At 40.2% G+C, this 72089-nt stretch overlaps 1 protein-coding gene and 2 long non-coding RNA genes across 3 annotated transcripts; 1 reads left to right on the top strand and 2 right to left on the bottom strand.

The window, feature by feature from the left end:
* Positions 1 to 30928: 30928 nt before the first annotated feature.
* On the bottom strand, positions 30929 to 33877 carry LOC116333627 (coxsackievirus and adenovirus receptor homolog). Its single transcript, XM_039606596.1, has 3 exons — positions 33706 to 33877; positions 32433 to 32771; positions 30929 to 32194 (listed from the first exon to the last, which is right to left on the bottom strand). Exons 1-3 carry the CDS (start codon positions 33761 to 33763, stop codon positions 32007 to 32009), a joined length of 585 nt encoding a protein of 194 aa, XP_039462530.1. The 5' UTR covers positions 33764 to 33877; the 3' UTR covers positions 30929 to 32006.
* Positions 33878 to 36759: 2882 nt separating this feature from the next.
* Positions 36760 to 51789, bottom strand: LOC120436174. Its single transcript, XR_005610208.1, has 4 exons — positions 51729 to 51789; positions 51460 to 51642; positions 41121 to 41207; positions 36760 to 37945 (listed from the first exon to the last, which is right to left on the bottom strand). It is a non-coding gene; the product is annotated as an uncharacterized LOC120436174 (long non-coding RNA).
* On the top strand, positions 42119 to 48931 carry LOC120436170. Its single transcript, XR_005610205.1, has 2 exons — positions 42119 to 43360; positions 46851 to 48931. It is a non-coding gene; the product is annotated as an uncharacterized LOC120436170 (long non-coding RNA).
* Positions 51790 to 72089: the final 20300 nt, after the last annotated feature.

Raw genomic sequence — 72089 nt, 5'->3', positions numbered from 1 at the left:
ATTTAGTGGTTAAGAGTCAAATGGTGAGATGTTTTCTGCTGATTGAATCATACAAGTGATTACTGAAGGAAGGGAAATTCCTTTTTTGTGCTTTTAAACGTGATCTTACGAATTTTAATATCTACCTGTGTTGTCCTGTCAACTTGGTGGGTTATGAGTTAATTATATTGTGAGGAAAAACAAAAAAGGGGAAGAGAAGGCTGACACAGGGCCTGGCCTGGTGTTTCTCCCCTCTCTGAATCACACAGCCAACACAACATCATTTTCCTGTTCGTCTGTTTTTGTTTTGTTTTTGTTTTTTCTCTTTATGTTTAATTACAGGCTGCTTTGCCGGTCCTGAAAGCCGAAGCTGACCTGGACTCCTGCTCTCCCCTCTACCATCTCTGACCCTGACCAAATGCTGCAGCAGCTGGACCCATAACAACAATCTAAAAATGTCAACAGTGCTACAGGAAAGCGATCTCATGCAGCAGAAACAGAGAGCGTTAAATCCAAGGCCTGTTTCACTACACGGGGGAGATTTCCAGACAGCTTCAGCTGACAGAGCTGTGACGAGACGCCCATTAAGCCCGAATGAAAAGTGAGGCCGAGCAAAAGAATGCTGACCTTGATAACTATGCATTAACACTGTACAGGACAGTGACGGACCAACACGGATGATCGGGCAGCAGAAGAAAGGGCGTGCCAGTGACAGGAGGAGCAACTGAGGTCAAAAGGCACCTCAGAATGGACAAAACACAGAAGAAGATGCAGGTTTCACCTGCGGTGAGCATGGACAGTGGAGAAAGGACTGCCCCAATTGGGGCCAGGACCAGGACAGACTGAACTTTGAGCAGCAGCAGCAATGGTCGCAACCGGACTGAAAAGGAGGAGGGCAGGACCCCAGGACACGCTTCAGGCCGTGGTTTACCCAAAACACCAGAACAGGAAAGTGATGAACACACCAACATACACAAACATACACATCTACACACACTGACTCAGAATGAAGAGAAACACACACCTGAACAGACGTGCACTTGTTGATTGAGTGAGAAATGACACACACACACATCAGACAATGTACACTCATCAAACATGACTGATGCCCTGAACGCCTTGAGACAGATCCAGCAGGCCCAAACTCAGGACTATGTAAATAATACAAGTGACTGCTAAAAAGACTACTACTGCCTTTTCACTGTGCAATACTTTTTGTTAAAAACCAACTGTGCAATAGACTTCAATACTTGAAATACTTGAAATACTTGCAATTCCTTTGTATTCTTATTCTTATTTATTCTAGTTATCCCTTTTTGTATTTTTACTTTTATTTTGTGTTTTTGTAACATGTATCCTGCCATGTCTAAAACTCATGATTAACCGCATAATTGTTTCCACTGTTGCTGCATACATAGCCGTGACAAATGATGATGATGATGACCCCGACCTGTGGAACATGAAGACTTTGTGTGATTAATGATGATGTGACAGAAAATGTACAACAAGATGTTACATACTGATATCTCACTTCAAAGTTATACTGACAACAGGAGGGAATGTCAATGGAGAATTGTACTTAGTAGTCAGTATAAGCTTTTAATGATATAAGTTTGCATATGATAGAATACTGTATGTTGACCTTTTGATGACTTAGACTGTTGTCCACTACAAGACTGTTTTATAAATTCTTTCTCACAGCTGAATAAGCTGTTATTATTTCACTCCTGCCAGGAAGAGGAAGAGCTGGACACTCTTATCTGATGCTCCCTAACAAGAAGAGAGGCCGCGTCTTTCTGTATCCCACAACACACATGCATACACCTAAATCACTCTTATCTTCACTCCCTACGCACTAACTTTCCTCTGCCTATGAATAGACGTATTCACTGTTGTATTATTTTTGTATATAAATAAAGACAAGTGCAAGAACAGAGCGCTGATCACAGGGCCCCCACTCTGTTGTGAGCGTTCTGTGACCGCCCTTGCAAGTAAAGATCTACAGTGTGTGTCTCTTCACTCTTAGACTCTCAGCTGAAGAAGTGTCATTTAGAATAAATCTCTTGACACACCTCAACACAGAGACAAACTACAGCATTTCATCCATTTACACACAGCTTCATCAACACTAACTCCACACACTCAGCTTACCAGTGACTGTCAGGTTAACCATGTTACTGATGGGACCCTCTCTGGACTCACACCAGTAAACTCCACTGTCCCATGTAAAGAGATCAGTGATGTTACAGGAAGAGCTATGCTTTTTTCCCCAGTCGACTCCACACTGAGTCCTCTGTTTTTTACTTGTGTTTCTCCTCAGAGTCCATCCAGCAGAGCTGTCGTCCTCCTCACAGCTCAGAGACACAAAGTCTCCTTTATAGAGCTGAGAGCTGCTGGGACTCACAGTCAGACGAGCTGTGAAGTGTTAAAATAAAATTAAGATGATCAATGACAATGTCTTAAAATAATTAATAATATCACAAACTTATTCAAGGAAAATCAAAAAGTGAAAGCACATGTGTGTTGTGAGGGCTACGAGAGCAGCTGTCAGATTGTGAACCCTTTAAATTCATTTAGCTACTTCCAGCAATTTTACATTGGAAACTTCCACTAAAACAATGCATATCAATCTTGACAATTTAACGTATTTGAAAAACAAAACTATTTATAAATATAATATAATAAATAAATAACTAAGGTTACTGACCTTGGTTTGCTGTGCAGCTCAGCACTGAGATCAGAACTGAAGAGAAATAAAACAGTTCACTGAGTCAGTGAGAGGAAAGCAAGTTTGTTCTTCTAAAGGTAACTAAGGAACATTAAACTCAACACAAGTGGGTGTTGTTTTTTTTATACAGGATGTGTTAAAAGGACAAGATGAAGGAAGAAAAAGATGGAGATGAATAAGACATACGCTGTGAAAACCAGGCAACAGCATTAATAAACAAGACCTGACACAGACCCAGGAAGGGAGGCCAAAGAATACACGATGAAGAGAACTCCAACACAGAGAGAACACGGAGCACTGTGGAAGATGCTGATGGCCTATACAGCAGGAAGTTTATTAGGCATAAGTAAATAAGTAAGTAAGTGTTAGAGAACGATGGCTTCACAGGCAAAACAGACGAAGGAATCAGTGCACACACAACTATTTATCCACATTCCTGTATTAACATCAAGCAAATCTATCATGCAGCTCTGGTGCTTTCAGAGCAGCTCTGAAGGTGTTCAGTACTAACAGGCACAAATGTGTGGATGTGGGGAATTTTGAGGCCCAGTTAAGTTCAGCCTGTTTTCTTATGTTTTCCTATTCACATGTAGGTTGGTTGATGAGATTATTCTGTTCATGTGCTCTAACCTCACAAGAGGTGCTTTATGTTGTAAGGTAAAGACGCTACAATAACCGAGAGCAATCAGTAACCTATGAGCAAGCAGTTGGAAACAGTTGGGGTTAAAAACTTTGTTTTAACAGGAAGAAACCTCCAGTGAAACCAGGCTCAGGCCGGGGCAGCCATCTGGTTATGGGTGATGATATTTGTCCTAACAAGTGATTTAGCAGGCGTACCTAATATAGAGGCCAGTTAGTATACATCAACAATGGCAACCCTTCATTCCTCGATCATTTAGCCTTTCACTTTTGTTTTATTGCTTATTTATTATTGCATACACTCACCAATCACTTTAAACCTCTGCAATCAGTTTGTTACCAAACATACCCACAACTGACTGAGTGTAACATGTCTGCACATTTCAAGTAAATCCACATTTTCTACGAGATTCTTTCTTACTGTGTAACATGGTATGAGTCCCTCTGTAGACCTGCTCTGTGTTCTCATGATGCTCTTCAGATAAATTCAGTCCAATCTAAATTTCTCTTGTCTTCTCCAATAATAACCCGACTAAAATACAGACACTCAAACAACCAGAGAGAATTTACTCACAGAACAGATGAAGCAGAAACATTTTCTTGTTTGTTCCTCTCAGTAATCTGCCCTTTCTCATCTGTTATCAGTGACAGCAAATAAAGCACGCCCGCTTCCTCTCTGTATTTTTCTCCTTCTATATATAAAAGCCTGTGTCACAGCCATTTGGGTTATTTAAGTACTCACAGTTCTTGTTGGATCGTTTCACCTATTCATTCTCACACCCACTCCTTCACACCCTGATGAACACAGCAGAGCTACTTGATGTCCTCCAGTATCTTGTAAAAAGATACTCTGGTATGCAAACTGGAGCAGCCAGCAATCGAACCATGAACCACAAAGCGGTTGTGGCTCAGACTGACAGTCTGTTTTATGTGGAGCTTCATGAATCAGATTCATTTGTGTTTTTATTTCTGTCGTCTGATTTTTGGAGCACCGCCGTATCCTGGTACCTTACATCTCCCTTTATAAAGCTCTCTGCAAGCTACCAACACCCACACACATGTACATGCACACACTAATGCTTACACATACACATCATATATCTATGGCCTTTAAGTGACTCCTGACCTCTTTACTGTTAATCAGACCTGATTTGGGGGTCACATGTCATCACGTCCTCTTTTCTCTCTGAGGTAAGTCCAATCACATTTGGCCTCCCATTTAAAGCTTGTGACCTCATTTCCTCCAAGTTGGTACATGTTCATGTTAGTGCATGGTTTGATTACTCAGATATCCCATCACTCTATGCTCTTGCAAGGTGATCATAAATACCTGCTCTAAAATAATAAATTAATATATTAAATGAATTAAAGCAAAGACTGTCTATAAATAATCAGAAATATTTTCTTCAGATATTCATGTAAATACAAAAAAAAATTTAATTACTTCAGTTACTTATTCAGTTTCTGCATACAAATATGATTTTAAGTAGAGTCCCATTATTCTCTTGAACTCAAAAATTAGAATAAAATAATAATATAAATATAATAAAAATGAATAGGAAGAAAGTTCCAGCAGAACCAGGCTCAGAGAGGGGCGGCCATCTGCCGTGAGCAGTTTGGGTGAGAGAAGGAAAACAGGATAAAGTCATGCTGTGGAAGAGAGACAGAGATAACAAGTACGATTCAATGCAGCGAGGTCTATTAACACATAGTGAGTGAGAAAGGTGACTGAATAAAAAACACTCAATACATCATGAGAATTCCCCAGCAGCCTACACCTATTGCAGCGTAACTAATATTTATATATGAAGTGAACACTGATGGGTTACTCCTGGCACTCTGTTGAGGATTCCGATGACTTATACATCGGGGAAACCAAACAACCTCTGGCAAAGTGGTTGGCACAACACAGAAGAGCTACCTCTTCAGTAAGTCAAGGAGGTCATCTACGTGAAAAGAGAAGATATACAAATGTATAGTTTTAGAAAAAAAAAAAGAAACAGGTTGGGGGGGTGATGGCCTGACTTTGTTCTTGGTTGATGAGAGAGGAGGATGTTTTGGTAGATCTGGGGTTTATAATATTAATTAGACAAGCACAGGAGTTACCACAGTCTTAACGTGGTGACTCCCTTCCTTTATTGCCAGGCTGCAACCCCCCAACACACACACAAGGCACAACCACCAGAGGGCGCTGCATGAACCATTGAACTGGTCACTAATTTAACAGAGGAGAGAGCAGCTGGGAAGGAAAGTGAATAGCCCATCCTGTGTTTGTTGTGAATGGTGTGCGTCACATAAACTTGAGTTAATATTCCATGTTTAAGATGCTTTACTCTGTTACTTGCATGCTGTAATATTATTGTATTACATGGTGGCTAAGTAGAGGGCTGACTGCTTACCAACTGCCTCGATATAAATATTCGTCCCCTGTGTTGGAGTTCCATCTTGTGGCCCAATTTGAGTAGTGCTTTAATAAATGTGAACTCTCTTAAGAAGTGGTATCAGATTGATGCACTGCCTTAGTAGAGTTGTTGTGGAGGAATTTGTTGCCAGCTTTATGACCCTTTAATCTGTATTCATGTTCTAATTATTTCCTCTTCTTGATCACAGGAACCAGCCCACATCACCCCTCCACATCCTCCTACACTATGCCATATCTCCCTGTACCATCAATCTGAGTGCAAGTAAACTCCACCTGTTACAATCTACTCCCTGGATGTCAGCCTCTTCTTTGACCGAGGATAACTATTACAGCTCAACCCAGCATTAAACATATGTGCACCATTCTGTACACCTACACTATAAACACACTACACTGGAATGCTTTTATATACAGTGGTCCCTCGCTATAACGCATTTCACATTTTGCGGCCTTGCTGTTTCGTGGATGTTTCTAGTGCAATTTTGCATGTTGTTTTGATTTTTTACAGCGCGTTGTGTTCTGCGTCCTGATTGGCTGTAGAACATTGCCAATCAATCTCATGCCGTGTCTCCTGTACAGCACAGAATGTGTTCAGCTTTTCAAATTGACATAAATCTTTGATCTGTAGCAGTGTGACTATGAAGTGCTGTACTGTATGTTTGTGAGTTTTCTCCCCAACAAACACAATAATGTCGACGAAACGTTTGCACCGTCAAAATCAAACTTTACTCAACTCGTTCTTCTTGCTTCCTCTGCTTCCGTACTATTGATTCATTAATGTTGAATTCTCTCACAGCTGCTCTCTTCCCATGTTCTGGACCTGAAAACAGGGCTTGATCTTTGGTTTTATTCTATAATACTGGATTTATTTTTCTACGAAGGTTTGAACTTTTTTTTTCAACAATTCTAATCTTTCCAGGGGATTTTTTTTAGTGAACTGATGTTAATCAGATCTAAATAAGCTGGATCTCCACATCATCCGTTAGATAAGGTTATCATGCTGGCTTCAAAATTTGCAACTCCACACAGTTTATTTTAATCAGTTGATTTTGTACCTTGTGGTTCAAATGTGTCAAATAGCAACATTGAATGTACCTGCAGATGTTTTTGCACATCGTACTCACTGAAAGTCCTTACAAACATTAGAGCTAATCACTTAGAACTGCCAGGAGGTGTCATTTTGAGCCATCACTCCTTTGTCTCCCTACACTCAATACTCCAAGCCCATCATGTCTGATGTTTCCCTGATGTCCCCTTAATGTCACGATGTAGCTCCAGTACTTAGTAAGGATAATGATGACTTACAATTTTGCTTTTGTAAAATAAAGTTCTTAAATTCAGTATGTGCTGTCTCAGTTTGCTCCCTGAGTCAACCATGACACAGATCTGGCAAATTTTATTTATTTATTACTAAAGGAGGCGCTATCTAACCTCTGAAGTGGCTGCAAATTTTACCAGGGTTTTAGACGAATGCCCCCCTGTGATTTTATTTTTAATCATTTTAACAGCAAACTGAATAAAAGCCTTGACTCCGTTGCTCCACTCACCACCAAAAAGATTAACGTAAAACGTGTATCACCCTGGAGAAACGAAGAAGTCAAAACACTCAAAAGAAATTGCAGGGCAGCAGAAAGGAGATGGAGGAAAAATAAAAATGAAATCAACTATCAAATACTTTGCGAGCAACTTAAAATGTACAATAATACACTCAGGAATTCAAGAAATTCATACTTCGCCAAAATAATCAGTAATAACAAAAATAATCCGAAGGTCCTCTTTTCCACCATAGATCACTTATTTAACCCTGATTTTAACAGCTCCCAAAGAACCCCACAGACTCACTCTGTGAGCAGTTTGCAGACCACTTCAGGGGAAAAATCAACACCATCAGATGTGATATTTTATCTTCTCGTGATATGTTTTTAAACATATCTGAGGGCTCGATTACCTGAGGAGACACTGGACAGCTTTGTCCTGGTTAATGCTGAGAACCTTAAGAAGGTTTTCTCCACAGTAAGACCCACCACATGTCTTTTAGATCCAATCCCCTCTTTACTTTTTAAAACACTTTATGGATTCTTTGAAGCTGAGCTTTTATACATGATGAATTGCTCTCTTCAGTTGCGTGTCTTCCCTGCTGCCTTTAAAACGGCGGTGGTGAGGCCCCTTCTGAAGAGGAGCAATTTGGATTGTAATGATTTTAATAACTACAGACCTGTATCCAACTTACCATTTTTAAGTAAAATTTTAGAAAAACTTGTTTTTATTCAGATTAATGATTTTCTGAATGATAAACAGATAATAGAGATATTTCAGTCTGGATTTAGGGTGAACCACAGCACAGAGACCGCTCTCCTAAAGGTTTTAAATGATGTTATATGTAACTGGGACTCCCAAAAGCTCTCAGTCCTGGTGCTACTGGATCTAAGCGCAGCCTTTGATACAGTAGACCACGCTATACTTTTAAACAGACTGAAACACATGGTGGGCCTCTCTGGTGCTGTACACAACTGGTTCACTTCCTATCTCTCAGACAGAACTTTTATGGTGAGTATGGATACATGCTCCTCTAAGATCCATAAAATGACATGTGGTGTGCCTCAAGGGTCGGTTTTAGGCCCTGTACTTTTTAATTTGTATATGCTCCCTCTTGGCGGCGTCATCAGGAGGCATGGAGTGAACTTCCACAGTTACGCTGATGACACTCAGCTGTATATCTCCGTGTCTCCTGACGACACCAGACCAATGGATGCCCTTTTTAACTGTATTCTAGATATAAAATCTTGGATGGCAGAAAACTTTTTACAGCTTAACCAGGACAAAACTGAAGTTTTAATCATTCGTCCTGAGGCTCAGAGAGAGAAACTCTTGTCTAAATTACAGGCATTTCACTATGTCCTTCACTACAAGTGAAAAACCTGGGTGTTATTGTTGACTCTGAGCTTGGTTTTATCTCACATATTAAACATGTAACCAAAATTGGATTTTATCATCTAAAAAACATAGCCAGAGTCCGCCCTATTCTCTCTCGGGCCAACACGGAGATGCTGATGCATGCTTTTATTACCAGTCGCATTGATTACTGTAATGCCCTGCTCTCTGGTCTCCCCAAAAAGAATATTTCACCCTTACAACTTTTACAAAACTCTGCAGCTCGTGTGCTGACGAAGACCAGAGGGCGGGCCCACATTACACCGGTTTTAGAATCGCTGCATTGGCTCCCCGTGTGTTTCAGGATCGATTCATGATCGTTTATGTTAATGAGAGTGTGGGGAGTGAGTGGGAGGGTGTGGTGGGGTGAGCTGCTTTTAACCATGTAAAGCACTTTGTGCTACATTTTTTGTATGAAAAGTGCTTTATAAATAAAGACTGATTGATTGAAAATACTGTAATTACTCAGGGGTAAAGCTGATATTCAAAAGAAGGTGAGGTAAAAGAATCACAGATGGGGTTAAATGATGCAACAATTCACATGATACAATCAGTTTAAAGCTGATATTTAGAAGTACAGAGTAAGGACTGAAGTAAGTGTGGGGCTTCACAGATGCCAGTTAGACATTGTTCCAGTGGAACAGCTGAAGCTGCTCTTATGAATTGTCTTGCAGTAAAAAGACCTGGAAGAGTTTAGATATGGAAATGTTTCGGATAAGTTTCAAACATTATCTTGTCTGTTACCGGGTCCCCATTTTGTCTGTTTAGTGTCTAAAAAAGTAAGTTTGTGCTCCGAGACTGTTGGAGACGGGGCTCGAACCAGCAACCTTCCGATTACAAAACGAAATGCCAACTCTTGAGCCACAATCAGCCCAGTTATCGCCCAAATAACTGTGATCCTCAACTTCCAGGCAAGAAGAGGAAGTAGAAGTCACTGCTGTGAAGAAATTGAGGCTATAGTTCACATGGGCTCACTAAAAAAGGACATTAGAAGATTAGAAAAATGTTGCCTGGTCTCACGACTCTCCATTTTCGGGCTGGTGTTGGTGGTGTAGTGTTGTGAGACATGTTTTTATATGACTTTTTATCACAACACACTATGTAACAAAGCTCAAATCATGTCAAAATGGTTTCCTCAATTCAGCAGAGCAACTTTGGGATCGTCGTGGAACGAGATTTACATCACAGATGTGCAGCCAATAAATCTTCTGTGTGATGCTTTTGTATTATTTCCACCAGCTTGTTGTCTGTATACTACAAAGAAAAAAGGCAGCTCCTAAAGTAAAAGGGGTCCAGCTTAGTAGTATCAAATGTACATAATAAAGTGGCCGGTGAGTGTAAGCGCTATGAACAGACATCATTCACTGCTTAATAACAGCCAGTAGGTGGCAGCAGAGGAGCTTCTATTTGCACAGCCCATGCAGGCCTTCACTTGACCTTTGACCTTTAATTACAGGAGGGAAAACACTGTAAGAGAATAATGTTTCTCTGCTGAGAGGACAGACAGAGAGGGAACTGATATTGTTATTTGATTATAGTGTGTGACGCAATACACAAGAGGCCAGGATGGGAAATTACACAATCATTTCTCTCCAGTGTATTTAAGCTGTGTTTCATCAGTCTATCACAGGCTCACTACAGAGAGGCAAACAGTCATTCGTGCTATTAAATCAAAGTAAAAAGTACTTGCTTTAGTTTAGTAGATAACTAAACTATCTAAACTATTCAAATAACCATTTGAATACTAAGATGGAAAACATATGTAAAATGGTTATAAACAACGGCAAGAAAATGCCCTTTTTTGGATTAAGTAAACAAGAGTTGCTCTTTGGAGGCCTTTGTTTTCCAATATCTTCTTCATGTTTTTTATGATGGATCGGATATTCATCAGATTGACAGAGGTTCAATCCCAGTATCTTATCATATGTGAGTTCACAGTCCAGTTACCATGGACTAAACTGGGGAGAGTCGGGCAAAGAGAACACTACATAAATAAATTTACCAACCAATAGCTGGGCAGACCAGTATTGTATCAGTCAGTGTTAATTTTATTTCTATAGCACATTTAAAAGCGACAAAGTTGACAAACTAGTTAGTTAATGAACAAGAGAAAACAAATACAGAAAACAAGACGTGAGATGACGCACATACAATGTATTTAACATAAAAACAAACATAAAACAAACCAGATCTCAAACTGAACTCAGATTAAAGCTAACATAAAAAAATGACGTTTAAGACAGAATTTGAAAGACTGAATAGATTCTGAATTATGAATATCAAGTGGCAAGTTATTCCAGAGTCCAGGCACTGCAACTGCGACGGCCCAAACTCCTCTATGCTTTAAATGAGACCTTGGTTAGTGTTTTTTTCCCCCTTTTCACCCAAAATGATGAGCATGCACATTTGTTTCCATTGTCTGCTGCTATTGGAGTGCTAAACATTAGAAATGAACCTCACTGTACATGCTGAAGGGTGTTTCAGTTCCTAAAAGGCCTCAGGAGGAGAGAAAAATACTTGAGAAATACTGTGTGAACTTCACTGCTTTGACATAACAACAGTGTGGCAAATTAAAGGTGGTTCACCAGTCAATCACAGGCCTGTCACAGACACACAAACAGTCATTTAGGCCCTTCAATCAATTTAAAAAGCTTGTGTTTTAGTTCAGTAGATAACCACGAGAAAAATAACATCGCAAACAAGAACCAAAATTACTGCTAAATCTCATCACCTGTTTAAAAACACAAGATAGTAACCACATGGATAATGGCTATCAACAAAGGCATGAAAATACTGTTTATTTTTTCTTTTGGATTAAATAAACTAGAGTTGTTTTTTGGAGGTGGGTCGTCACATGATGGATCGGATCTTCATCAGATTGTTAGTGTTTCCATCTGAGTATCTTATCATATGAATCTCAAATAACAATCAGGTCTGCATGTGAATGTTAAAATGTGTCTGCTGTAACAGCTTGAAGAGCTGGGTGAGAGTGAAATATGGTTCATGCAGCCTGCAGACTCTGAGTTTACAGTCTGTTTAGCAGTTGCTGTGTATGTTTAAAGTCACCACACCACTAATCGATGAGTTTTGAGTATATTTTCATAGGTTTTACAGCTTTCCCTACAGATAAAGACCTCCTCCCATGGCCATTTATATCACATCAAAGTAATTTAAGAAAAAAAAACTGTTAAATGAGACAGAAATTCCTATTTTTCATTATCTAGAAATGTACGTTTTTGTCATCGTGCTGGGTCTTTGTGTGTAATTTCTGGTTTGAGTTAATAGTCTTTGATTTGTTGTTGTTCATGGTCTTGGTTCTTTTTATGGTTTTGTATTTATGTTATAGATTTTAGTCTTTAGTTTCTGTCTGTGTCTTCCTGTGTTTCACATTTTTCATGTCTACATGTTCCATGTGGCAACTCTGTCTCCTCAGTCCTTCCTCTGTGTCTCTTTATGTTAACCTCTCCCTGTTGTGTTCCCCATGTGTTTCCTCCTTGTATTTAAGCCCTGTGTCTGTTGTAGTGTTGTCTTATGTGCTGTGGTTTTCCTCTGTGTTCCTCGCCATCCTCACTCCTAGTTTCCCCTTCTTAGTTTCTAGTTTCCCATTTTTGGTTTTTTGGCTTTAAAAATTTGCTACAGCACAATAAATCTGCCTCTTTTAGTTTACCCTCTTTGTCTACGTAAGTCCTGCTTTTGGCTCCTCTTCCTGCCAGCAGCAGCAGCCAGATCGTTTAATACAACCCAGGAATGTTTTCCACTTATTCTGCAGTTTTCCGGTTCAAAAGCCTTTGTTTTGGGGGGGGTTTCCATGTCTTTACTCTTAAAGCTTTAAAGCTCTAAATCAGTGGTTCTCAAACTTTCCACAGTGAGTCCCACATCATAAACTATATGGCTTTTGAACTACCACCCTCATGACCGACATTAAAGTACAACAGTATAAGCCTGTTTAACAGGAGACATGAGACAATATTTATTTATTTTATTAATGAAAGCACATCTCATCCATGACCTGTTCAAAAACACAAGAGCTATTTTTATAATAGCTATCAACAAAGGCAAGAAAATGTTTGGATTAAACTAGAGTTGTTCTCAAACCATCTCCATACTACAGTGTAGATGATGACTTTAGACCAAGATTATCTAGAAGGGTTTGTTTTTTTTTTTGTCTTTGTCTTTTTCAATAAATTTGAAGCAGGGCTGTGTGGTGTAGCAGCACCAGGAATAATATTTGTCTCAGTCACAGCTCCTGGATGGGCGCTGTATGTTCCTCACTGGTTACCTGGTTACCTGGTACTGACCTATGACCCCTCCAGATGTCTTATTCGTGTTTTTTTTTTTATTTTTTTTTTTAATGTTTGATATGAACCGGGCCACACAACTTTGGATTGCAAAGTTTGGGTGGAAGTGAAATATGGTTCATGCAGCCTGCAGTCTCTGAGTTTACAGTCTGTTTACTATCTACTAAACTTGGAGACAGTAGGGCACAGAAAACACTACATAAGTAACTTAATGAACAATTTCTTCTTCTACTTGTTCTCTTGTTCTCCATCTCACACATTATTTACTCATGACTCGTGACACCAGATGTATAATGTTTTCTTTAGAAAAATGATACAATTTGAAAGTCATCTATACACAGACTTTAAAAAAATAATTTGGAACAATGAGGCTCAAAGTGAGACAAGAACAAAGCAACCACACACCCTGCATCACCAGGAGCAGCAGCCAGAGTCGTGATACAAGGTAGTTTCATATCAACAGAATTAAAGAGGTTAAAGAAACTATCTAGCCACGTGTGTTATACTTGATACATGAGTTTCTGGGACTTTATGAGACTTCTTCTGTGTGATTTTATTTTCCTCTGAAAACCTTTGTGAAAGACTCCATATTAAAAAAAACTGTGAATTTTCTGACAAATATCTCATGGTTCAGGCTTTTGTATGTTAAAGGGTTATCATACAACAGCTCTCTGTTCTATAGAAAACGGCTGCATTACTCTTGTTTTTCTCTTCTGGCTGATGCAGCAGCTGATTCAGAAACATCTGTTTAGCAGGAAATGGTCTCTTTCTCCCACGGCCAGTCTCCCTCACTTCCAACTGCAGATGGTAAAGGGCAAAGCCTGGTGGTTCTGGATGTGTTTTTACTTATGAGGGAGTTTTTACTTTTTACTGATGCTTACTCATCATGTAGGGAATGATGTGATTGCTGGGGTTTTCTCTGCTTTCTTTGTTTTGTTATAGAGTCTTTATATTGCTATTTAAAGTATGTTGAGACAATTGTTGTTGTCATTTGACACTATATAAATTAAACTAAACTGAGTTGCTCAAATGTCACTTGGGAATATATGAGGTGGAGCTGTCCTGAGTTGAGGCAGCTAGCCTAATCCTGACCCTGAGTCAAGTCCAAAAGGTGCGGCCAGAAAATGTAAAGATTTGGGCCACATCTTGGCAAAATATTCATTACCATCTGCAAATTCTAACGAATCTCTTGCTCTTGATATCCAGAATAATTTGTGACTGGATCTCACAGTCATCCTCCAGAGAAAACAGACTTACAAAAACTGTTCATCCAAATCTAAAATTTAGATTATTTTAATGTGTGTAAGCTCTAATGTTCTCTAACCTAAATGAGTCTGCTTTTCATCCATCCATAGTCCATTTGTTTTATATCTTCTCTTTGAACAAGATAGAAATTTAGGAGTAACATGGCCTTACAAACCCAACAGTGAGATCTTAAGAGATCCACAGCCTACAGCTCTTCAATGGGGTGTCACGGGGTCCCCAGGAAAAAAAATTGTAAAAGTAAAATAATAAAATAAATATTCTTCTGTAGCATTAACAAAGTATAACATAAATTATTCTGTAGCAATTACACAAGAATATCCAGTAATGTCCCTGCCTACAATTAAACACATTCACTTACCGAAAATCGGGAGCATCTGCTGTGGCAAATGGGTGCAAGCCTTTTACCACAAACTTAGTCACTGCTCAGTGACATTCATCCTGGCCTGAAAGGAGAAGCTTACGGTAGACTGCAGAGGAAACTGCCAGCAGCTGAGCCAGCCAGACTCTGACTGTCTCATCATGGTCACCTAAATGCACAGTAATGTCAGGTTTTGTAATAAGGCAGATCGCGCTAACATAATATGCACCGTTAGTTGATTATTTACCTGCCGCATTAACAGGAGAGGACATGCAAACGTTACCGCTGCTGCTGGGTTGAGATTCACGAGTCCGGAGCGGAATTAAAAACACGACATTCATTTAAGGTCATCAAGTGTTTTGTGAGCAAATGCTTTTGCATATTCGTAGTGTTTCCTCCGTTAAATGAAATATCTACTTTGCAAGTATTACAAGTTTCCCTGTTGTCATCCGTTCTTGTTAAGTATAACCAAACTTTTGAGTGTTTGAGCCGCCATGTTTCCTGCCAGGTACATAATACTCCGCAACGTGGTGACATCATTCGGGGCGACTGGAATCAATAAGGGAATCGTTTGCAAAAATGGCAAACAATTCCAAGGAATTGAAACAGTGGGAACCGGTTCTCAACAAGAACCGGTTTTCAATACCCATCCCTAGTCACAGGTGTCACATGCAAATTGTGACACTGGATCATGTAAAACAAGCTTTGTGCCACTTGGGCAACACAATATCTAAACTGTATAACTCCATTAAAAAGCTTCCGTTTCAGTTTCAGTTTTTTATTTGTCATATGCAAGTTAGCACAGGGTCAACATTGCAATGAAATGTCTTTGACGAGCAGAAGACAGTCACTCAGCAGAATGGTACAGTAGAAGAAAGAAAAATAAAATAATACAAAATAAATAGAAAAATAGTAAAGGGCAAAATATTAATAAGATAATAATAATAAGAGATTTCCAGTTAACTGACTAAATATAAATAAAATCTTAACTAGGAATGTGACGGGGGCAGATGGGATATTGCACAGTGGCAGGAATGAGCAGCAGTGCAGGCTGAACAGTACAAAAGTATTGGGGTTTTTTTGCTTGTTTTTTTTTTTGTTTGTTTGTTTTGTGGCAGTTGTCACAGTATTGCACTTTTTAAAAAGCTGTGTGCTTTACGGAGGCATCGCTGAAGATAAATGTCCTGAATGGCAGGAAGCCTCGTGCCAGTGATGTGCTCTGCTCCCTTCACCACCCTCTGTAGTGATTTACGGCTGCTGGCAGAGCAGCTTCCGTACCAAACTGTAATGCAGCTCATCAGCAAGCTCTCGATTGCACACCTGTAGAAATTTGATGTGATGTTGGCGTTCATGCCAAACTTCCTCAGCCTCCTCAGGAAATAAAGCCGCTGGCGAGCTTTCCTGATAGCAGTGTCTGTGTGAAGGGTCCAGGAGAAGTCATCGGTGATGTTGACTCCAAGGAATTTGAAGCTGCTGACCCTTTCGACCTTAACACCGTTGATGTGGTTGGGCTGGAGTTCCCTGACTGGTCGTTTCTAGTAGTCCACTATTATTTCTCTAGTTTTGCTGATGTTGAGAGTCATGGTTATTTTCCAGACACCACTCGTACAGTGCCATCACCTCCTCTCTATAGGCTGTCTCATCATTGCCTGTGATGAGGCCTATGATGGTTGTGTCCAATGTTCCCTCTAATTTTTCATGTGTCTGAGCGAACACACAAACTCCCTGAGCGATCCCTTGGACCACTGTGAGCGACATCAGACGTGTGCACTGTGGTCACGCCAGCATCTAATCCATCCAAGTTACATGGTTTATTAAAATAATCAAATTACAGCATTTACATTTATGTTAGACTACTTTTAATTAACTGCTTTAGCCCACTTACAATGAAAATTTAAAAAATCTTGTTCATGACCTGTGTAGTATGTTAACACTATTGGAAGTAAAAATAACTTGAACTCCAATTTTGATAACACAACTTTCTTTCTTTCTTTTTTTTTTCATAAAGCTCTGACTTGTATTATGAGTCTGAGTCTGTGGTCTGGGAGAGAGTCCTGTAACTCTGTCTGCCAAATACAGTATATAATGACCAATGTTGGGCAATTAATTATATAGTTACTTCTTCAAAAAATAACTCAGTTTGGCAAACAACAAAGTTTTTTGCAGCTATTTATTTTTTTAATGCAGCCAAGGCGTTTTTAAATAAACATTTCAAACTATTTACAGAACAATCAGCTGTTCTGCATCAAATCTAATACCACACAAATTCTTTGTGCCACTCCAAAAAATAATTTGTGTCCACTATGAGATAAAGGAGAACAACAGCCTGATACCTGCAGGCCTGACAACAGGAGATGTATCACTGCTGTAACACCTGTAACATTCAGCAGTCGCCTCATTGTTCTGACACACACAACAAAACTATTGACTACACTACACACTAACTACACACTAACTACACAAGATTTGCGCTAAACGTCTCAAATCTCTCACATCTCAAAACACCGCCGTCACTCCTAAAACTTCCCCCGTTTCTTAACAACTAGATGCCACGTTGCCATATCATTTTTTGATTGGTCGACATGGTACTTTTTTCGACCAATAGGAAAGGGAGGGGGGGGTTTGGTTTTGTTTTTGCTCAAGGGCGGAGAGTGCTTTCGAGCGTTTTCCTTATAATACGCCGTTTTTGCCGTTTCTTCCCGCAGTAAATATAAACAACGACAGTATTCAGGAAGAAAACCAAACATTGAATATATCATAACTCTGGTTTTACGTGGACTATCAACACAATTTAAAACTCGTATAAAGTCCACACTTTTTCCGTCAGTTGTTCGTCTGTCCTGCTCACATCTCCAATGGTTGTACACGTTGTCATTAACGTGGCTTCACTTCACATCAGCCACGCCGCTTTGCTAGCTAAAACACCGGAGTCGGCACATAAGGACGCTGTCATAGCCTGTCAACGACGTTGATTGGCTGCGTATATACGAATGTGAATCGCATTATTGGCTGGACTATAGGATAAGGTGGCATCGTTCTAATCCCATACAGGAGCAGCCAGTCACTTACTGACTCACACTGCAAAACAGAATTGTTAACCTATTTATTTTAATTTCAATTCAGGTTAGATTTTTTTTTGTGCGCAACGCAGATTTTCTGTGCGCAGAGACCGTGCCAGCAGTGCGCAATTGCGCACGTGCGCAGCTTAGAGGGAACATTGGTTGTGTCATCCGCAAACATGATGATGTTGGACTCGTGTTTAGCAACTAGGGCTGCCACGATTAGTCGACTAGTCACGATTACGTCGACTATCAAAATCGTCGACGACTAATTTGATAGTCGACGCATCGTTTGAAGCTTTGTAAGATCCCAAAAGACGCAGGAATAAGTAGTAGGATTTAAGAGTGTAATAATGGACTGAAACAGAAGATGGCAGCACTGCATGTACAAGGATGCCAGCCGCCGTTAAACCCCGAAGAAGAAGAAACTGTGTCCCAGAATTCATAGCGCAGCCCATCGCGGCCCTGCTCAGTTTCCAACAATGGCGGCAGCTAGTTAGTTTTAATATTACTCTTATTATTCTTTCTGGGTCAAAAAAAAACGTTGAACATATTTTCCAGCGAGAATGTAGCTGTGTAAACCTCAAATATCTGCTCAGTTTATCAAGACACCACATATTTTCAAAAGCGCTCCGACGTTTTCGGAGACGTCTGTTACCCACTAGCTCGATAGCTAATCGGGGATCAAGGCTCACTAGAACCCGTAAGAACATCGAACTCCCGGCAAATCGTTTTCAAACCCACCGCCGTCTTTCGCTACTCAGGTTAAACATGATATATAAGTCACTTAGATAACTTAAAAATGTTATTGTTTGGCCTTTTTCAGTATTTTATTTGTTCCTGAGTAAATCGGTTTGGCTGAGATTACAGTTATAGTTTTTACACAGCTGAATAAACATCAAGCAGACAGCTGATTATCAGAAGTGTGAGATGCTCGAGAATATACTCCGGTGTCCTGTTATATTTTAGATAGCAAGGGGCAGACGTCTGAGTTTATTAAACTCAACCAAAACAATCTGCAAATGTAATTAAAATGTAATAAACTATCATCTTGTCTTTATTTTTAGTTAGCACATACCTTAAACACTTCAAGTTGTAAGCTAATGATAGTTATATCATTCACTCCCAACTGCTCATGGCAGATGGAGGCCAAAGCCTGGTGGTTCTGGATGTGTTTTTACTTATGAGGCAGTTTTTACTTCTCACTGTGGTCAGAGTTCTTGCTCATACTGCAGGGAATCATCTGATTGCTGGAGTTTTCTCTGCTTTCTTTGTTTATGTGTATGCTTATGTGCACATGTGTACGTGCACGTGACTTTATGTAACCCAGCTGGAGAAACTGGTTAATATGGGATAACTTTTATAAGGCATTAGTTTAGTTATAAAATCATTCTTTTATTTGTTTTTGTTGTTTTACTGTCACAAGAAGTGGTGATGTGAAGACAAATGTTTTATTTACACACTTCCTGCGGTGCCTAGCAGGACCTTGTTGGTGCGTTGTTACCAGCCAAAAACGTGTGTGTATTGCAGCTATGTTGGTCAGAAGTTCAAACACGAGTTACAATTTATTCTGTTAACTGAAGAGTACCACACTTTGTCAGGATGTAAGTAATTGTAACTTGCAGTTATTTAATTTGAATGCAGAAAGAAGTTATAGACCAGAGACTATAAACGTGTTTTTAAATACAGGTCAGGTCTTTTAGTGAGCTATGAGCTCCATGAGGAAGGGCCAGTGTTTCAAGTGTCTCCAGATGCCTGTTTTGGCTGCTGACAGCCTTCACTGCACTTCTCACAGTGCTTTGCAGGCTCCTGATGAGAGACATAAGGGGGAGAGCAGAGTTGAAAATGATGAACTACCAGTGAATTGTATATTTTAGAGCTTTATATTTGCTGTGCTTGCAATTTCGCTCAGTAAAGAAAAAAAAAGTTTTCATAATGGATGCATCCACACCACACATTTCCCTTGCTAGGTCTGCTGACTGCAGGTGAGAAGACCTGGGAAGCAAGTCAGGGAGCACCCAAAAGTGTTGTCCTCCCTAAAAATTAAATACTTATCCAGCTGTTAGTTGTTATTTATTGCAGGCCACATCCCGCGCAGGCTCCTCTCATCCACTGCTTGCAGAGGTGTCTAATGGCCTGTGGGCCTCATCTGAATATGAAAACATAAACATTAGTGTTGTGTGAACTGTGCAGCTGCTAACAGAAAATTCCTGTGTATTTAGCAGGTGGGACTGTGCATCATACCACAAAGGTTAAGAAAGATCTGCATTAGACGCTGAGGAGGACAACAAGGGAGAATGACGTGCTCTGCTCTTTCATCCTACAGCTGCGTTGGAACGAGAGAGTGAGGGGTGAAAAAGCGCCCTCCTCCAACAAGAACGTGCCAAGCTCCAGCTTAGTGACGTGCAGAGTGAGACTCTGTGCCACCCACAAGGGATCCTGATGAAACAGTCAGGGAGTGTTGCAGGAGAATTCTGGTGTGTTTTTGAGTTAAGGTGGTCATTGGTGGGAATTTCTAATTGTGAACATTCACATGATTCTGCAAACATCACAAACACAGGAACAGTGTGTACTGCTGAGTTTCAAACTTTTCTCTAGCCCTGATCTGATTTAAAGTGACCAGTGTAAATATGACTAACAATGACTTGTGCACACTCTGCATGGCAGCAATACTGCTTCATAGGGTGATGTCAGTTCCTGACACGTAAGAACGCTTTGCATTAGATCCTAACTGAAAATTAAACACTTCTTTTACTGTTGCACACTCAGCAACAGCCAGAGCTGCAGAGTGCACCCACATAGCATTAAGTGTTACAGGGTGATGAGCTAAATTCAACCTGAAAGAAACAGATAAACAAAAATACATCAGGACTTTATTCTGTGGACGACTGACATGAAGCCTGATTATATACCTGATTTTTATAGCAGGGTGAAGATGTGTCACAATGAAATGAATGTTTGATGTTCAAAAAATGCACAAAGATCTTCTTCAGAAAGAAACCAAAACAGAAACAGTGATGAAGATGATTTTCACATTTCTGCTTTTATTCTTTTATTGTGATTATGAGTTTTACATGCAAGCATTTTTTTTACTAAATAACAAGCAATGACAGAGACACGTCACAGGATCAGACTACAGCAGTTGTTCATAAGTCCTCATTAGATTCACATTTTCCTTAAATTAATAATGTCGATCAGGTTGCACTTCAATCTTTTGTGGCTCATGAGTCTATTCATACCTGTGTACAATACAATACTTGTAGATGACAGTAGATGGCAGAGCTCCTGGCACTGCCAAAACACACATGGTACATTTATAATTAATGGAGTTTCATCCCAACACCTATTCCAAAAGTTCAGTGATTAAAGTTTATCCTGTTAAGCCCCAACGAGGCTGCTTGAGTTTCCTCTTTGAAAATGAAAAACCCAAAATAAATGGAAAAAAGTCCATGTAAACAATCTCGGTATCAAAACAAATCTTACACTGGTGAGATACATTTTACATTACATTATTAAAATGTATAAAAGTTCTTATTGTTGATTCTAATCTTCTGATCTCTGAAATTCACATTTCTGCTGCTGAACACAAACCAAGAGTGATGGTTGAGTCAGTCCAGTTAATTAATTTCACTTTAATCTGTTAACAAACTGAAGCGATTTCCACGTTGTCTCCATCAGGCTGTTTGACAGCAAAGCTTCAAGTCTTTCAAGTTCAAGTTTCAGACTCTAATCAGCAGCTATCACATTAAAAACAGAAGCACCGTGTTTTTGTTCAAGTTAGAGCTTCTGAACAACTGCAGGTCACTGCTAAATAATATCTGCACAGGCACAGGTTGTAAAACTAAGCTGAATATTTGAACACTGCAGCAAAGACATCCAGTGTAAACAGCAGAATATTGTAATAATGCTGAGAGATTAGTTAAAGTGATTCAGAATCAGAATTTTGAGAATTTGAGCTCCCTTCCCAGACACCTTAACGCCCACTCACATCCTGGGCCATCTGACCTCAGGAAATCACATGACAAGGTGGGGCCAGGTTTCACAATGAGCTCACCCGAAACCCTGGCTGATTGGGACCCACACCCACTTTCACACCTCGGCGCATGTGATTAGGTAGAGGATCATCAGGGGGTCCTTTGTCCCTCTTTGGGGGGAAACTCCCACTGGGTTTAAATCTGGGACTCTCCACCATTTGACCTTAGAACTGAAGAAGCTTCTCGGATGAGAGGTGAAACGTCTTCAAGCAACTCAAAGAAGTCCAGACGCTTTTCTTTCCAAGGTCCTTAGACTACGATGACCTGGATGACTGAGAACCTTCACAGACAGAATCAGAATTATATTGTGCGATCTGGATGAAGCAATAACTGGATAATGAATGATAAAACAGCAAAATTCTCTGTCTTTCAACAGTTAAACAAAGACCTATAACTTTCGGTGACATTTCACAAATCAGTTTCATTGTGAAGTTCCCTGCTGTGTCTGTTCACTGACAATGCTGGGAAGTGGGAACAGCAGCAGGAGACTGTTTAATGATAAGAGGACTGAGATATTTGGACGAGAAGAACTTATTTTGCCTTTTTATGGTTTCTGTAGATCACAAATCCAGCAACAGCAGCGACAACGAGGGCAGCAGCAACTACCACACCAACGATCAGTCCAACAGAAACTGCAGGTGAGAAACAGGTGTGAGGTGTCAGCTGTCAGGTAGGTGATGAGTGAAGAACAGAACAGAATCCATTTCCTCTTCAAACTGCTGTCAGACATTATCTACTGCACTCTGATCACATCACTCAGACCAGCTGCTTTCTACAAAGTCTCATCAACAACATCTTTAGAAACAAACATCAACAACCAGGAAGCAGCTTCACCTCTGATCACACACACACTCAACTCTACTCACTCACCTGGAGGATCAACAACACTCAGTGTGATGTTGCAGATGTGCTGATTTATTCCATTCATGAGGACACACTCGTATGTTCCAGTGTCATTAATCGTCACATTCTTCAGAATCAGAGACACATCTCCATCCTTCATCTGTCTGTCCTGCAGATCCACCCGGTTCTTAAAAGATGGATGCTGGTTGTCTGGAACAAACACCTCGTCTCGATACAAAAGGACATATTCATCTCCCAGGTCAGCTCTGCTCCAGTTGAAATTTTGATTGGTGTAGTTTGGAGCTCGACATGTCAGAATGACGTCCTGTCCAGACTCAGCTGTGATGTTTTTCTGGTCTGAAAGAGAAACAATACAGAGCAGAGAGGTTAAAGGTTTCAAACAGCTGTTTACTTCCACAGAAAGCATCAGGATCATTGAACATGGACTGTACAGTTAACACTTGGGTAGCAATATAATGTGTTTCAAAGACAATCCAGGAGATTTCCCCCTTAAATTTACTAGTTTAACTGGTAAAAAGTATGTGTTGTCCCTGGAGCCCTTAAAAGTTTCTCCTATGTTGAGGAGTGTAAAAAAGAAAAAAAAAAGATTGTTAATAAATCAAGCAAATAATTCACAATTTGATTCATTGTTAAAAAAAAAAAATCACTGACCAATTCAATAGAAGGCCTGACAAATCAAAGAATACATCTAAAATGGCTGATTAAGTACTTGGGTAGCAATATAATGTGTTTCAATGACAATAGAGGGAATTTTCCTTTAAATTTGCTAATTTAACCGTTAAAAAGTGTTTTTCTGAAAAAAGGAAAAACAAGATTATTAATAAATCGAGCAAAACATTCACAATTTGATTGATTATTTAAAAACAAAAATCCACTGACCAGTTTAACAGAAGGCCTGACAAATTAAAAAAGACATGTAAAATGATGCCTGATTAATAAACAGACTTTTTTCTATGATCAGAACAACTAAAGAAGTTCGCAACCAAGAAACATGCTCAAGAATTTAAACTAGGGTTTAATTTGACTGTATTACCATCATGAAGGGCATCTTTTGGTTTTAGACTTAATAATAATACTCCTCCTTCCTCATGAGCTTTTTGATTTTGTTAGACTTTGTGAAGTCGTTTGTCTCAACCATGGAAAAAGTCTGCAGCTGTGCACTTTAGTTATCTTCTTTCAGGTTATTTGGTTCAGCTGAGCTGATTGTGAAGTCCATTTTCAACATTTTGAATCAATGTCTGCTTTGTCTATAAGGGACTGTGTATAAAAATGTCAGTGACTACTAAAGTCCTAAATTCCTTATTTAGTTAACTTTAGCCTACGACTTCATGCAGAGTGATTAAAGTTGGTACACAGACCACAGCTTACCCTGAGAGGTACAACCCAGCAGGTATGCAGAAAGCAGAATCCAGATGAGTCCAGCCATACTCTTCCTCCAGGACTTTCCAGATGTTTAGACCGTCACGTTCATGTGTTCATTCACTGACTCTGAGAACAGCTCCTTTATTTTAATGTTTCCTTAGGAGGAGTTACTGGGAAAGATGGAGTGGGAGTGGGCTCATTTAAAGTCAGTCAATAAAATATTTTAACAAAAAAAAAAAAACAGATGTTAGTGTGAGCAAGTGGTCGGTGGAGTTATAGAAGAAATAATAATAAAATGACAACGCCACCTAGGGGAATTTTACCCCCAAGAAATATATATTTAAGAAGAATAGATAAAAGGAATAAAAAGAGGCCACACAGATTCAAGGATGCACACTGAGGCAGGTTGGCTCACACACACACACACACACACACACACACACACACACACACACACACACACACACACACACACACACACACACACACAAAACACTGGAAGGCTTACGCCCAACGAGTCAACTAAAACTCGTGCTGGTGGTAATTGTCCAGGCCTCGATCACAAGCCGGTCTGGCTCCCCACAGGCTGACATCGCCAACTGAGGCAGTTTTAAGGTTCCCAGGACGACACCCGGGCAGAGGATTGCTCCAGCCCAATCACAGAGGCGTGGGTATAAGCAACAATCCAGAATAAAATAAAATAAAACCAGAAAAAGGTAAGCCTACTGAATAAATATATAATAAATGAACCAGGAGAACACCGGATTAACTTTATATGGACTGGCGCCACCCTGCAATCAATATGCAGGTGGGTTCCCAATTAACCTAGTTACACAGCCGAGAGCGAGCACAGGAGAGAGCAAGAGCAGTAGAGAGAGAGAGAGAGAGAGAGAGAGAGAGAAAGAAAGCTGAATAGCCCATCCGACTACATTCGCAGAGCAACTCTATTTATTCTTGTAATAACAAGTTTTTATTATACTGATTTATGCCTCTACAGTCCTTTTGCTTTTCCTTTTTTAAGGACTGTTGCTTGGAGTGCTGCTGGGAAAGAGGAGGTATGTTTACTGTGCCTCCCCAGCTTCCCAAATATTAGATAAAACCTGGTCCTGGTTATCTGATATTAGCACAATAGAATTGACTCCTTTGTTTCTTTGTATAGTGACAAAGCACGTACAAACTCCATAACACATTGCTAGCGTTAACTGAACTTCCAAAACAGAGCTACCTACAGTAGGTCACTTAAATTGCAGAATTGAAATATGTGTATTGTTTCTGTACTTATATGTATGTATTTATACACAAACACTCATATATATTCAAATAATTTAAAAAAAAAAGGTTCATTTACCTGTTACCACCACACACCAAATCCGGTCTATTGTGGAAGTCTTCCATTAAATAAAGCCTGCAGACGAGCGGTAGCTAATTTTCTTTAATCACAATCAAAGAAGAGACAATCAAGCTTGGTGGAGAGCCTGCATGATCGCAGGGCAGACGGTCAGCAGAGTCTTACCGAGCCGAGAATGGCTCTCAGTTAAATACCTTCTTCAGGAACAAAAGGCAGTACACAGCTGTTTCACACCTTAAGGTTCACACTCCCCAAGGTTATCAGGATGGCTTCAAAATTGACCACGAAGGGACAAGGAATTAAGGTGATTGCTGGGAGCCTTGGGGAATGCCAAAGCCTTGCACATCAGAGAACACCAAGCGGCCGCTACAATAAGGTAAGCAGAGTTTTTTTTTCTGCTCAATGTTGGTGTTGTCTGAGTGCAGAGGGGGGGTTCCACCTTGGCTCCAAGTAGATTTCACCTAACCTTGAAAAGGACTTTAATCAAATGGTCGCTGTTATTCTAAGTGATAAAGTGTTACACTGTAAGAAATAATGTTAGTTCCAGATGCTGAAGGAGTGGAGTTTAATACTGCATCATATGTGTGTGTGTTATTCCTGTAACTTGGGTGACCCGCGGGGGGAGTGTGAGTGAGCACTGTGTGTGTGTGTATGTGGGGTTTGTGTGTGTGAGAGGCTGCTCTGCCCTGTGCTGGAGTATGACTCCAGGGCTGTGTTGGGGGAGTTTGGGTTTATTTTTCCACTATTCTTTAGTGCATCTGAAGAAAAGGCGCAAGTTGCGCAGAAGTAAAAAGTTGAAGTGATGAAAAGTGAATTATATGTCGGCACCCTCAAGGTGGTTACTGCTGGAAACCTAGTTATCCATTTAGGTAGATAAGGTGACACATGCTAACTAGGTTAACCAATTAAATGGTTAACCTAGTTAACCCAAGTGAATTGGTAGGTAGTCAGGTCTGCTCGGGCTTTGGGGGATTTTTGGAGATAAGAACTCAGCACGTAACGCAGGGACTTGGGGCTCACAGTGGGAATCTGAGGGTTTCTTTGTCCACTGGTCTGGACACGTTGGGTAAATTGTGCACGCCGCGGTATGAAAAGCGACACCTTCGGCCAAAGTGTGAATATGTAAATAGCTGTTACTAACCCTTAAGTATAATCACTGCTGTAAATATTGCTAAGTAGTAGTCTAGAGTATAACCATGTACTGCTGTAAATATTGCTTAAAATAACTCTTGCTGTAAATAAGAGTTAGAGGAATACGCGTAAGGGGTGGGTTTTGATAAATAAATACGGAAAAGGGAAGTTAGTAGGTAGATGAGTAAAAAGTTGTAGAGGGACTGATTTGAGAGACTGAGAAAAAAACTGAGCTCACTGTGCTGCAGAGCGCTGTGTCTGCAGGCAGTTTGTGAATCATCCCTAAGGTATGTGGAGGAGTGAGAGGAGCATCAGAGCAGTGGAAAGGTTTAAATGCAACTAACTGATATATTAAACTCAGAGCACAATAGCTAAAATCACTAGATGGATAATAGTGAAGTGAAATAGAAGAAATGGTGGTTTAATAAGTCAGAGATTGTGACTTAACAATTTAAAGTAAAGTTTAGCGCCTGTTGAGTGTGGCAGAGGCAGACAGTAGCAAAAAAAAAGGAAAAGTCTTGTACTGAGAGAGCTCACATCAGCTGAGCGGCTGCTGCAGGAGGCGGCCTGTAAACACCGTCACAGGGTGTAGCTGGCTCAAGTTGCTCTGACTGTGGAGTGTGAGGGGTGGGCCCCGACATCCTGCCAAGAGTGTCCTTGACCAGTGCACAGGATTTCAGATGATCTAAGCCAAATGCAAGAGTGTGAGAAGAAGAGTAAAAGACTGAACTGCATGTCTCAAAGAGGTTATTGTTATGGTGAGCTTGTGTGAAGCTCAGAGGAGTCACCTGAGACAGGAAGCAGAATAGTTTGCTTAAAAAAACAAAAAGAAAAAAGAAAAAGATGTAACTTGTTTGTAAAGTTTAGGACCCACATCAGTGAAGATGCTTAAACAAGTGATCAAATGGTGAGAACAAAAAATAACAAAAAATCTAAAAAGAATAGTGCCCATTAGAGGGAGGAACAGGAAGAAAGAAGCTCTAAATTTGAGAATAAAATATTAGAAGAAACTCCTGGGAGGAAAATGATAAGGCCAGTAAACTGGTTCTCAGGTTGTCAAGAGATTTATTCTAAATGACACTTCTTCAGCTGAGAGTCAGAGAGTGGAGACACACACGCTGCAGTTTCTACTTGCAAGGGCGGTCACAGAACGCTCACACCAGAGTGGGGGCCCTGTGATGCGCGCTCTGTTCTTGCACTTGTCTTTATTTATACACAAAAATAATACAACAGTGAATACGTCTATTCATAGACAGAGGAATGTTAGTGCGTATGTATGTGCGTATGTGTGTGTTGTGGGATTCCTAAGGGAGTGAAGATAAGACAGAAGTGAATGAGAGAGGGGCATAGGATATAACAGTAGAGAAGTAGTGTGTTGCAAAGAGTCTTAAGCACAGTAAAGAGACAGAACAAAACAGCCCACACAGTGTTTTTATGGCCACAGCCATAACACCCCCCTTCCCAAAATCAAAGACATCTCCTTTGTAGATGTTTTGACAGTTACGTTTAAAGGAAGATACGGGACAGTGCATCCGCTAACACATTCTCTGTACCCTTTTTATGGCGGATTTCCAAATTGAAATCTTGCACCAGGAGAGACCATCTCATAAGCCTTTGGTTCAAGTTCTGCATATGCATTAGGAACACCAGGGGATTGTGGTCGGTATAAACGATCACAGGCGAGGGGCTGGAACCGACGTACACCTCAAAATGCTGCAATGCGAACAGCAGAGAAAGGGCCTCTTTTTCAATCGTGCTGTACATTCGCTGATGGACATTGAATTTCTTTGAGAAATAGCCGATTGGGTGATCCACAGAGGACCACACAAAAGGTTTCAACACACTAGTGAGGCTAGTGAGGGGTGCTACCACTTCCGCAAAATTTCGTCAGAAACCCCGGTAGTAGCCCACCATGCCGAGAAAACGGTGGAGCTCACGCCTAGTGCGAGGGGCAGAAAAGTCCAGTATGGCCTGGATTTTGGCCAAGATAGGGCGGACTTGACCCTGACCCACCTGTTTCCCCATATATGTCACAGTGGCTTTACCAAAATCACACTTGCCAAGGTTGAGGGTGATGGATGCCCTTTCCAAGCAATGGAACACGTCAGTGAGTGTTTCCATATGTTCTGACCAGGTGTCTGAGTAGACGACAATATTATCTAGGTACACTTCACACTTGCGAACGCTTCCCGGCACAATATTCATAAGTCGTTGGAATGTGGCGGGGGCGTTGCGCAACCCGAAAGGCATGACAGTGTACTGAAGAAAATGGTCAGGAGTAACAAAAGCAGAGACTTCGGCTGCACGTAATGTTAGAGGAACTTGCCAATAGCCCTTTAACAAGTCCAGCTTAGTGACAAACTTCACAGAACCGACCCTATCGACACAATCTTCCATTCTGGAAAGAGGATAGGAGTCGGGTTTGGTCACGCTGTTCACCTTCCGAAAATCTGTACAAAACCGTGGGGTCTTATCTGCTTTAGGCACTAGGAGACACGGGGAACTCCACGCACTAGAGCTAGGAACAGCAAGACAATTGTCCAACAGATACGAAACTTCTGTCTGGAAAAGAGCACGTTTAGTGGGATTCACCCGGTAGGCATGCTGTTTGATTGGAGGATGGTCCCCCACATCGATATCATGCTCCAGCACAGTGGTACAGGAAGGAGTGTCAGAGAAAAGATTAGGATGATTCACAATCAACTGACACACGTTATTTCGAACATCATCATCTAAATCAGTTAAATGTGACCTTAGATCACTTAGGATTTCAGAGTTTCTAAGACGTGCGCAGCCCTCCGCACAACCGAAAACTAAATCATCATTCACGGGGTCATACCGGGCTTCGGAACCTGGCACCCCCACAGTCGCAACTGTTGACACGCCACCTGACATTGAACAGCGACATGAGCTTCCGCCCCCACTGCCGTCTCCAAACTCCCAGACCCACTCGGCGAAGTTTTCAGCCTCCCAAACACTCCCCTGTCCACCAGTTGCTCTATCAAACATTGTTTATTTCTGCCTTCTTAGAATGCAACGGAACATCCACATTGAATAAATTTTCCAATACTAACAAATCTGCTTTTGTGCACCGCTCCAACTTTTCAACGGAGGGCTGTTGCGCAAAATCATCCATGTCAAACGACATCACGAGCAAAGCAACAAAGAGAAACACAACTCCGCAGACAACTAACCGCATCCACATCCGCTGACTCAAGGGCCGCAAAACTCGCGGCTAACGCATAGATGAATGAAACTCTCTGTCTTCCCACACACCCTCAATGACGTCTCCCCAAACGCGAAAAGGAAATGAACCAGTCACATTGATGAAAAGGGACGAGCCCCCCTTGTCTAGGCGTGTAGGGACGCACATAAAGTTGGAGGAGAGAGAGACAAATACCCGCCCTGGTTCCCAAGCCAAACATCCAAAACCAGCTGTGAGTAAAAAAGGTGATTTTATTGAAGGTAATGAAGCATAGCTCCAGGGTGAACCCAGGCCAAAATAATAAACAAAACCAACTAAGTCCCGCCAGAGAAAACTAACTAAACCCTAAGAAAGAAACAAAACAAACAAATGACAATACTAACCCTCGCTCCCTAACCCGGAAAACAGGAGAAAACTGTTCCAAAGAAAAAGGCGGCTCACCCCTTCCGCTTCAGCCTGTGAGTGCCTAAGCACTAAATTAATACACTAGGACCGGCTCTCACAGAACACGCTCACACAAACACACAGCAAAAGTATAGGCTGGAAACCAGGGCCAGGACCGCGTCAGCTGTCAAACTGCTTGCTCGCTCTCTCTCTCTCTGGCGGAAGCTGTCAGAGCGGCTTTTTGAACGTGGTCACGTGTTCCACAGTCCAATCAGCTGCTCACTACTCTTCATTAGGGGATGGACCTGCAAAAAGTCTTAAGCACAGTAAAGAGACAGAGCAAAACAGCCCACACAGTGTTCTTATGGCCACAGCCGTAACAAGTGGAAAGAATTGAGAATAATATAATTCAGCGAGTAAAGAAAAAGCTTAAATACAATGACAACTGATTAGAGTGTAATGGTAACAATAACAAAACAGTAATAATAAATAATGCCGTTAAGTGTAATAGTAAAGTAAGAGGAACAGTAGGTATTAATGCAAAATGATTACACTCAAGCACTTTAGAGAATTTTTTTTAAAGTTTAAATTTAAAGAAAAAGATTATTTGGCTGGGAAAAGAAACAACAGAAATAAACTTGTGGGAGGCGTGGCTGGTTAACCTGCAGCTGTGGATCATTAGAATTGCTGATCAAAAAATAATACAAAGCATGATTAGATATTGTATGGGGGGAGGGATTATTAAAGGGATCTTTGGTATCTAAAACACTCGCCTTGATGCTGGTCAGACTGTGTGTAATCCTTCTTCTATAGCTATATACCTGATTTTTATAGCAGGGTAAAGATGTGTCACAATGAAATGAATATTTGATGTTCAAAAAATGCACAAAGATCTTCTTCAGAAAGAAACCAAAACAGAAACAACAGTGATGAAGATGATTTTCACATTTCTGCTTTTATTCTTTTATTGTGATTATGAGTTTTACATGCAAGCATTTTTTTTACTAAACAACAAGCAATGACAGATACACATCACAGGATCAGACTACAGCAGTTGTTCATAAGTCCTCATTAGATTCACATTTTCCTTAAATTAATAATGTCGATCAGGTTGCACTTCAATCTTTTGTGGCTCATGAGTCTATTCATACCTGTGTACAATACAATACTTGTAGATGACAGTAGATGGCAGAGCTCCTGGCACTGCCAAAACACACATGGTACATTTATAATTATCGGAGTTTCATCCCAACACCTATTCCAAAAGTTCAGTGATTAAAGTTTATCCTGTTAAGCCCAACCAGGCTGCTTGAGTTTCCTCTTTGAAAATGAAAAACCCAAAATAAATGAAAAAAAGTCCATGTAAACAATCTCGGTATCAAAACAAAGCTTACACTGGTGAGATAAATTTTACATTACATTATTAAAATGTATAAAAGTTCTTATTGTTGATTCTAATCTTCTGATCTCTGAAATTCACATTTCTGCTGCTGAACACAAACCAAGAGTGATGGTTGAGTCAGTCCAGTTAATTAATTTCACTTTATTCTGTTAACAAACTGAAGCGATTTCCACGTCGTCTCCATCAGGCTGTTTGACAGCAAATCTTCAAGTCTATCAAGTTCAAGTTTCAGACTCTAATCAGCAGCTATCACATTAAAAACAGAAGCACCGTGTTTTTGTTCAAGTTAGAGCTTCTGAACAACTGCAGGTCACTGCTAAATAATATCTGCACAGGCACAGGTTCTAAAACTAAGCTGAATATTTGAACACTGCAGCAAAGACATCCAGTGTAAAGAGCAGAATATTGTAATAATGCTGAGAGATTAGTCAAAGTGATTCAGAATCAGAATTATATGGTGTGATCTGGATGAAGCAATAACTGGATAATGAATGATAAAACAGCAAAATTCTCTGTTTTCAACAGTTAAACAAAGACCTAACTGTCGGTGACATTTCACAAATCAGTTTCATTGTGAAGTTCCCTGCTGTGTCTGTTCACTGACAACGCTGGGAAGTGGGAACAACAGCAGGAGACTGTTTAATGATAAGAGGACTGAGATATTTGGACGAGAACAGAAGTACTTCTTTTGCCTTTTTATGGTTTCTGTAGATCACAAATCCAGCAACAGCAGCGACAACGAGGGCAGCAGCAACTACCACACCAACGATCAGTCCAACAGATCCTGCAGGTGAGAAACAGGTGTGAGGTGTCAGCTGTCAGGTAGGTGATGAGTGAAGAACAGAACAGAATCCATTTCCTCTTCAAACTGCTGTCAGACATTATCTACTGCACTCTGATCACATCACTCAGACCAGCTGCTTTCTACAAAGTCTCATCAACAACATCTTTAGAAACAAACATCAACAACCAGGAAGCAGCTTCACCTCTGATCACACACACACTCAACTCTACTCACTCACCTGGAGGATCAACAACACTCAGTGTGATGCTGCTGATGGGCTTTAAACCAAATTTTCCTGTCTCAACGACACAACACTCGTATGTTCCAGTGTCATTAATCTTCACATCCTTCAGATTCAAAGACACATCTCCATCCTTCATCTGTTTGTCCTGCAGATCCACCCGGTCCTTAAAAGATGGATGCTGGTTGTCTGCAACAAACAGCTCGTCTCGATACAAAAGGACATATTCATCTCCCAGGTCAGCTCTGCTCCACAGCAAAGTTTCTTTGCTGTAGTTTCGAGCTTGACACGTCAAAGTGACGTTCTGTCCAGACTCAGCTGTGATATTTTCCTGGTCTGAAAGAGAAACAGAGCAGAGAGGTTAAAGGTTTCAAACAGCTGTTTACTTCCACAGAAAGCATCAGGATTGCTGCGCATGGACAGTACAGTTAACACTTGGGTAGCAACATTTGGGACAATATAATGAGTTTCGATGACAATCCAGGGAATTTTCCTTTAAATTTGCTAATTTCACTGTTAAAAAGTGTTTTTTTCAGGAAAAAAGGAAAAACAAGATTATTTATAAATCGAGCAAAACATTCACAATTTGATTATTTTTTTTAAAAATCCACTGACCCGTTCGACAGAAGGCCTAACAAATCAAAGAAGACATGTAACATGATGCCTGATTAAATAAACAGAATCATTTCTATGATCAAACGAATTAACAAATTTATTTTTAACAAATTAAAAATAACAAATTTCCCACCTGTGGGACTAATTAAGGTCATCTTATCAGAACAACTAAAGAAGTTCGCAACCAAGAAACACCTTTAAGAATTTAAATCAGAGTTTAATTTGACTTTATTACCATTGTAAACGGCATCTTTTGGTTTTAGACTTAATAATAATACTCCTCCTTCCTCATGAGCGTTTTTGACTTTGTTAGAATTTGTGAAGTCGTTTGTCTCAACCATGGAAAAAGTCTGCAGCTGTGCACTTTAGGTTTCTTCTTTCGGGGTTTTTGGTTCAGCTGAGCTGATTGTAAAGTCCATTTTCAACACTTTGAATCAATGTCTGCTTTGTCTATGAGGGACTGTGTATATGTCAGTAACTCCGAAAGTCCTGAATTCCTTATTTAGTTAACTTTGACTTACTGCAGGTTTGTGTGGTTAAATTCTAATTGTACACTTGAGATACAGGAACAAACTCCACCTAAAACTTTTATTACTGATTACAGCCTATAACTTCATGCAGACTGATTAAAGTTGGTACACAGATCACAGCTTACCTTGAGAGGTACAACCCAGCAGGTATGCAGAAAGCAGAATCCAGATGAGTCCAGCCATTCTCTTCCTCCAGGACTTTCCAGATGTTTAGACCGTTTGTTCATGTGTTTATTCACTGACTCTGAAAACAGCTCCTTATTTGAATGTTTCTTTGTAGGAGTTACTGGGAGGGATGGAGTGGGCGTGGGCTCATTTAAAGTCAGTCAATAAAGTTTTTTTCAAAAAACAGATGTTAGCAGAGCAACTCCATTTATTCTTGTAATAACAAGTTTTTATTATACTGATAGAGGAGGTATGTTTACTGTGCCTCCCCAACTTCTCAAATATTAGACTTTCAGGCATTAACATGTCATAAACAACACCAATAAAATGAAAAAACCCAGTACTGGTTATCTGATATTAGCACAATAGAACTGACTCCTTTGTTTCTGGTAAAAATATAAATAATATGTAAACAACTTAACAACCCCAAAGCGTTTAAGTCACGTCACATGACAGCTCAACATCTAAACACAAGGTGGGGGTGGGGGTGGGGGGCGTTGGGGGAGGGGGGTAGCAAAGCGTGTCTACTCTGTGTCGACACAAGAGCGGCGATTCCGGTGACCTGGCTGTTTTGTCTTTGCCAAAAACAGAACTTAAAGTAAATAATCGATCTCACCAGGCTAGTATTGATCCGATACCGATGCCAACTTGGTATTGATATAATCAATATTTGGATCGACTCGCCCACCACTAGTAAAAATTAAAAAAAAACAATTATAGATTATACGCTTCCTTCCATTCTACTTTTGAATACTCATTTGTCAAAATGTTAACTAAACACCCCATTTTCTGAATCCATCCTCTTCCAGTCATTCACTTCAGGGTTGTGAGGGTCTGGAGCTCAACCCAGTACCATAGAGCGAGAGGCATGATAAACCCTGGACAGGTCATCAGCCTGTCATAGGGCTAACACAGAGACAGACAACCATTCGTACACACCTATGGAAAATTTAGAATCACCAGTAAACCTAACCTCACTCACTGCAAGTCTTTGGACTGTAGTCTCTCCAATGTAGAGGATCAATTTGGGGTCCATGTCCCTCATGGGGGACACTCCCATAGAGCTTAAATCTAGTAAATGAGGTCTTCAGATGTCTGTTGTTGTTTCCTGAATAATCTGATCTGGAATCAGTCCACAGTGAACAAACACACTGAGCAAACGTGTAATCTGAACTAAAGTCAAACTTTAAACTGAACCAAGAATCAAACCGCAGGAAAACCTGATGGAAAACCTGCTCACTGACCTTCTCTCTCTTTAATCAGCACAGGGTGGGATGTAGACAGCAGTGATGACTTTTATTTTTAGCCTGACTCTCAGTCAGCTCAGAATAAATAGATTCAAATGTTGGATTATTTTCTTTCACCTCACCTACCTCACATACATGACCGATCTAGAATCACCAGTTAGTGACACATACTGTTCAAACGAAGGAAATACAAACCTCTTCTGTCATGTGAGAAAGGGTTAGTTTTTTAGATGTACTAACACACATTTACATAACAGTTTGCATAATGAAGTTGTGAAGAGAAGAGTCTGCTGTATAAGAAACAGTTTATAGCTGCATTACTCATCCTGACCTGCAGAGGCAGCACTTTAAAGCAGTGTCAGAAAAACATGGAAATACTGCTGTAAAGGTTTAGTATTACAGACTCATTGATTCTCAGTTCTTCTCAGATTTATATTTGCTTAAAATATGAAAAACACGCATCACTTTCACACCATTTCACAATTATATGATGGTTGTGTTGCTCCATAACAGAAAATCCCAATTAAAAACATTTAAGTTTGTGTTTGTAAGGCAACAAAATGTGTAAACGTTCAAGGGGTATGAAAACTTTTTCATGGTACTGTGTATGCAGGTATTTGTGTATATTGATTTGTATCATATGCCTGAAATAAAAGCTAACTGACCAGCCTTCAGCCCAGATACACATCACTTTGCCTCACACACCTTTGATTAAATCAAATCAAATCAAATCACCTTTATTGTCACATCACATGTGCAGGTACACTGGTACAGTACATGCGAGTGAAATTCTTGTGTGCGAGCTTCACAAGCAACAGAGTTGTGCAAAATACAATAACGTGCAACAAGCAAAATATAAAAATGGTTAATCTAAAAGTAATAAATATATGTACCATATATAAAGGTATATACATTACTGAATGTGTGTACTAAATATGTTTTTCACGTGTGTGTGTGTGTGTGTGTGTGTGTGAGTGTGTATATACATGTTTTACAAATGAAATAGAGTAAACAATAAAATAAGATATATAAAATATAAAATATACAGAGGTAGGTATGTGCAAAACAGTGGCATTAATGTACAGTATGGAGTGCATAATGTTGAAGTTCCAGTAGTGAGGGTGAGGTGTCTATGACGTGTTCAGCAGTCTGATGGCCTGGTGGAAAAAGCTGTCTCTCAGTCTGCTGGTACGGGACCGGATGCTGCAGAACCTCCTTCCTGATGGAAGTAGTCTGAAGAGTTTATGGCTGGGGTGACTGGAGTCCTTGATGATCCTCCCCGCTTTCCTCAGGCACCGCTTCCTGTAGATGTCTTGGAGGAGGAAGCTCACCTCCAATTATCCGTTCAGCACACCGCACTACTCTCTGGAGAGCTTTGCGGTTGTAAGCGGTGGTGTTGCCATACCAGGTGGTGATGCATCCAGTGAGGATGCTCTCAATGGCACAGCGATAGAAGGTCCTGAGGATGCGGGGCTCATGCCAAATCTTTTCAGTCTCCTGAGAAAGAAGAGGCGCTGCTGCGCCTTCTTCACTGTCTTGTTTATGTGTACTGACCACGTAAGATCCTCAGCCAGATGTACACCAAGGAAGCGGAAGCTGCTCACTCTCTCCACAGCGGCGCCGTTGATGGTGATGGGGGTGTGTACTCCTCTGCACCTCCGGAAGTCCACTATCAGCTCCTTTGTCTTTGCGACGTTGAGGGTGAGATGGTTGTCTTGACACCAGTGGGTCAGGGCGCTGACCTCCTCCCTGTAGGCTGTCTCATCACCGTTGGTGATAAGACCCACCACTGTAGTGTCGTCCGCAAACTTCACAATGATGTTGGAGTTGTTAGTGGCCGTGCAGTCGTAGGTGTAGAGTGAGTACAGGAGAGGGCTCAGTACACACCCCTGATTACAGCTCCGTCTGCAGCCTCCAGTCTGATCTGTTCAGTTAAAGGGTCTGAATAAGTTTGGCCACATAGATGAAGGCGAATAACACATGAAGTTTCACAAATATATGTCACCCTTTACACTAGTTATAATCAAACAAACGTATAAAGATCCATATTTGTTTGAGTCATTCTTTAATGTGAGAACATTCAGGACAGAGTTTGGTTCAGAAATGCACGTTTATATTTTGTACTTTTGATGATACACTGACATAAACCTGAGTGTGTGTACGTATTTAGCCTGATTTAATGGACCCTACGGTGGCCCCTACAGACAAAGCAATTTATTTCTCAAATCTCATCATAAGCATAACTTTTATTCAACACAGTGTTTCTAAAGTCAGAAAAAAGACTATTGGATAAAGTGCTTTTTCTTTTCGTGCCTCATTTTTGTGGAACAACATCCCTCAACATATTAGGCAGGCATGCTCTGTGGAGGTTTTTAAAGCTAAGTTGAAGGCCCCCTTGTTCACCCTACCCTACATGTCTTTATTCTATGCCGTTTAGTTTTTCAATTCTTATTGTTTTTAACTTAACTGTGTTTTTAGCTTTTAAAGCTTGGTTGGACCATATGAACTGAGATTTTTTTCTTTATCTTTTAAAACTCTTTAGGTTTTAAAAGTTTCCAGTGATGCTCATGCTGCTTTTAATCAGTGGTTATGGTTTTATTCAGATCTTAATCAGCCACAATGACTCACATTTTTCTTCAATAATATTTGTGAAACCCAGAGAACCGCACAAGAAGAACAAGTGAGACCAAAGTTTCTTACAGAGATCTGCAGAGATCATTGCTGTGGGGAGGGCAGCACTGTCCTGCCAGTTATTGAGTGTTTTCCATACACTGCATTACATTACATTCAAATATTAGTTATAATATGTGTTATATGAGTATGTTTAATGAGAAAATCAAACATAATATATAAAAATCTAGTCTGAGCGCCTGTGTGGACCAGCAACAGGATTCCAGTGGTTGGACTGGTGGATTACTTCATGGGTAGATGCCATTTTGGTCAGACGGAAACTCTGAAAACACAAACACACACAGTTCAAACAATAAGAGTCCATTCACGGTTAATGTCAGTAAAGGTCATTTTTAGAACAGATCTTCAGCGAGGAAACAACAAACTCTTATTAAAGGTTTTGCAGCCAAACTGTCACAAATAAGGTTTTAGTGTGAACGAGAGTTTGGTTTGGGCTGCAGTAGATGCTGCTGCAAATGTACAGCAGCATGCACAGTCAGTGGATGGGAGCTGGAGGAGTGAGGGCAAGCTCTCCTCCAGCTGCTGGGACAGAAGAGCAATTCTTTATTATTATTATTATTGTTTATTTATTTATTTTATTTTGAGTTGTTACAGACGGGACAGACATGACCGTGGAGAGGGAGCGAAACAAAGACAACAAGCAAACAAAACTGCAATATAGTAAACTGTGAGATTATTATGTTATCATATGTTACCTTATATCTGTAATCGAAGTAGTTGAATTAGGATACTGCTGTAGGTCATATTATACCCCTTAGTGTAGAGTGTGTGATCAGTATGTAGTTTTAGTTTGCATTATACTTCTGACTTAAAAGAGTGTGAAAATCATTAGATCTATTGGATTGACCTGCATTATTCGACACTGTTGAATGTGTTACACTGTTTCTTGACATTGCATACTGCTGAATCATGAAGAGAATGTTGTGTGCAGAGGACCTTGTGTCGATAATAGAAAAGACAGACTGCATTCCATACCCCCACCTTTACAGAGAGCAGAAAGACAGGGAGCCGAGGTCATAACTTAGGCACCGTAAGAGAGAAAGAATGTGAATGTTTAGGCTTTTTACGACTAGGTGGGGGCCACTAGAGGCTATAAAAGGCTGAGTAACCCGTCACCATTTCGAGACTTGCTGTGACCCTCTGGTCTCCCCATCATGATGGCTTGTGCTCATAAGTGTTGAATTGTATGGAAATAAAGAATTGTTGATTGAGCATTTAATCACCGAGTATTGTCCTTCCTTCAGCCTAAAGATTAAAAGAATTGGGAGATTTTAACAAAACACAACGCCATCACCCTACTTTATGTGTATATAGTAGTAAATACTAAATATTGAATATTATTGTGCAGCACATAAGATCGACAGCGCACAGTGTGCTTTAAGGTAGGAGCCAAAAAGGTTGTAGTTTGTGTGTGTGAGCACCCGTGTGTACACCTGTGAGCATGAGCGCGCTTGTATTTAAAAGGTTCCTTCATGTAATGATCTGTTAGAGGGTGTGGGGAGACACAGCCCCATCCACCAGGGCATGAAGCAGGTATGGAGGAGAGCAAGGCTCCAGACATCCAGAGGCCCCCAGAGCAAAGGAGACCAAGGAAGACCAACAGAGGGGCAGCTGCGCCACTATCCCAGAAAGAGCTGAGGAGAGCCCCAGAGGGGCCACTCAGCAGCCACGGAATTGAAGCTGATGGGGGTTGCAGTGATGTGCCCGCGCGCTCCGCTGGCAGGCAGCTGTGCCAGAGTGACCGAGCCACAGGCCGAGGGCACCCCACTCCCAAAGGGGCTTGAGCGAGCCCTAGGCTCCAGGCCCCGACAAGCAGCCACCAGGAGTGAGCAGCGTACCTGAACGCAGCATCCCCAGACACTATTAACCACCAACGCACCGATGTCTGAGGGCGTCTGCTACTGGCAGGGGAAGTGATTGGGGGAGATAGGCCTCCATACCTTGGAGGGCCTGAGATGTCCCCAGAGAGGTGGCGTCTGATACCCAACCTGACATATAGACACAGACAAACAGGCACACACAGATACAAACATCCAATCCCACCCTCATGCTCTCATATGCAATTACTCAACACTCACCCAACGTGGAGACAGGCATAAATAGACACTGTACACACAATCACACTCCCCAAGCGTACTCTAAGCCCCGGGTCTAGGTGCCCTTGCCCCTGGAGGGGGAAACTGCACCCAGACCCAGGTGGTGTTACCCTTTTCCCTGCGGTGGGGAGAAGCAGACCACCCCGACTCGGCAGCAGCAGGGAGGCCCAACATTCCAGACCCCAAGCAGATGGCCAACTCCTCCTCCTAGCCCCCCCGCCCCAACAGGCAACAGAGAACGGGGGTGTGTGAAGACTCCAAACCTCCCTCCGACCGCTCATTGTAGTGTTGATGCATGTGTGTTCTAAGGTGCAAAACCCAGGAGGACATGGAGCTACCTGCCAGAGAGCAGCAGGTAAGCGCATAGCCCCTCCTGATAGACCTCAATGTCTACGTGTATTTAAAATTGAGAGGTGGGCAACAACGCCAGGGGTGAGGTTGTACACCATGATGGTCATCTGGATGCCGTCTAGCGTGCCCACCCCCAAGATCCTATATGTATGTGTAATGAGAGTGTGAGTAATGTGAATGTCTAAGTTGTGGGATAAAATTGAGGCAGAGGCAGCCAGAAGGAGACAGAGGGGGGGTGCCTCCCCTGCACCCTGGTGACACACCTTTACCCCAAGGCCCTGCATGTGTGGGTGATTGTGGTGGAGCGGGAAGAGGGAGGCAGCTGGAGATAGGGAGGCAGCTGGAGATGGGGAGGGAAGGAAGGGAGGGGCAAGTGGCCCCTCCCTGGGGCCAGCACCCCCACTGACCCCAGTAGGCACCCCCATACTCTGCAACCCACCAGGGCAAGGGGGCCCAGGCACCTTCTGGACTGGGGCCCAGTGCAGCAGCGTTGCCTGACCCCACAGAGCCCAGGACAGCCCACCCGACCCCACCACAGCTGATTTAAATGACTAAATTAGCTCCTCAAAATGCCTTGAAGTTCTCCAGAGGCCTGGTAATGAACTAATTATTTGATTCAGGTTTGATGGCCGAGGGTGAGATCTAAAACCTGCAGGACACTGGCCCTTGAGGCCTGGGCGTTCCCCACTCCTGCTTTAGAGTTACTATCCACACCCACATGTTACGATAAAGTTTAACATCCAGACGCCGATGTCATAGATGATTTATGAGGTTTAGCTGAGGTTGCTTATAAATGATTTGTGAAAAAAGTATTTCATTAACTTAACTAAATTAACTTAATATTAGTAACAATAGGAGGTTCAGTGTAGTACATCTATCTACTTTATCTGTAAACCAATGTGGTAGCTAGCCGCAGAGCTATGGTTAGGCTAAATTACACAGGGAAGATGGAAGTAGACTTGATTTCCTTTGAATAAAGAGCAGCTGTACCTCTGCGTCTGTTTGGTCTGATGTCTGTTGGTCGACAATTGATGTTGTCTTCTCTCACTGATAAATAGACCGTAGCTGGATCACAGCCTGCACAATAAAACACATACAGAGGTCATCAGTGCAGAGTGAAGCTTATAAAAGTGCTGTCAGTATTCAGGATGTGTGTTAAAAGAAGACGATCATGAAAAGATTTCTTAGAAACTGCCAACATGTCTCAGAAGCCCTGTGGTTGCTTCATCTGTCTCAGACAAACACCCACCTGTTGTTTCTGGTGATTCATCATTAACACCAGAAGAAAACACATTTTACTGCAAAGTACCACATAGACCCACACTTTGTTACACTATATACACACTATCATCAGCACTCTGTCATACAGAAAAAGCATGTGATCCATTTAAAGTTTACTAAATGATTTTCATGCAGATTTTCAAGAACTTCATTGACACTGTGTCTATTTAATGGAGAAAGAGTCATATCTATGCAATTTCAATTTTCTTAATTTGTATAATTTTCTACCATCCCTCATGGAGCTTGCTCATTTCTTATGTTACCTAACTACACATCTAGATAAGTGGACTTAATTTCCTATGAATAAAGCGCCTGTTTGTTCTGATGTCTGTTTGTTTAAAACTCATGCTGTCTCTTGTGGTGGCAGATTTCTTTTCTCATATATTAATCACATATTTAATTATATCACATTAGTTATAGTTATATCACTTTCTCACTTTACTATAGCAAAAGCACTCCTGTCACTAGTTTGCATGCATGCGGAAAGTTAACACAGTGAGGCCGTTGTAATGGGAGACATTAAACAGATAGTGAGACTCCTTCTGCTTATCAGGGATGTAAATGCTTAGGTGAAGGCTAAGCAGAAAACAAGGTCATAATTTCTCTGTGAGGGAGGAGGTATAGCCCCCGTGAGAGGGGGTAAGACATGTAAGAGTTTGTGGAATGTTCTTTGTCTGTGTCTCTGTATATAAGATGTAACTGCGGTGGCCACAATTCAGAGATGATCCTGGTGTTTCACTGGGATGCTCTCTCCACATTGCAATGTGTTTATTAAACCCACTTCAAATCAAGCTCACTGGGTGTGTTGCAGGTTATTGTTAAATTTTCCACAACAATTTGGCGTTGTGCGGCAGGATTCCTCTGGTGAGTTTCGCTGAATAGCAGGCACGCGGTGACTGGCCATCCTGAGGTAAAATTGCCTCAGTCCCACCATTGTTTTCAAAAAGGATTTGCAACGGTGAGCTGCTTTGATTTGAGCAGGGTTTTAACCAGACTGACGAGAAAAGCCTCGGTTCCTTATTATTGCAACAAGTAGATGCAGGGTCCTAGAAACTCAACGAATTTGGGTATCCTAGTGTGAGAAATTGCACCTTGTTGCGGTAGTAAGTGCAGGATCTTAGAAGTTCAATAACTTGAGCGTTCTAGTGTATGGTATTTTAGCACTTTTGTACCAGTGAACAAAGGCAGAAAGGCCGAACAGCGGACGCAATGTTCGTACAAAGAAAGCTGAGCTCAGCAAAACGGCTAGAGCCGTGGGAGGCATTCCTCTACGTGGTCTGGTTGAAAACTCCAAGTGTGTTTTTACAGGTGGCTACGGAATTGGATCAACGTCCTCCACAAGCACAGCGGCCGGAGCAAAATGATACCTTAACATAATTGGAACTACACCCAGCCGTGTTTTGGCTGAATATTACACAGCTTCACTTCATGTACATCTTACGATGAAGAACAAGCTTCGAGGACAATCAATCTCTCCCTGAAGACAAAATGCAGTTCAAGAGCAACAGCGTCGACTTCAAGAGTCAACAATGTGAACACACAGCAACACTGCCCTAAACCCTAAACCTTAAAGGGTTCAGCAGCATGTATAAATACCATGGAAGCATGCGCTCATGATCACAAGCTGGGAGGTTCACCTGCGACATCATTGTGTGTGAATGGACTTGAGAAGACTGAGTTTCACATTTGCCATACTAGGAGTTGAAATGGCAAAGGCAGAGACTGAAAAGCGTGAAAGACAAAAGGCAAAGCTGAAGACGATACGCCACAACTGTGAACTGCTGCAGATGTGGGAGAGAGACAGAAGCTGTGAGGAGCTGTGAGAAGAGAGCATGGAGGACAAATGAAGTCTGTTGTTGTTAATGTGAGAACACATGAAAATTGGGTTGGAAAACTGTGGCCGGCTGTCTTGTGGAGGTTGATAAAGAGTCCGTAGGATTGCAACAAAGGTAAAAAAATAAAACGCACACAAACACACAACAGAGAAATGTGAAGGAAAGGCAGCTTTAAGGACATGCCCTGCTGAATCTGCAGCTCCACTGCACACACATGTATTAAACCTGCCTACTAGCACACGCACTCATGCAATAAAGATCAGCTTGTTATCTGTCGTCAGTGTTAAAATAGTGTAAATTTAACAGACACTTGTTATCAAATGCTGAGTGTATCCACTGCTGACAATTAACTCTCCAGGTTGCAGGACAACAGTTTAACTTTTGTGAAAGGGAAAAAAGATTCTGGTTTGACCAACCAGTGATCAGACAATAAATGTAGTTGTTAATATAGTGAATCGTGAGATGTTTTCTGCTTGATTGGTGCAGCACAAGTAATTTACTGTATGAAGGAAATTCTCTTTTGTGATAATATTTTGAATGTGCATTTCTGTTGTCCTGTCAACTTAGTGGGTTATGAGCTGATATGCAAATTAGTTGATTGTTACACTTTGACCACTCCGGGAGAGTAGAAAAGCGCTATATAAGAATCAGTCCATTTACCATTTACTAGATCAGGAAAAGGTTACTGGATTATTAAAACAAGTGAATAAGATGTAGCAGAGGGTTGAGTTTCCTGTTTCTGATGTATGGGTGAAGCTTGCACCCAGATACACACTCTGATTACATGAGAACAGACTTGTTTTGTGAAATACATGATGACATGTTACACGTTTACTTTTGGAGAAAAAAAAGGAGAAAAGCTAAATGAAATGATTGGGTCTGTGAAAATGAAAAATAAGTGAAAAAGCACAGACCTGGGAAGAAATTCACATTCCTGTGATAAAACATTGATATGAAGTGTTTAGGAAGCTTTAAATGGTGAACATTTGTGTTGTGTGAACTGTGCAGCTGCTAATAAAAGGGCGGAAATTTCTCTGTTTATTTAGCGGGTGGTGTGTGTATGTTTGTTGTCCCCAGACTTTCCAGAATTGTGTGATATTCTGGACACTTGTGGGCAACCAGTAAATGGGATGTGGGGAACATGAACAGAAGCAGTAACTGCAGCACTGCATGCAGGTTCTAATCCCTACAGCATGTTGTGTCACCAGAAAGCAAAATATTTCTTGTGATTTCTGACAGATTTGTTTTTTTTTTGTTTTGTTTTAGTACCAGGCTGATTCTGCCAGTTAGGTTTGGGTTGTTTTTCTTTTTCTAAGAGAAAGACTGTTTTTTTGTTTTTTTTTTGTTTGCTTGTGTTCTTTTACACTTAGACATGCCCGGAACCGGGCCTAATTTTGGTGTTGTTGTTTCTTTTTTGTAACAGTGCACTTAGCAAAAAACCTGCCAGGTATCATCCCTCTGGGCGTGATATTTTGTGTGTTGATGATTTAAAAGCAGGCCTGCAAGATGGGGAGCAAAAGCGCTATAAAATACTTTAATTGAGAGCAAATATAAGGTGAACTTCTCTAGATTACAATTGGATTCTGAGAAAATTCACCTAAATAGGACGCTGACCATATCAGATGGTAAATCCTGTGTTTAAAAGGATTGTACCGATTCAATCCACTTCAAAAGCAATAAGAATTGTTGTGTTTTTGGAATGACGAAATATTGCTGTCAGTGGATATTAAAATTTGTGCGCAGTTTTCCACTGTCAGCAATGATCGTTATGAATGCATGTGACTAGATGAATGCATGTGATTGGTATAAATGCAAATGCAGAGGACTGTGGCTGGACTGATGATGTGGACTAAATGTGACTGACTTGAAATTGAAAAGACTAACTATTTTAGGATTAGTCACTTCTAATGCTTAACCCACCCAAACAGTGAAAAAAGGGTAAATGTAGAAGCAGAAGCAGAAGGACAGAGATCAGAGGAGGAGCGACTGTAGGTTCACATGAGTGTGGGCGGGCCATGCAGACATAACCCTTAAGCTGCTGCTTTTCTGTTTTACTGATTTTGTGTGAAAGAAACTGTTTTTACTGGCTGCTTGTTAGTTATAGTAACACACTGTATTGTTGGAAAATTTCATCCTGACTTCATTAGGAAACAAAATTTTAATCAAAACACAAACAAACAAACAAACAAACAAAGCTCTGACCATAGATTTAATTGAGGTGGATAAATGCTAAAAGCAGTGAGGTTGCACCTTCACATGACGACAGGGTGGATGTATCTATGTGCGTTTCTCTGTTTTTAAAGCAGTGGAAAGATGACAGCAACATCCGAGGTTCTGCTGATTTAACCTTTTAAATGCCACTTTCTGTGTCTGTGAATTTACCAGTGGAGTGTTATTATGACCTAGTATTGCCAAATGCAGAGGTCACTGTGAGAAAGTGTGTATACACCTGTGTGGCGCTAACATTTACATTCTCTTTTCTACAGCAGAGAGTTCATCATGTGATCTGATTCTGTGGTTTACAGTAAGACACCCAACTGTAATTTTTTTCTTTCCCCTCACAGGATTACTGGGTTTATGTGTGAAGGCAACTGTGATTACAGGTTCTATGTTGGTTATGCAATTACACTATGTTGTTGAGAAAATGTGAATACAGTGTCAAACATACTGTGTTTGAAACCAGCATTACTTCTTTTACAGCAGAGTGTTAATCTTTTTGCAGCACCTCTGGAATCTGTTGATCCAGGAAAAACCTCCAGGATGCTTCATATGTTTTGCTAATGTTTATTTCTCTCTAAGGGTGCTGGTGGAGGATTCAGCACAGACACTGACAGACATCAGTGAAATGAAACAGGTTGTGCAGTGATTACAGAACATCTTACTGTTGAGCTCATAGTGTGAAAACAAGTGAGAAAAGAAAAGTCACTGGTTACTGTAGTTTTGATTAAACAAATGGGGTGATTCATGATTTGGGTAAATTATGACAACAGTAGTGTTTTTAATTATATGGGGAAATAAACTGCACATGGCACACTTGTGTCTGTGGTGTAGGATGCCTTATTGCTCCTATGACCCTACAGTTGTATGCTAATGTGTGAAGTTTGTATTTGCTCACCGATTTTACTTTCTATGTAATTGTGGTGTGGATGCGAGCTCCAGGCAGAGCTGTGTTAGACCGACTTAAAATGACATGAATATTAATTTTATTCTCTAACACGGGGTTTACATGGCTGGAGCAAAATTACTCTGGAGGAGAAGCCCTGATGTTGTCTGAGAAATGATCTAATTAACCATTTTCTTTTGTTATTCTCCTAGTTCTGATGAGTTGACTCATGGGAGAGACCATGTGTCAAAAGGAGGGATTCCAGGTTTAACATGAAACAATGCTTTCTATGTTTTCCATGAAAAAGTCCATGGCTTTTTACTGTGATTTGTGGGATAACAGTTCATGTACAGGTATTAAACATCTACAGGGGGGTTAAGTCCATGTTCAGATAAGCTTTTGATAACCTTACAGTAAACTTCACTGAACTGAAAGGAAAATGTTATTTGATGATGGTTGATATGTTTTCCAAATGGTTAGAAGTTTTTCCTTCTTGTAAAGAGATACAGGTGCAGCAGCCAGAGTATTGCCGGAAGAAATCATCCCAAGGGTGGAATCTCCAGACTGACACTGGGTGCTGATCAGAAGTCTTCAGAAACCCAGCGAGAAGCTGGGACCATTCACAGCAAAGCTGACAGCCCAGGCAGTGGTTGAGGTCAAAGATTGTGCGGTTTGGGGCCCTACTAGTCATCATGAGAAGATTCCAGAATCACAGCAATAACCATAAAGCTGCGTTGGAATGAGAGGGTGAGGGGTGAAAAGAGCACCCTCCTCCAATAAGGGTGTGCCAAGCTCCAACTCAACGACTGCAGACTGAGACTCTGAGCCACCCAAGAGGGATCAGCGAATGAATGCAGATAACACCTGCTTAAACTGCCAATCAATTTCCCTGGAAAGCTTAGTATGTTTTTAAGTTAAGGAGGTCGTTGGTGTGACATTAATAATCATATAAATGATATGCATTTACATGACTCTCCGAACATCACAAACTCTGTTAGAGTCCTGAGCCTGAGTAGAAGTGATTGGAGTAATTATAGCATGCAAGATTTACAGCAACTTGTGCGCATTTTGTAGGGTAGGTAGACTGATTATCTAGCATGTCAGTTCCTGATGCATAAGTGCATAAGGCCCTCATTGTCTGAGTAAACATAATAACAACAGTTGTGAGTTCTTTTGACATGTGTACTCAATTTTGACACCGTAAAGGTAGGATTTGGGGTTCATCACATTTCATTGAGGGATTTTGATCGGCCTCAAACATGCTGGAAGCACCTAAAGCAGGAGGTTGTTCTTCCAGAGTTAAATGTGGTTGTTTTGGTTTCCCCAATCACTGATGTGGGCACAGTAAAGATTATTGTAAATACCCTTGAGAGGGTTTACACCTTTTAAACAGGCCGATGGCCCCACAATAGTAAAGAGTACAGTACAATGCATAGAAAGAGAGACTGTTGTAAAATGTAGCTCAGAAGTGTTTGATACATGTTGGCTGTGTGGAAATTTATGGCTACTTTTGGGTTTTACTCTAAAACTCGAGAAGCACTAACATCAGTGTTAGTATGTGTTTGTGGTATTAATTTACCTACAGGTTCAGACATATTCACTGTCCTTGATGGCAAACATCTGGACAGGGCAAAGCAAATGGCACAAAGGAGAGTGTGATGTTCGATGAGGCATGTGTGCCTCAATCCCTAATAACACTGGGGAAGAGGGTCTTTTATAGAAACAGTTAATAAATTGGGAGACTTAATGATAAAGTGGGAAAATATATCACACACTGAAAAACTTCCTCATCTTAACAACGGGTTCTTATGAGAGAGCAGCTTGATGTAACTAAGGTTGAAGTTTTCTTTGCAGATGAAAAACGAACACTGTTTCATTTCTATACATGATCTCATATTGTGTTTTATTTTATGATATAACTGCCATCCTTCAAACAATGGGTGGAGACTCAGATGGAGAGAAGATGACCATAAAATGTGAATTTGTTGTTTCCTTCTGACTATAGGGAAGATGCACATTGTGAATTCTTTGAGTACACAATGGTGCTGATGTTCAGTAGTTAGAAAAGAAATCTCCATGTGTTTTTATGTGATTCTTAACTAATTATTTTTAATTCTTAATTGTGGTATCACAAAGGGTGGAATTTGGTGGCAGATTTTTTTTCTCATGTATTAATCACATATTTAATTATATCACATTAGTTATAGTTATATCACTTTCTCACTTTACTATAGTAAAAGCACTCCTGTCACTAGTTTGCATGCATGCGGAAAGTTAACACAGTGAGGCCATTGTAATGGGAGACATTAAACAGATAGTGAGACTCCTTCTGCTTATCAGGGATGTAAATCTTTCGGTAATGTCCGAGCAGAAAACAAGGTCATAATTCTCTCTGTGAGGGAGGAGGTATAGCCCCCCCGTGAGAGGGGGGTAAGACATGTAAGAGTTTGAGGGATCCTATTTGTCTGTGTGTCTGTATATAAGATGTAAGGGCGATGGCCACAAGGCAGAGACGGTCCTGGTGTTTCACTGGGATGCTCTCTCCACATTGCAGTGTGTTTATTAAACCCACTTCAAATCAAGCTCACTGGGTGTGTTGCAGGTTATTGTTAAATTTTCCACAACACTCTTCTCACTTATGTTTAGACTGCAGGTGGGTCACAAATACAATGAAACACATAGAGAGAACATGACAGCATTAATGTAAAGGTTCAGTCAGTATATAGGCTTTGTGTTTAAAAAAAGAAACACTATTATTTCCCATGAATCATTATAAGAAGATTCGGCATCTTTCAGAAGTGTGTCTGTGGTCATTTAGTTTGTTACATAGAAACACCAACTGCTTGTTTTTTGTTTCTTTTTTTGTCATTCACAATTAACAGCGGAAGAACAACCCACACTGTATAGACTATACAGACACTATCATCAACACTGTGAAGATTATCTACAGACGTGTTCAGAGGAAACAACAGGAGGAAGTAGTTGCTGAGGTTTTACATGCACAATTTAAAACACACAACACCATTAATATTGTGAAATTTGTTAAATGCTGGTTCTCACTTGGCTTTAGGTGTGAAACTTGTCTCGGTGTGTTAAAGACTGATTTCTGTCTTACATTCACCCAATGTTGAAAGTAAGAAGAATTTTGACATGCTTTAAATTAATGTTCTGCACCTTTTTGCAATGGTTTAATGAAGATCTTCAACTATGCAGCAACATGTGAACAAACCAGTAGTGGATCTAGGATTTTTCTGAGTATGGGGACATCAATGGGCGACAGTATTCAAAGAGTGGCCAAGTATTAGTCCAACATACAGCCTCAGTGGATCTTGTGCTTAGTGATTGTTCCTGTGCTGCCATGATTAGTGCCTCTGTGCTGTCTTTCAGTCCAGCTTTGTCCAGCCACTGGTAGGATTTCTGGATATCAGCCACCTCCTCTATCTGTCGGTGGTACATACCGTGCAGGGGCCTGTCCTTCCATGATGGTTCCTCGCCTTCCTCCTCTTTCTTGGGTTTCTGCTGCCTGAGGTATTCACTGAGCACGCTGTCACTTGGGGCCATCTTCGTGATGTATTCGTGGATGTTCCTTGTCTCATCCTGGACTGTGGTGCTGACACTCACCAGTCCCCGGCCCCCTTCCTTCCGCTTAGCGTACAGCCTCAGGGTGCTGGACTTAGGGTGAAACCCTCCATGCATGGTCAGGAGCTTTCTTGTCTTTATGTCAGTGGCTTCTACCTCCTCCTTTGGCCAGCCTATTACCCCAGCAGGGTACCTGATCACGCGCAGGGCGTAGGTGTTGATAGCCCGGGTCTTGTTCTTACCGTTCAGCTGACTCCTCAGGACTTGCCTGACCCTCTGCAGGTACTTGGTGGTTGCAGCTTTCCTAGCAGCCTCTTCATGGTTCCCATTTGCCTGTGGGATCCCCAGGTACTTGTATCTGTCCTCAGTATCTGCAATGTTGCCTTCTGGTAGTTCAATCCCCTTGGTTCTGACTACCTTCCCTCTCTTTGTTTTCATCCGACTATATTTCTCCAGTCCGAACAACATTTCAGTGTCATTGATGCATATCCTGGTGGTGTGGATCACTGAATAATTGTCTTGTTCAATCTTGGCGTACAGCTTGATGTGATCTATGTACAGAAGGTGGCTGACAACTGCTCAATTTCGTAGTGTAATCCATAGCCAGTCTTGTCAATGATCTCACTGAGGTGGTTCCTTGGTAGATCCCGCACTTGATTGTGACTTGTTCTATGGGCTTGATGTTGGCCTCTAGTGTTGTTTTCCACATCCCCATTGAGTTCCAGAAGAAGGCTCTAAGGCCCCATTTGACCTTGTATAGTTCCAGGCATTCCAGGATCCAGGTGTGGGGCATTGAGTCATAGGCCTTCTTGTAATCAATCCAGGCAGTGCACAGGTTGGTCAGCCTAGTCTTGCAGTCTTGGCTGACTGCTCGGTCTAACAGTAGCTGGTGTTTTGCACCTCTGGTATTCTTGCCAATCCCTTTCTGTGCCCCATTCATGTATTGACCCATGTGCCTCTTCAACTTAGCTGTTAGGATGTCTGAGAGGAGCTTCCATGTGGTCAGGTTATTGGCCGGTTGTTGAGTATTGAAGATTCCATAGGTCCCTTATCCTATTCATATAACCGCTTCAGTCAGGGTATTTGCATAGTAGCATTTCAACAACACCCTCACCTCCGCTGGGGTTATTGTATCGTAGCAAACTAAAAATGTCTGCTGACTTTTTTGTGTAAAAGCACTGAATGTAATCAAAATTGTTTGTTTGCATGAAAATCTTTAATCTTAAACCAAGTCTTAGCCTTAAAACAGTAATTTTTATATTTTTTTAAACTCACATATAAGAATATTGTACATCTAGAAACAGACAGGAAAACACTACCCCTGATCCATTTGATCAGTGTTATTGGTGATGTGATATGTTGAAATCACTGTATGTAATGCCATCTTCACCTTTTCCCCCCAAATGTACCAAAAGTATTGATGAGGACTTAATTCAAGAAAACAGTTGTTTTTATTTGCAAACACCTTGTTTATAAATAATATGATAATGCAATTTCCATGATGTTATCAAGTAATAATTCTGAGTCTTACCTTCAAGTTTCCTCTGAAAATGTTGTCTCAGAACCAGTAACACCAGTAGAACCAAAACACAGACTGCTCCAACAGGAAATAACACACAGAGAAGGAACGAAGAATAAGCAGGAGTGCTTGTAGTAATAGAGGCTGATGTAGGTGGAGGTGTGGATGTAGGTGGAGGTGTGGTGGTGTGTTTGTCTATAATAAAGCAAACACAGTCATTAAGTTGTCGTCACATTGTGAATGTTGAAAGCTGCAGAAACACAGACAGGTGAGTGTGTCACCTGTGACAGTGATCCAGCTGGATGGAGACTCTCCATGACCGCTGATGTCACACTTGTAGAGGCCTTCATCAGACCTGGAAACATGCTGGATGGTCATGTGACCTGTAGGCTGCTTCCTGATGAGGGAGCCATCTTTATAGAAAGCAGCTGGGAGGTTGGAGGGAGTGGTCTTTGTTTTACAGAGCAGAGTGACGTCATCTCCCTCCATCACAGGGAGGACAGGACTCTGCAGGATCACTGATCCACCTCAACACAGAGACAAACTACAGCATTTCATCCATTTACACACAGCTTCATCAACACTAACTCCACACACTCAGCTTACCAGTGACTGTCAGGTTAACCATGTTACTGATGGGACCCTCTCTGGACTCACACCAGTAAACTCCACTGTCCCATGTAAAGAGATCGGTGATTTTACAGGAAGAGCTATGCTTTTTTCCCCAGTCGACTCCACACTGAGTCCTCTGTTTTTTACTTGTGTTTCTCCTCAGAGTCCATCCAGCAGAGCTGTCGTCCTCCTCACAGCTCAGAGACACAGAGTCTCCTTTATAGAGCTGAGAGCTGCTGGGACTCACAGTCAGACGAGCTGTGAAGTGTTAAAATAAAATTAAGATGATCAATGACAATGTCTTAAAATAATTAATAATATCACAAACTTATTCAAGGAAAATCAAAAAGTGAAAGCACATTTGTGTTGTGAGGGCTACGAGAGCAGCTGTCAGATTGTGAACCCTTTAAATTCATTTAGCTACTTCCAGCAATTTTACTTTGGAAACTTCCACTAAAGCAACGCATATCAATCTTGACAATTTAACGTATTTGAAAAAACAAAACTATTTAAAAATGTAATAAATAACTAAGGTTACTGACCTTGGTTTGTTGTGCAGCTCAGCACTGAGATCAGAACTGAAGAGAAATAAAATAGTTCATTGAGTCAGTGAGAGGAAAGCAGTTTTGTTTTTCTAAAGGTAACTAAGGAACATTAAACTCAACACAAGTGGTGGTTTTTTTTTTACACAGGATGTGTTACAAACACAAGATGAAGGAAGAAAAAGATGGAGATGAGTAAGACGTACGCTGTGGAAACCAGGCAACAGCATTATTAAACAAGACCTGACACAGACCCAGGAAGGGAGGACAAAGAATACACGATGATATGATGACTCCTTACCAGGAGTGAGTCAGGGTTCAATATCGTGCAGTGTGACGTGCAGACTGGAGCAGCCCGACTGGTACTACCTGCTCTACTTCCTGAGCCTTTGGTGTTAAAGCTGGAAATGACTTTAATGTTTTGTTCATATTAACACAGAATTCAATAATTCAGTAATAAAGACATATTTTAATAATCTTAAATTAGAATATTGATTGTAAATGTAAACTGGACGCTGTTTAACAGACAGCACACACAGACTGAGCCACAACTTGACTGATTGGTGAGATTATTCTGTTCTAACCTCACAAGAGGTGCTTGATGTTGTAAGGTAAAGACGCTACAATAACCGAGAGCAATCAGTAACCTATGAGCAAGCAGTTGGAAACAGTTGGGGTTAAAAACTTTGTTTTAACAGGAAGAAACCTCCAGTGAAACCAGGCTCAGGCCGGGGCAGCCATCTGGTTATGGGTGATGATATTTCTACTAACAAGTGATTTAGCAGGCGTACCTAATATAGAGGTCAGTTAGTATATATCAACAATGGCAACCCTTCAATCCTCAATCATTTAGCCTTTCACTTTTGTTTTATTGCTTATTTATTATTGCATACACTCACCAATCACTTTAAACCTCTGCAATCAGTTTGTTACCAAACATACCCACAACTGACTGAGTGTAACATGTCTGCACATTTCAAGTAAATCCACATTTTCTACGAGATTCCTTCTTACTGTGTAACATGGTATGAGTCCCTCTGTAGACCTGCTCTGTGTTCTCATGATGCTCTTAAGATAAATTCAGTCCAATCTAAATTTCTCTTGTCTTCTCCAATAATAACCCGACTAAAATACAGACACTCAAACAACCAGAGAGAATTTACTCACAGAACAGACGAAGCAGAAACATTTTCTTGTTTGTTCCTCTCAGTAATCTGCCCTTTCTCATCTGTTATCAGTGACAGCAAATAAAGCACGTCCGCTTCCTCTCTGTATTTTTCTCCTTCTATATATAAATGCCTGTGTCACAGCCATTTGGGTTATTTAAGTACTCACAGTTCTTGTTGGATCGTTTCACCTATTCATTCTCACTCCCACTCCTTCACACCCTGATGAACACAGTAGAGCTACTTGATGTCCTCCAGTATCTTGCAAAAAGATACTCTGGTATGCAAACTGGAGCAGCCAGATATCGAACCATGAACCACAAAGCGGCTGTGGCTCAGACTGACAGTCTGTTTTATGTGGAGCTTCATGAATCAGAGATTCATTTGTGTTTTTATTTCTGTCGTCTGATTTTTGGAGCACCGCTGTATCCTGGTACCTTACATCTCCCTTTATAAAGCTCTCTGCAAGCTACCAACACCCACACACATTTACATGCACACATACACAGGAACCAGCCCACATCACCCCTCCACATCCTCCTACACTATGCCATATCTCCCTGTAGCATCAATCTGAGAGCAAATAAACTCCACCTGTTACAATCTACTCCCTGGATGTCAGCCTCTTCTTTGACTGAGGATAACTATTACAGCACAACTCAGCATTAAACATATCTGCACCTTTCTGTACACATACACTATAAACACACTACACTGGAATGCTTTTACATACAGTGGTCCCTCGCTATAACACGGTTCACCTCACTGCACTAGATGTTTCTAGTGCAATTTTGCATGCTGTTTTGATTTTTTACAGCGCATTGTGTTCTGCGTCCTGATTGGCTGTAGAACATTGTCAATCAATCTCGTGCTGTGTCTCCTGTACAGCACAGAATGTGTTCAGCTTTTCAAATTGTGTTAAATCTTCAATTGCTAGCAGTGTGACTCTGCAGTGCAGTACTGTGTGTTTGTGAGTTTTCTCCCCAACAAACACAATAATGTCGACGAAACGTTTGCACCATCAAAATCAAACTTTACTCAACTCGTTCTTCTTGCTTCCTCTGCTTCCGTACTATTGATTCATTAATGTTGAATTCTCTGGCAGCTGCTCTCTTCCATGTTCAGGACCTGAAAACAGGGCTTGATCTTTGGTTTTATTCTATGATACTGGATTTATTTTTCTACAAAGATTTGAACTTTTTTTTTTGAACTTTCAACAATTCTAATCTTTTCAGGGGATTTTTTTTTTTAGTGAACTGATGTTAATCACATCTAAATAAGCTGGATCTCCACATCACCGGTTGGATAAGGTTATCATGCTGGCTTCAAAATTTGCAACTCCACACAGTTTATATTAATCAGTTTATTTTGTACCTTGTGGTTCAAATGTGTCAAATATCAACACTGAATGTACCTGCAGATGTTTTTGATCACATCGTACTCATTGAAAGTCCTTACAAACATTAGAGCTAATCACTTAGAACTGCCAGGAGGAGTCATTTTGAGCCATCACTCCTTTGTCTCCCTACACTCAATACTCCAAGCCCATCATGTCTGATGTTTCCCTGATGTCCCCTTAATGTCACGATGTAGCTCCAGTACTTAGTAAGGAAAATGATGACTTACAATTGTGCTTTTGTAAAGTAAAGTTCTTAAATTCAGTATGTGCTCTCTCAGTCTGCTCCCTGGGTCAACCATGACACAGATCTGGCAAATTTTATTTATTTATTACTAAAATACTGTAATTACTCAGGGGTAAATCTGATATTCAAAAGAAGGTGAGGTAAAAGAATCACAGATGGGGTTAAATGATGCAACAATTCGCATGATAAATTCAGTTTAAAACTGATATTTAGAAGTACAGAGTAAGGACTGAAGTAAGTGTGGGGCTTCACAGATGCCAGTTAGACATTGTTCCAGTGGAACAGCTGAAGCTGCTCTTATGATCAATTGTAAAAAGGCCTGGACGAGTTTAGATATGGAAATGTTTCGGATAAGTTTCAAACATTATCTTGTCTGTTACCGGTTCCCCATTTTGTCTGTTTAGTGTCCAAAAAAATAAGTTTATGCTGCAAGACTGTCGGAGCCGGGGCTTGAACCAGCAACCTTCCGATTACAAGACGAACTCCAACTCTTGAGCCACAATCAGCCCAGTTATCGCCTAAATAACTGTGATCCTCAACTTCCAGGCAAGAAGAGGAAGTAGAAGTCACTGCTGTGAAGAAACTGAGGCTATAGTTCACATGGGCTCACTAAAAGATGACATTAGAAGATTGGAAAAATGTTGCCTGGTCTCACGAGTCTCCATTTTCGAGCTGGTGTTGGTGGTGTAGTGTTGTGAGACATGTTTTATATGACTTTTTATCACAACACACCATGTCACAAAGCTCAAATCATGTCAAAATGGTTTCCTCAATCCAGCAGAGCACCTTTGGGATCGTCGTGGAACGAGATTTACATCACAGATGTGCAGCCAATAAATCTTCTGTGTGATGCTTTTGTATTATTTCCACCAGCTTGTTGTCTGTATACTACAAAGAAAAAAGGCAGCTCCTAAAGTAAAAGGGGTCCAGCTTAGTAGTATCAAATGTACATAATAAAGTGGCCGGTGAGTGTAAGTGCTATGAACAGACATCATTCACTGCTTAATAACAGCCAGTAGGTGGAAGCAGAGGAGCTTCTATAATGCACAGCCCATGCGGGCTTTCACTTGACCTTTGACCTTTAGTTACAGGAGGGAAAACACTGTAAGAGATAATGTTTCTCTGCTGAGAGGACAGACAGGGAGGGAACTGTTGTTGTTATTTGATTACAGTGTGTGACGCAATACACAAGAGGCCAGGATGGAAAATTACACAATCATTTCTCTCCAATGTTAATTAAGCTGTGTTTCATCAGTCTATCACAGGCTCACTACAGAGAGGCAAACAGTCATTCCTGCTGTTAAATCAAAGTAAAAAGTATGTGTTTTATATCAGTAGATAACTAAACTATTTAAATAACCACTTGAATACTAAGAATGAAAACATATCTAAAATGGTTATAAACAAGGGAAAGAAAATGCCCTTTTTTGGATTAAGTAAACAAGAGTTGCTTTTTTGAGGCCTTTGTTTTCCAATATCTTCTTCATGTTTTTTATGATGGATCAGATATTCATCAGATTGACAGAGGTTCAATCCCAGTATCTTATCATATGTATCTCAAATAACAATCAGGTATGCATTCATGTGAATGTTAAAATGTGTCTGCTGTTACAGCTTGGAGTGCAAAATGCTTTGACTGTTAGGTGAGAGTAAAATATGGTTCATGCAGCCTGCATTCTGCGAGTTCACAGTCCAGTTACCATGGACTAAACTGGGGAGAGTGGGGCAAAGAGAACACTACATAAATAACTTTACCAACCAATAGCTGGGCAGACCAGTATTGTATCAGTCAATGCCACTTTTATTTCTATAGCACATTTAAAAGCGACAAAGTTGACAAACTAGTTAGTTAATGAACAAGAGAAAACAAATACAGAAAACAAGACGTGAGATGACGCACATACAATGTATTTAACATAAAAACAAACATAAAACAAACCAGATCTCAAACTGAACTCAGATTAAAGCTAACATAAAAAAATGACGTTTAAGACAGAATTTGAAAGACTGAATAGATTCATAATTATGAATATCAAGTGGCAAGTTATTCCAGAGTCCAGGCACTGCAACTGCGAAGGCCCAAACTCCTCTATGCTTTAAATGACACCTTGGTTAGTTTTTTTCCCCCTTTTTCACCCAAAATGATGAGCATGCACATTTGTTTCCATTGTCTGCTGCTATTGGAGTGCTAAACATTAGAAATGAACCTCACTGTACATGCTGAAGGGTGTTTCAGTTCCTAAAAGGCCTCAGGAGGAGAGAAAAATACTTGAGAAATACTGTGTGAACTTCACTGCTTTGACATAACAACAGTGTGGCAAATTAAAGGTGGTTCACCAGTCAATCACAGGCCTGTCACAGACACACAAACAGTCATTTAGGTCCTTCAATCAATTTAAAAAGCTTGTGTTTTAGTTCAGTAGATAACCACAAGAAAAATAACATCGCAAACAAGAACCAAAATTACTGCTAAAGCTCATCACCTGTTTAAAAACACAAGATAGTAACCACATGGATAATGGCTATCAACAAAGGCATGAAAATACTGTTTATTTTTTCTTTTGGATTAAATAAACTAGAGTTGTTTTTTGGAGGTGGGTCGTCACATGATGGATCGGATCTTCATCAGATTGTTAGTGTTTCCATCTGAGTATCTTATCATATGAATCTCAAATAACAATCAGGTCTGCATGTGAATGTTAAAATGTGTCTGCTGTAACAGCTTGAAGAGCTGGGTGAGAGCGAAATATGGTTCATGCAGCCTGAAAACTCTGAGTTTACAGTCTGTTTTGCAGTTGCTGTGTATGTTTAAAGTCACCACACCACTAATCAATGTTTTATTTGACCACAGAAAATTTTGACTTTTAAGTATATTATCTACAGATAAAGACCTCCTCCCATGGCCATTTATATCACATCAAAGTAATTTAGTAAAAAAACTGTTAAATGAGAGAGAAATTCATATTTTTTCATTATCTAGAAATGTACGTTTTTGTCATCATGCTGGGTCTGTGTGTGTACTTTCTGGTTTGAGTTAATACTCTTTGATTTGTTGTTATTCATGGTTTTGGTTCTTTTTATGGTTTTGTATTTATGTTATAGATTTTAGTCTTTAGTTTCTGTCTCTGTGTCTTCCTGTGTTTCACATTTTTCATGTCTACATGTTCCATGTGTGTCCTCAGTCCTTCCTCCGTGTCTCTTTATGTTAACCTCTCCCTGCTGTGCGCCCCATGTGTTTCCTCCTTGTATTTAAGCCCTGTGTCTGTTGTAGTGTTGTCTTATGTGCTGTGGTTTTCCTGTGTGTTCCTCGTCATCCTCACTCCTAGTTTCCCCTTCTTAGTTTCTTGTTTCACATTTTGTTTTCTTGGCTTTGAAAATTTGCTACAGCACAATAAATCTGCCTCTTTTAGTTTAGCTTCTTTGTCTACGTAAGTCCTGCCTTTGGGTCCTCTTCCTGCCAGCAGCAGCAGCCAGATCCTTTAATACAACCCAGGAATATTTTCGTCTTATTCTGCAGTTTCCCGGTTCAAAAGCCTTTGTTTTGGGGGTTTTTTTCCCCCCCTTCTTTACTCTTAAAGCTCTAAATCAGTGGTTCTCAAACTTTCCACAGTGAGTCCCACATCATAAAATTAATGGCTTTTGAACTACCACTCTTATGACCGACATTAAAGTACAGCAGTATAAGCCTATTTAACACCACATACAGGAGACATGAGACAATATTTATTTCTTTTATTCATGAAAGCACAAGCTCATCCATCACCTTGTTACGTTCTTTGTCTAGGCGTGTATGAACGCAACAAGAAATTGGCCCACTCACACTCCACCAAAGAAAAAACACAAACAACAATATCTTCTAAAAGTGCTAAGCAGCCATTTATTTGTTTCAGCTGTGAGCAATGCCAAAAAACAACAAACAAAACTCCCTACTGGGGCCCGTTCTTCGTACCTCGCTTACTACATCCAAGATCAAATGACACATCCAAGATCAAATCATCGCGCTAACTTTGAGCTCGCTAATCCGGTTCTCCGAACACACCTGTTGTTGACGATTAGTATAGCTGGATGAAGTAATCTGAGATCACTGGGTGGCTTAAAAGGGGCTACGCACCGATAGTAGAAACATTGATCGGCAACCCTGTGATTGGTCGGCGAAGATGTCGAAGGAGCACGCTCAGTATTTCACGGCAGCAGACCAAGAACTCTTGATTGAGGGATATCAGGAGTTTCAGAGTTTAATTAAAACGCAGGGGAACACTGCAAAGGCTGCAAAAGCAAGGAGAGAGGGCTGGCAGAAAGTTGCTGACAAATTAAACTCGTAAGTGATCCATGATATTACATTATATCATGTGATATTATATTATACCACATTATATTATATTACATCATATCCTCTTTCACATTAGAGCCACAACAGGACCCACTAGAACATGGGAACAAGTAAAAGTGAAATATAAGAATATTCCACAGAATGGTAATATTTATCACTTATATTGCTTTTAGTCTATGACAAGAGACCCTGGAATAATCTGTTTGTTTGTTTATAACAGCAACCAAGAAAAGGGCAGAGCAAATAAAGACAGGTGGTGGTCCTGCACCCCTCGTCACACCCCTTTTGTACTGTGACATTTATTGACATTGTGGGTTTTTTTGTGTGTAGTTTGACATAACACTCCATCACTTTTACCTGTTCCCATGCAAGGGGTGACTGAAGCATGCATAGATAGATAGAGAGAGAGAGAGAGAGAGAGATAGAGAGAAAATAATACCCTCACGGGAGAATCGATATCTCTCTATGAGCACACTGTCGCGCTGAGCTAAAGGATCCCGTCTATCCCGCAATATCCGCTAAATTCTGTAAACTCTCCTTATCAATCTTGCACCTTCCTTGCTCGCGTACAAACGGACAGGACATGGCTGCGACAGACTTCCCAAATCCACCTTCGCGTTTATAGCCGTGGTCTGTCATCTTGATTGCACGTAGTAATTTACTATTACTACTCTAAAATATTAATTACATCTGACATGATCTACTACATGTAATAGAATGATTAATAGTACATTTCCCTTTTTTTCGGAAATGACCTGTATGTATCTGTATGAAATCAATAAAAGAATCAAATGCTGCATTATCTTTAGTTACATTGATAATATTTATTTATGGTAAAACAGTGGAGAAATATCGCTCTTGCTTTCATATAACTGCAGCGGACATACCTGAGTGGCCGCGATCTAATCCTGTTTACATAAAGTAAACCTGCTCCCAAGCAGGTTTACGCTTACGGATCTGTTGCTATGACAGCAAGTCCCAGCTGAGCTTCGGAGAACCGAACGATCCAAGATCACGCGAAATCGTCAACATTCAAATCCGGCTAACTTACTTAGCGAGGTACGAAGAACAGGCCCCTGGTCCCTGTGCTTTCCTACACAAAATAAACACCAACCAAAAGACAATCCACTTACCTAACTTTCTAACAAAAAACAGGAGAAACTTAATCAACAAAAATGGCTTCTCACGCCTACTAGGCTGCTGCAGTGAAGAATATGTACAAGGTGAACAAAATACACAATTGCAACTTGACAAGACTATTTACAGCTATTTACAAAATTGACATAATAACACCACACACACACACACATACGTGTTTTCGTGAAATATCAGGACCTATGACAAAAATGTGACAAATGGGAACGTGCCTTTCTGAAGGTCCTAGAGGCATGGGAATCACACAAAGTTTGACCCATGCTTCCAGGAACTCGCCCATCTGTTGAGATTTTGGCTAGGGTGAAATTTTGGTCAAACCTGAATTTAATGCTACTTGTGAGGACACTGTCAGGTTTATGTGACTTATGAGTACCATAAGGTCACACACTGATATTTCATGTTTAGGTGAATTGTGAAGCCCATGGAAACACATAATTTTCAAGTATATATGACTTATAAGGACCAGGTAAGGGTAGGTTCTGTATTTTTAAGCTTGGCTCCTTTTGAGATTACAATATAATAGGCATGGATGCACAATAGTAATGCTCACCAGTCGGGTAACTTCTGACAGAAATATCAGACATTTATGTGTTAATAAAACAGTAAATATGAGCTGTGTAGAGACTTAAAAAAAGACATAGGTCAAATGTGGTCAGTCTACTTTTTAAGTCTTAATATTGTAATGCATTAATTCATTTTGTAGTGAATGTTCATGTCAATAAAAACGTGGAACATTATCTGCCTTTCTTATCATTTAATTGGAAAAAGCACCCAGCATAAACCACAGATTTATGAGTAAGAACAATGCAATACAGAAAACTACAATATTGACATAACTGTGGAAGCAACAAAGTATCTCTCTTGGTTGTTTCTTTTTTTCCTTGCATCTTTCTTTTAATGCAATGATCCTGTTGTGGATGTAGTACTTTATGGCAACCCAGTCTCTGCCTTTACGAGCTGCCGGCTCTGCTTGGAAGCAGCAGTCACATTCCTTTTACCTGGTACTTTGCAGCAACCTTTACTTCATCATTTGTCCACTTGCTTCTCACCTTCCCAGCTGTCATAAATGGAAACAAAAGAAAATATCTTAATGTGAATGCAAGAAAAGATAGAAAATATTCTAGTTTATAGTTTATAATGTGAATACAAAATGTTCTTAAACCTTGCTTTCTACTGGAGCACTTTAAAGGAGCAATGTAACACAAACTAGAGTTGTTGGTTCTACCAATTGAGAAAGGCTACAAAAACACATTCATGTCCTTCACAGCTTAAAACAATATGAGGACAATGTAACACAAAAACACAAAAATATCAAATTTAGTAGGAATAAATATCAAGCTGATGCTTTAAAGGAAAGTTAGAACTAACAAATGGTACGCCAATTTCTTTCTCCTAAGATCTTCACAAAGAAGTAAAGCTAATGTTGATTTTGGGAAACTTTGACTCAAACTGATTGTTTTAATACAATCAAAGTGCATTTAATTTATGCACTAGGCCCAACTGACACATAAACTTGATTACTAAATACAAAAAACATGATGTGTAACCTGTTGGAAGAATGAAGTGGGTAAGTCACTCACCAATTGGTCTGTATGAGGCTGAGACAGGACCTCAGCACTTGGTGTCTGCAACAAAAGACAACAATATAACGTCAGAAACATTCTCTAGTATAAATCCCGACTAGATGATCAACTACAGATCATATTTGTAGCAGTGAACATTATTCACAGAAGGATCCGACTTCCTTATACAAGATTCTATAGAAACTTAACACTGTACAGTTCTGCTACCAACAATATGAGGACAGTGTAACACACACTAGAGTTGTTGGTCCAACCACATGAGGAAGGCAACTGAAACACACTCATGTCCTTCACAGCTTAAAACAATATGAGGACAGTGTAACACACACACTACAATCACTGGTCCTACCACATGAGGACTTCTACTTAAACACACTCATGTCCTTCACAGCTTAAAACAATATGAGGACATGACGACTGAACACATGTAGAGTTCATGTTCCTGACTTCTAACTTCTCCTGCTGTTGTCAATAAAAGCTCTAAACCCAACACTGATGTAAAGCCATCTATTTCCCCAGAAATTAAATCATGTAAACTGATCAGCGGGAGGTTAAATGGACAAAAACATGTGTAAAAGGACAAAAATATCAAATGTAGTCAGAATAAAGATCAAGCTGATGCTTTAAGGGTAAGTTTGGACTAACAAATGGTATAGACCAGGGTGCCCAATCCCAGTCCTCGAGAGCTACTGCCCTGCAGCTTTTAGATGCGTCCTTGTTCGAGCACACCTGAATCAAATGAATGGCTCGTTATCAGGCCTTTGCCAGACTTGATGGCATGCCGAATTGGTAATCCAACTATTTGATTCAGCTGTGTTGGAGTAGGGATGCATCTAAAAGCTGCAGGACAGTAGCTCTCGAGGACTGGGATTGGGCACCCTGGTATAGACAATTACTTTCTCCTAATGCTAATGTTGATTTTGGTTAACTTTGACTGAAACTGATTGTTTTAATACAATTAAAGTACATTTCATTTATGCACTAGGCCCATCTGACACATATACTTGATACCAAATACAAAAATATGATGTGTAACCTGTTGGAAGAATGAAGTGGGTAAGTCACTCACCGATTGGTCTGTATGAGGCTGAGACAGGACCTCAGCACTTGGTGTCTGCAACAAAAGACAACAATATAACGTCAGAAACATTCTCTAGTATAAATCCCGACTAGATGATCAACTACAGATCATATTTGTAGCAGTGAACATTATTACAGAAGGATCCGACTTCCTTATACCAGATTCTAAAGAAACTTAACACTGTACAGTTCTGCTACCAACAATATGAGGACAGTGTAACACACACTAGAGTTGTTGGTCCAACCACATGAAGAAGGCAACTGAAACACACTCATGTCCTTCACAGCTTAAAACAATATGAGGACATGACGACTGAACACATGTAGAGTTCATGTTCCTGACTTCTAACTTCTCCTGCTGTTGTCAATAAAAGCTCTAAACCCAACACTGATGTAAAGCCATCTATTTCCCCAGAAATTAAATCATGTAAACTGATCAGCGGGAGGTTAAATGGACAAAAACGTGTAAAAGGACAAAAATATCAAATGTAGTCAGAATAAAGATCAAGCTGATGCTTAAAGGAAAGTTTGGACTAACAAATGGTATAGACAATTACTTTCTCCTAATGCTAATGTTGATTTTGGTTAACTTTGACTGAAACTGATTGTTTTAATACAATTAAAGTGCATTTCATTTATGCACTAGGCCCATCTGACACATATACTTGATACCAAATACAAAACATGATGTGTAACCTGTTGGAAGAATGAAGTGGGTAAGTCACTCACCGATTGGTCTGTATGAGGCTGAGACAGGACCTCAGCACTTGGTGTCTGCAACAAAAAGACAATATAACGTCAGAAACATTCTCTAGTATAAATCCCGACTAGATGATCAACTACAGATCATATTTGTAGCAGTGAACATTATTCACAGAAGGATCTGACTTCCTTATACCAGATTCTATAGAAACTTAACACTGTACAGTTCTGCTACACACAATATGAGGACAGTGTAACACACACTAGAGTTGTTGGTCCAACCACATGAAGAAGGCAACTGAAACACACTCATGTCCTTCACAGCTTAAAACAATATGAGGACAGTGTAACACACACTACAATCACTGGTCCTACCATATGAGGACTTCTTCTTAAACACACTCATGTCCTTCACAGCTTAAAACAATATGAGGACATGACGACTGAACACATGTAGAGTTCATGTTCCTGACTTCTAACTTCTTCTGCTGTTGTCAATAAAAGCTCCAAACCCAACACTGATTTAAAGGCATCTATTTCCCCAGAAATTAAATCATGTAAACTGATCAGCGGGAGGTTAAATGGACAAAAACATGTGTAAAAGGACAAAAATATCAAATGTAGTCAGAATAAAGATCACGCTGATGCTTTAAGGGAAAGTTTGGACTAACAAATGGTATAGACCAGGGTGCCCAATCCCAGTCCTCGAGAGCTACTGCCCTGCAGCTTTTAGATGCGTCCTTGTTCGAGCACACCTGAATCAAATGAATGGCTCGTTATCAGGCCTTTGCCAGACTTGATGGCATGCCGAATTGGTAATCCAACTATTTGATTCAGCTGTGTTGGAGTAGGGATGCATCTAAAAGCTGCAGGACAGTAGCTCTCGAGGACTGGGATTGGGCACCCTGGTATAGACAATTACTTTCTCCTAATGCTAATGTTGATTTTGGTTAACTTTGACTGAAACTGATTGTTTTAATACAATTAAAGTACATTTCATTTATGCACTAGGCCCATCTGACACATATACTTGATACCAAATAGAAAAATATGATGTGTAACCTGTTGGAAGAATGAAGTGGGTAAGTCACTCACCGATTGGTCTGTATGAGGCTGAGACAGGACCTCAGCACTTGGTGTCTGCAACAAAAGACAACAATATAACGTCAGAAACATTCTCTAGTATAAATCCCGACTAGATGATCAACTACAGATCATATTTGTAGCAGTGAACATTATTACAGAAGGATCCGACTTCCTTATACCAGATTCTAAAGAAACTTAACACTGTACAGTTCTGCTACCAACAATATGAGGACAGTGTAACACACACTAGAGTTGTTGGTCCAACCACATGAAGAAGGCAACTGAAACACACTCATGTCCTTCACAGCTTAAAACAATATGAGGACAGTGTAACACACACTACAATCACTGGTCCTACCATATGAGGACTTCTACTTAAACACACTCATGTCCTTCACAGCTTAAAACAATATGAGGACATTGTAACACACACTACAATCACTGGTCCTACCATATGAGGACTTCTTCTTAAACACACTCATGTCCTTCACAGCTTAAAACAATATGAGGACATGACGACTGAACACATGTAGAGTTCATGTTCCTGACTTCTAACTTCTCCTGCTGTTGTCAATAAAAGCTCTAAACCCAACACTGATGTAAAGCCATCTATTTCCCAGAAATTAAATCATGTAAACTGATCGGCGGAGGTTAAATGGACAAAAACGTGTAAAAGGACAAAAATATCAAATGTAGTCAGAATAAAGATCAAGCTGATGCTTTAAGGAAAGTTTGGACTAACAAATGGTATAGACAATTACTTTCTCCTAATACTAATGTTGATTTTGGGAAACTTTTCCTCAAACTGATTGTATTAAAACAATCAAAGTGCATTTCATTTATGCACTAGGCCCAACTGGCACATATACTTGATACCAAATACAAAAACATGATGTGTAACCTGTTGGAAGAATGAAGTGGGTATGTCACTCACCGATTGGTCTGTATGAGGCTGAGACAGGACCTCAGCACTTGGTGTCTGCAACAAAAGACAACAATATAACGTCAGAAACATTCTCTAGGATAAATCCCGACTAGATAATTAACTACAGATCATATTTGTAGCAGTGAACATTATTACAGAAGGATCTGACTTCCTTATACCAGATTCTAAAGAAACTTAACACTGTACAGTTCTGCTACCAACAATATGAGGACAGTGTAACACACACACTACAATCACTGGTCCTACCATATGAGGACTTCTACTTAAACACACTCATGTCCTTCACAGCTTAAAACAATATGAGGACATGACGACTGAACACATGTAGAGTTCATGTTCCTGACTTCTAACTTCTCCTGCTGTTGTCAATAAAAGCTCTAAACCCAACACTGATGTAAAGCCATCTATTTCCCCAGAAATTAAATCATGTAAACTGATCAGCGGGAGGTTAAATGGACAAAAACATGTGTAAAAGGACAAAAATATCAAATGTAGTCAGAATAAAGATCACGCTGATGCTTTAAGGGAAAGTTTGGACTAACAAATGGTATAGACAATTACTTTCTCCTAATGCTAATGTTGATTTTGGTTAACTTTGACTGAAACTGATTGTTTTAATACAATCAAAGTGCATTTCATTTATGCACTAGGCCCAACTGGCACATATACTTGATACCAAATACAAAAACATGATGTGTAACCTGTTGGAAGAATGAAGTGGGTATGTCACTCACCAATTGGTCTGTATGAGGCTGAGACAGGACCTCAGCACTTGGTGTCTGCAACAAAAGACAACAATATAACGTCAGAAACATTCTCTAGGATAAATCCCGACTAGATAATTAACTACAGATCATATTTGTAGCAGTGAACATTATTACAGAAGGATCCGACTTCCTTATACCAGATTCTAAAGAAACTTAACACTGTACAGTTCTGCTACCAACAATATGAGGACAGTGTAACACACACTAGAGTTGTTGGTCCAACCACATGAAGAAGGCAACTGAAACACACTCATGTCCTTCACAGCTTAAAACAATATGAGGACATGACGACTGAACACATGTAGAGTTCATGTTCCTGACTTCTAACTTCTTCTGCTGTTGTCAATAAAAGCTCCAAACCCAACACTGATTTAAAGGCATCTATTTCCCCAGAAATTAAATCATGTAAACTGATCAGCGGGAGGTTAAATGGACAAAAACATGTGTAAAAGGACAAAAATATCAAATGTAGTCAGAATAAAGATCACGCTGATGCTTTAAGGGAAAGTTTGGACTAACAAATGGTATAGACAATTACTTTCTCCTAATGCTAATGTTGATTTTGGTTAACTTTGACTGAAACTGATTGTTTTAATACAATTAAAGTGCATTTCATTTATGCACTAGGCCCATCTGACACATATACTTGATACCAAATACAAAAATATGATGTGTAACCTGTTGGAAGAATGAAGTGGGTAAGTCACTCACCGATTGGTCTGTATGAGGCTGAGACAGGACCTCAGCACTTGGTGTCTGCAACAAAAGACAACAATATAACGTCAGAAACATTCTCTAGGATAAATCCCGACTAGATAATTAACTACAGATCATATTTGTAGCAGTGAACATTATTACAGAAGGATCCGACTTCCTTATACCAGATTCTAAAGAAACTTAACACTGTACAGTTCTGCTACCAACAATATGAGGACAGTGTAACACACACTAGAGTTGTTGGTCCAACCACATGAAGAAGGCAACTGAAACACACTCATGTCCTTCACAGCTTAAAACAATATGAGGACATGACGACTGAACACATGTAGAGTTCATGTTCCTGACTTCTAACTTCTCCTGCTGTTGTCAATAAAAGCTCTAAACCCAACACTGATGTAAAGCCATCTATTTCCCCAGAAATTAAATCATGTAAACTGATCAGCAGGAGGTTAAATGGACAAAAACATGTGTAAAAGGACAAAAATATCAAATGTAGTCAGAATAAAGATCAAGCTGATGCTTAAAGGGAAAGTTTGGACTAACAAATGGTATAGACAATTACTTTCTCCTAATGCTAATGTTGATTTTGGTTAACTTTGACTGAAACTGATTGTTTTAATACAATTAAAGTGCATTTCATTTATGCACTAGGCCCATCTGACACATATACTTGATACCAAATACAAAAACATGATGTGTAACCTGTTGGAAGAATGAAGTGGGTAAGTCACTCACCGATTGGTCTGTATGAGGCTGAGACAGGACCTCAGCACTTGGTGTCTGCAACAAAAGACAACAATATAACGTCAGAAACATTCTCTAGTATAAATCCCAACTAGATGATCAACTACAGATCATATTTGTAGCAGTGAACATTATTACAGAAGGATCCGACTTCCTTATACCAGATTCTAAAGAAACTTAACACTGTACAGTTCTGCTACCAACAATATGAGGACAGTGTAACACACACTAGAGTTGTTGGTCCAACCACATGAAGAAGGCAACTGAAACACACTCATGTCCTTCACAGCTTAAAACAATATGAGGACAGTGTAACACACACTACAATCACTGGTCCTACCATATGAGGACTTCTACTTAAACACACTCATGTCCTTCACAGCTTAAAACAATATGAGGACATGACGACTGAACACATGTAGAGTTCATGTTCCTGACTTCTAACTTCTCCTGCTGTTGTCAATAAAAGCTCTAAACCCAACACTGATGTAAAGCCATCTATTTCCCCAGAAATTAAATCATGTAAACTGATCAGCGGGAGGTTAAATGGACAAAAACATGTAAAAGGACAAAAATATCAAATGTAGTCAGAATAAAGATCACGCTGATGCTTTAAGGGAAAGTTTGGACTAACAAATGGTATAGACAATTACTTTCTCCTAATGCTAATGTTGATTTTGGTTAACTTTGACTGAAACTGATTGTTTTAATACAATCAAAGTGCATTTCATTTATGCACTAGGCCCAACTGGCACATATACTTGATACCAAATACAAAAACATGATGTGTAACCTGTTGGAAGAATGAAGTGGGTATGTCACTCACCAATTGGTCTGTATGAGGCTGAGACAGGACCTCAGCACTTGGTGTCTGCAACAAAAGACAACAATATAACGTCAGAAACATTCTCTAGGATAAATCCCGACTAGATAATTAACTACAGATCATATTTGTAGCAGTGAACATTATTACAGAAGGATCCGACTTCCTTATACCAGATTCTAAAGAAACTTAACACTGTACAGTTCTGCTACCAACAATATGAGGACAGTGTAACACACACTAGAGTTGTTGGTCCAACCACATGAAGAAGGCAACTGAAACACACTCATGTCCTTCACAGCTTAAAACAATATGAGGACATGACGACTGAACACATGTAGAGTTCATGTTCCTGACTTCTAACTTCTCCTGCTGTTGTCAATAAAAGCTCTAAACCCAACACTGATGTAAAGCCATCTATTTCCCCAGAAATTAAATCATGTAAACTGATCAGCAGGAGGTTAAATGGACAAAAACATGTGTAAAAGGACAAAAATATCAAATGTAGTCAGAATAAAGATCACGCTGATGCTTAAAGGAAAGTTTGGACTAACAAATGGTATAGACAATTACTTTCTCCTAATGCTAATGCTGATTTTGGTTAACTTTGACTGAAACTGATTGTTTTAATACAATTAAAGTGCATTTCATTTATGCACTAGGCCCATCTGACACATATACTTGATACCAAATACAAAAACATGATGTGTAACCTGTTGGAAGAATGAAGTGGGTAAGTCACTCACCGATTGGTCTGTATGAGGCTGAGACAGGACCTCAGCACTTGGTGTCTGCAACAAAAGACAATATAACGTCAGAAACATTCTCTAGTATAAATCCCGACTAGATGATCAACTACAGATCATATTTGTAGCAGTGAACATTATTCACAGAAGGATCTGACTTCCTTATACCAGATTCTATAGAAACTTAACACTGTACAGTTCTGCTACACACAATATGAGGACAGTGTAACACACACTAGAGTTGTTGGTCCAACCACATGAAGAAGGCAACTGAAACACACTCATGTCCTTCACAGCTTAAAACAATATGAGGACATGACGACTGAACACATGTAGAGTTCATGTTCCTGACTTCTAACTTCTCCTGCTGTTGTCAATAAAAGCTCTAAACCCAACACTGATGTAAAGCCATCTATTTCCCCAGAAATTAAATCATGTAAACTGATCAGCGGGAGGTTAAATGGACAAAAACATGTGTAAAAGGACAAAAATATCAAATGTAGTCAGAATAAAGATCACGCTGATGCTTAAAGGAAAGTTTGGACTAACAAATGGTATAGACAATTACTTTCTCCTAATGCTAATGTTGATTTTGGTTAACTTTGACTGAAACTGATTGTTTTAATACAATTAAAGTGCATTTAATTTATGCACTAGGCCCATCTGACACATATACTTGATACCAAATACAAAAACATGATGTGTAACCTGTTGGAAGAATGAAGTGGGTAAGTCACTCACCGATTGGTCTGTATGAGGCTGAGACAGGACCTCAGCACTTGGTGTCTGCAACAAAAAGACAACAATATAACGTCAGAAACATTCTCTAGTATAAATCCCGACTAGATGATCAACTACAGATCATATTTGTAGCAGTGAACATTATTACAGAAGGATCCGACTTCCTTATACCAGATTCTAAAGAAACTTAACACTGTACAGTTCTGCTACCAACAATATGAGGACAGTGTAACACACACTAGAGTTGTTGGTCCAACCACATGAGGAAGGCAACTGAAACACACTCATGTCCTTCACAGCTTAAAACAATATGAGGACAGTGTAACACACACTACAATCACTGGTCCTACCATATGAGGACTTCTTCTTAAACACACTCATGTCCTTCACAGCTTAAAACAATATGAGGACATGACGACTGAACACATGTAGAGTTCATGTTCCTGACTTCTAACTTCTTCTGCTGTTGTCAATAAAAGCTCCAAACCCAACACTGATTTAAAGGCATCTATTTCCCCAGAAATTAAATCATGTAAACTGATCAGCGGGAGGTTAAATGGACAAAACATGTGTAAAAGGACAAAAATATCAAATGTAGTCAGAATAAAGATCACGCTGATGCTTTAAGGGAAAGTTTGGACTAACAAATGGTATAGACAATTACTTTCTCCTAATGCTAATGTTGATTTTGGTTAACTTTGACTGAAACTGATTGTTTTAATACAATTAAAGTGCATTTCATTTATGCACTAGGCCCATCTGACACATATACTTGATACCAAATACAAAAATATGATGTGTAACCTGTTGGAAGAATGAAGTGGGTAAGTCACTCACCGATTGGTCTGTATGAGGCTGAGACAGGACCTCAGCACTTGGTGTCTGCAACAAAAGACAACAATATAACGTCAGAAACATTCTCTAGGATAAATCCCGACTAGATAATTAACTACAGATCATATTTGTAGCAGTGAACATTATTACAGAAGGATCCGACTTCCTTATACCAGATTCTAAAGAAACTTAACACTGTACAGTTCTGCTACCAACAATATGAGGACAGTGTAACACACACTAGAGTTGTTGGTCCAACCACATGAAGAAGGCAACTGAAACACACTCATGTCCTTCACAGCTTAAAACAATATGAGGACATGACGACTGAACACATGTAGAGTTCATGTTCCTGACTTCTAACTTCTCCTGCTGTTGTCAATAAAAGCTCTAAACCCAACACTGATGTAAAGCCATCTATT

The sequence above is a fragment of the Oreochromis aureus genome, linkage group 3 (genome assembly GCF_013358895.1).
Source record: "Oreochromis aureus strain Israel breed Guangdong linkage group 3, ZZ_aureus, whole genome shotgun sequence".
Lineage (NCBI taxonomy): Eukaryota > Metazoa > Chordata > Actinopteri > Cichliformes > Cichlidae > Oreochromis > Oreochromis aureus.
The sequence above is the reverse complement of the archived record's forward strand: the minus strand, read 5'-3'. Positions and strand labels throughout refer to the sequence as shown.

Coding starts and splice junctions, on each gene's coding strand:
- LOC116333627 (XM_039606596.1), bottom strand. CDS start 33,763: ATGGCTGGACTCATCTGGATTCTGCTTTCTGCATACCTGCTGGGTTGT. Junction 32,772..33,705: donor GCTGGGTTGTACCTCTCAAG/GTAAGCTGTGAT, acceptor TTTCTCTTTCAG/ACCAGGAAAATATCACAGCT. Junction 32,195..32,432: donor GAGTGTTGTTGATCCTCCAG/GTGAGTGAGTAG, acceptor TCTCACCTGCAG/GATCTGTTGGACTGATCGTT.